Consider the following 66131-nt stretch of genomic DNA (forward strand, 5'->3'; position numbering starts at 1 on the left):
TGGCTCATCTTAACTATGATTCAGTGCGGGGGCGGACCTAACGTGTTGGGTGGGGGGACACGTGCCCCCCCTAACTTCGAAAAAAACTATATATATATATATATATACCTTGCAAAACTATGATATATTTTAAAAGGACCCCTCAAACATAATTGCAAAAGTAATTCAGTTGGTATGAGTGCCCACTGGTCACCACCCAAGATCAAATCTCGGCACCAACACAATTTTTTTTCACGTATATACTTGTATTTTCGCCACTGCTACACTATTAGTGACCGGTCCGACACCGTATTATTCCTCAGTCGTCATTAAAAATTTGTTGCCGTGTATGTTAAGATAATGGTGCCCCCGCCATCTTAAAATCCTGAGTCCGCCTCTGATTCAGTGTGTATTATTCTGAGGAGATTTTACACACTTGATTTTATAAAGAAAAATCCGAACATAACTAAATGCCATAATTGCTCTTTCCCTTTTCTTTTCATCATTTGTTTTGCATTAGCTTTTATTATCCACTGTTCCTCCACTAAGAAAGACTTGTCATTGTATTCATGGCCTTTCTGGTCTCTTCATTGTAATACTATTTCTTGAAAATTCATGTGAATTCTCAATTATGATATCAACTGCATGTGGAGGCAATATATAGTTCTAATTTTTTTTGCAGCTTTTCTGCTGATTTAATTATGGAAACCGTTTTTCTTCGTTTTCATATTTTCCTTTTAAAATGTTGGCAAGAAGTAAACCAAGTAATATACTAACAAGTATCCAACGTGAAAATTTATCCTATTCCCGTTCAAAATTTGAAGTAATAGATAACAAGTGATGTAGATAATAAATTTACTAAGTGATTTATTTGCATATTACTAGGCTAGATTCAAGGAAGAATTCATGACCTATAAATTTATAATTAGTAAAAACATTATATATAATACATAGTATAGCTACGATAGGTAATTAATTTATATTATAGTTACTGTACGTAAAATTTAGATGTTATCTACACCATGTAAAATTTTCATAAATTAATGAACCTAAGTCGGCCTGTAATACTACAACCCATATTCTTTGTTATTTAACATCAATGAATAGTTACTTATATCTTTTTTTCTTTAAATTATGGCCAGCTTGTGCTCACCTAGATTAATTCTATGAAATACCTGCTATCTCCCACGGTATAAGTATCGAATAACTCTATCCACCAAAGCTTGAACATATGCGTGAATCACCTACTGTTTTTGCCTCTGCTGGAATTTGAATCTGCAATCTCATGGTTTTCATTCCAGCACCAATGATTATGCAAATATGTAATGCGAGAAAGATTTAAGTTATATCACATTGACAATAATAATTTTTTGTAATCGATATAGTTCAGGTTACTATATCGAACTTGTTATTGTAAGTCAATGGAACCTTATGATGTTAAAATAAAAATATACATTGTTTGTATACATCACTTAAACTCGAAAAAAAATAAAGAAAATTGAAAACACGGATTTGAACTTTTTTGAATAAGTAATAGTGCATGTCAAGTCGCGACAAACAACCTCATTCATAATTCTATGTGGTACTTATTGAAAATGACAGAAAATAAATTTTTAATAACTCATTTCGCGAACTGATGCTTCTGAAATGAACTAGAATGTCTTGCTGCGCCGCGCACGCCCAACTAGATTAGATTGTATGTAGTGTGATAGTTGATACGATTATATATATATATATATATATATATATATATATATATTCAAAACACGATTAATATAACGTTGTAGTTTGTCCGTATCTAAAACTTTATTATATTAATGTTTCTTTATGAATACAAAATCGGCAAATTTATTAATATTTTTTAAAAGAGAAGACCTGTTTAAAAAGAAACTATTTTCCTCTCTTTGAGATAAAACAATAGCAATATTTAAGCATTAGTTGATACTTTCAATTTTAATTCGATTAATTTAAAGGTGTAAAATACTTATTATTTTTTATCAAATTTTGATTTGGATAATTCTAATTCAAATTATTAAATTAATTTTACACGTTTAAAACGAAACAAAGTAGAAATTGATTTTCTATTCAAACGAAGAAATACTATTTTTTAATGTTTGGTAAATATTCTCGGTTTAGCTCATTACTTGTCATGTTGTCTTTTGCATGGTTTTTTAAGAAAACATCGATTAGAATTATAATTTGACTAATTTACCTTATTCATTATTTGATCTCCATTTGATATTTTTTTTTACGACATTAATCTCTTTTCACATTTATTAGAGTAAGAATAAAAATAAAAAAGTAATTAAATTCTATCTTATTTTAAAATATAAATATTTTAAGTATATTTATTTTAGTAAACATAACAAATAAATGACATGGCGGAATAGCAAATACAACAGTTTAATATCTAGATTAGATCTCAGGCTAATATAAAAAAAAAATTGTATGGTTTGCTTTCATTTGCTCCCACTAATGGATTGATACGCACGTGGCAATGAATCCATCATTATTGACTTAATGAGATACTTTGGAAATTACATGAATATTGTTTGATTTTTTAATATGGGGTGCACTTTTTTTTTGGACATTATTAATTCGCACTATTTTTATGCGTATATATATATACACTATGTTCAAAACACGATTAATATAACATTGTAGTTTGTACTCTGTATCTAAAACTTTATTAAATTAGTGTTTACTACAAATACAAAGTCTGCAAAAAAAAATTTGACATTATTTTTTTTTAATATGGGGTTCGGTTTTTTTTTATTTTTATATTGCTCGATTTTGTTAATATGGGGTCCACTTTTTTTTACAGTGAGTTTGGAGATTGTGGGTTCCACTTTTTTTCTTCTTGTTTTTTTTTTTATATTGCTTGATGTTGTTTAGTATGGGGTGCACTTTTTTTTTTGGACATTATTAGTTTGCACTATTTTTATGCATATAATATATATACATATACTATGTTCAAAACACGATTAATATAGCATTGTAGTTTGTGTTTCGTATCTAAAACTTTATTATATTAGTGTTTGTTACGAATACAAAGTTTACACTTTTTTTTTCTACGAATACAAAGTTTACACTTTTTTTTTTTGACATTATTTGTTTTTTTAATATGGGATTCACTTTTTTTTTTTTTTTATATTGCTTGATTTTGTTAATATGGGGTCCACTTTTTTTTTCCGTGAGTTTGGAGATGGTGGGTTCCACTTTTTTTACTTTTTTTTTTTAATATTGGTTGGTGTTTTTTTTTTTTAAATATTGGTTGGTGTTTTTTTTTTAATATTGGTTGATGTTAATATGGGGACCACACATATATTTTTTTTTTTAATGCTAACGGACGACGAAGCATGGGTGTGTAAACCCATGCTTCTATATAGCAGTAATAATAAAAAGATATCATAATAAAGAAAATTGGTCAAACTTATTTTTAAATATCATAAATTACACTCGGATTTGGTGAAACAATTCGATGTCAAAGAAAATGTTGGTGCTCTAAGTTTCTAGAACACCATTTCTAGTTGGCAATAAATAACTTGAAGAGATCAACAATCAACAGACGTACTTATAGTAAATGGGGTTATTAATTCTTTCAAGTTATCAAGGTTCTCAAATGGATTATTGAGTGATCTTCAGTTTGAATAGCTTTTATGACATTATATTAGATCAGGAAAAAAGTTTTAAATTCGATTTTAGTAATAACTCATGACCCAAAAAGAAAATAATTCATGTACTTCGCTATATTACACATTTTAACCATGCTTATAATTAGGGTGTCAAATATAGCCCAAAATATGATGACCCGCTCAACCCGTCCAAAATTTTATGAGTTGAGTACCAAGATAATTTCACATTGAGCTGATTTTAGCTCAACCCAACATAGCCTATTTTAAGCTGATCTCGAACTTAGCCCAATTCTAGCCCATTATCAAGATTTACTTAAATTTGGTTTATTGCTTGAGATTTACTTTATTTTATTCTATGTATTCACTTTTCTTGTATCATGTATCTAATGTTATGATTGATATGAAGATTTTCCACGAAAAATCCGTGAAAGTACTTTTCAAGAAATTTTTAGAAATGAGCCCCTTCAAAAAAACTGGGTCAAGTTGGGCGGGTCATGACCCAGCCCATTTTTAGCCCATTTCAGCCCAAGTAACTTTCGGGCCAATGTTAGCCCAACCCATTTATTATTTTAGCCCATTTTGATTGGCCAATTTCAGCCCAACCCGCCCATTTGACACCCCTACAAGTCATAATCAAGGCAGAATCAGGAATCCTAAGGGGATTTAAAAAGGTAAACCAATATCACTTAGGAATTGAATTTGTTGAGCATGCCGCACAATGCATTTGGCAATAGTTGGTACAGAATTTGGACGATTCCATAGTAACGCACCTTAGCAATTGCCAGTAATAAACTCTATCGACACCAGTCTTGTACTTTACCAGCTAGCTTGAGTCCATGACGTAGAATATATATATCCTTACTTGGCTATAGATCAACTGGCAAGTACAGGGGAAGAGATATTAATTACTTTGGCTAAAAAAAACTCAAAGTTGGCAGTAATTATTTGTAAATGTAAAGCATCACATAATTCTATATTACAGAATGGTTGCAATATATTGTTCTTAAATTCATCAACCTTATACATTTTTAGGGTGATATAGAGATATGCTTATCAGCCCACACCCTGGCTATTGAAAACAAAATGGCAAGAGAGTGGGAATATTAAAAATTAGCACTCTCTTTCCCTTAAACCATTACACGCATAGCATTGATATGTTGTGTTTCTCATTTTCTGCTAGATAAAATACTTGTTAAAGAAATGAAATGGAAAACTCAAAAGTGATCAAGAATAATTTCAGCTATTAGAGTTATCATTTTTTAGTCTTGAACATCAATCAGACTAGTTGAATTAGTCACTAGTTGACATATCATACCAACGACTACTTCCAAGCAGTGCAACTATAAATACTTTGGCAACTGAACCCCCAAACACATCAACTTTGAACTAAACATTAGAGCACTTCTTCTATCCTAGCCTCTGAACTATAACATGAGGCTTCGAGGCAATGGCCCTCCCAGGGGTCATCTTTTGTCACAAATTTTGGTGGCATTGGCCATATTGGCGGTTGCTAATGTAGTTTCAGCAGACACTTACATATATTCCTCTCCGCCACCTCCAGCGTACGAGTACAAGTCACCACCACCTTCTTCTCCTTCTCCACCACCACCTTATGTGCAGAAATCTCCACCTCCTCCATCACCTTCTCCCCCGGCGCCATACGAGTATAAATCACCTCCTCCTCCTTCATCTTCTCCCCCACCACCATATGTGTACACGTCTCCACCACCCCCGTCACCTTCACCTCCACCATCTTATGAGCATATATCACCACCTCCTCCTTCACCTTCTCCACCTCCACCATACGTGTATAAGTCTCCACCACCTCCGTCGCCATCTCCACCACCACCTTATTACTACAAATAGCCTCCTCCACCATCACCATCGCCTCCACCACCATATTACTACAAGTCTCCACCACCTCCTTCACCATCACCACCACCGCCATATTACTACAAGTCTTCACCACCTCCCTCACCATCACCACCACCACCCTACTACTATAAGTCTCCACCTCCACCTTCAGCATCGCCTCCACCACCATACTATTACAAATCTCCACCACCGCCCTCACCATCACCACCCCCACCTTATTACTCTAAGTCTCCGCCACCACCTTCGCCATCCCCTCCGCCACCATATTATTATAAATCTCCACCGCCTCCCTCAGCCGCTTCTCTACCACCTTACTATTATAAGTCGCCCCCACCACCGTCGTCATCACCTCCTCCACTTTATTACCACAAGTCTCCACCTCCGACTGCTAAGCCATCTCCTTCCCCATACTATTATAGTTCTCCACCCCCATCAATGAAGTCTCCTCCACCATATCACTACTCTTCACCACCACCACCAAGGAAATCACCTCGCCCACCATATCACTACATTTCCCCAACACCACCAGTAAGGTCATCTCCTCCTCCGTACTACTACAGTTCTCCACCACCACCCAAGAAGGCACCTCATACTCCACACTATTATAGTTCTCCTCCACCATCTAAGAAGTCAGCTACTCCCTCATATTACTACACTTCCCCTCCACCCTCGATTAAGTCATCTCCAACTCCATACAACCACGCCTCCCCACCACCACCAAAGAAGTCTTCTCCCTCACCATACGACTACACTTCACCACCACCACTTACTCATTACTATCCTCCACGCTGTCACATGGTGGTCACGATTGTTGGAAAAGTCTATTGTTTAAGATGCTACAACTGGAAACACCAAAAAATGTCTCATGGAAAGATATACCACAAAGGTACAATAAACTTGATGCCACGACATCTATTTCTTTATTTACTTTTTATGTTTCATCATTAATAATTTATTTAACTATTTATTTGGTTTCATCATTTATGCTTCATCTTCTTATTTGATTTGGAAATGCTTTACCTTCTTATTATTCGCTAGAGATATGTCTTCTTGAGGTTTCGACTCAATTGTTTGTTGATTAAAGTATTATCTTGTTCACATGGATCAGATGTTGTTGTTCGAGTGACTTGCAAGGCTGGTAACAAGTTAATTGCGGGTTATGGTAACACTAAGATCAATGGAAAATTTAGTATCACTCTTAAAGGATTTGACTATCACAAATATGGAGCAAAGGCTTGCCAGGCTAAACTCCACAGGGCACCAAAGGATTCAAAATGTAACAATCCTACAAATATTCACGGGGAAATACGGGTGCTAGCCTCAAAGTGTACTCAAAGACTCGTCATGAAGTTGTACTCTATGCAGAATCATTTGCTTATGCTCCAAAGACACCTTATGGGATATGCAAGAAGACCAAGCCTACACCTGCTCCATACTACTACAAATCTTGTCCACATCCATTATCGACTTATGTTCATAAGTCACCTTCTACTCTATCACCAGCATATGTTTACAAGTCACCTCCTCCTCCATCACCAGCACACATTTACAAATCTCCACCGCGACCTACTTACTATTACAAATCTCCACCACCACCAGCTAAGTCTCAATCACCTCATTATTACTACAAGTCTCCAGCTCCACCATCTCCAAGTATAACTGCACCTGTATATTATTATAAGTCACCTCCTCGGCATTACTATTATAACTCACCACCACCCCCATCACCATCTCCTAAACCTCCTTACTATTACAAATCTCTTCCAACCTCATCACCTTCTCCTCCTCCTCCATACTACTACAAGTCCCCACCACCACCATCTCCCTCTCTTCCTCCACCATACTACTGCTGTCACGATCCAAATGCCGCTAAGTCGTGCGGGCACCTACTATATCCCACCTCGGTAGGAGAACCCTTCCCTTAATCAGTTATACCACAATAATTACTAAATAAAGCGAAATTAATGAAGAGTCTAACATATATTATAAATACCAAGTGCGGAATTCCCAATTCTAAATACCACCCAAGGAAAATGGTCAGAAATAGTACAAGAGCCACTGATTAAAGTGTCTGAATAATACATGAGTCTCAAAACTAGAAATACTGTCTAAGGATCAAAGTAAGACAAGTAGTAAAGAAGGAGTCCCAGGGGCGGCGGACTCGTCCAATAAGCTCACCCTAGCAAACTCCGTAGATAGCCTCGGGATCAATGTCGAGGTGCAGAAGTGGTACCGATCTCGTACTCTGCACTCAAAAGAATGCAGCAAGGTAGGGTCAGTACAAACACAAGTACTGGTAGATATCATAGGCCGACAACGATTAGCTGACATATACACAGGAAGAAACTGAAGAATAGACATGCTCGCAATCCGATACAAGTAAACATCACAATCCAATATATCAGTACAAATATAGAAGGACATGTACAGAAATTCAAGGCATAAAAGGATGATATGAAGAATGAATACGTAATGCAAGGCAATACAATACAATACAATGCAATGCAATGCCCGTACACACACATGCTGGCGGTGTAGATCGTCGCCCAACAGACCATGACCCATGGGGGACCCGCGAAGTCCATGTACCACTCTCACGATCCCGGTAAGGACCTCGGGCCTCGTGTATTCTTACGATCCCGGTAAGGACCTCGGGCCTCGTGTACTCTCTTCCTTGTCATCACTTCTAATCAAGTCATAACACAATCATATAAGGCTACAAGCCAACAAATCAGTCAACAATACCAACCTAGTCCATCCCAACTTCGTACCCGAAAGCGTACATGCTTTCTCCGACAGTATCTAACTATACATATGTTTCGCTAATCGAAGTCTAGCTAAAAAGGTAAGCCATAACCTACCTCGAAGCCGAACGAGAGCCACGAACAATCAAACTTGAGCTTTACCCTTCCGGAACGCTTCCGAACGATCGAAATCTAACGATTAAATATTCTATGTTAATAAATTACAATTCCATCCACAAATAGGCTCACAATTCATAAATTCTCATATATATATATATATATATATACACACATTTTTAGGACTAGGACTCGAAACCTTCAATTACCCCAAAATCTTAATATAGGATTAACATCTCACTTTCCATGACGCAAATACCACGAGTTTAAAGGTGTACATAGAATCCAATACCCGAATATTCAATTACTTATATCCAAAATATATATAAAAAAAAATGGAACTTGCTAACCTAATAACTATGACCGAAGACGAAACCATAAGCAATTTTGAGAGCAGTGTTCGCGAAACCAGAGACAATTTTTAAGAACATTATTTATCGACCCTTAAGCCATTATACATGAACCCATAATCATTAGTCATTACTACCTCATAATTACTATCCATTATTTATCCAAAATTTTTACTCCCTCCGTAAAATTTTGAAACCAGTAGAACCCAAGGTAGACAATGAATTCAATCCCCTAAATAGTATTAAAATAATATTTCTCCACAATGGTACACTGCATATACGTACTACATGAATTCACTCCCCTAAATAATATTAAAATAATATTTCTCCACAATAGTACTTTCGCATATACTTACTACATTGACAAGAATGGTACCGAGTTGCATGAAGGAATTCGATTTTAGTTTGCTACAATGATATCTCAAAAGGAAATGGCCATGAACCTAAGGTACATTCACCAAACCACCGGAACTCGTTCAAATTCTAGGGCTACTGAGATCTTTTTTTTTCTGGTCATTTGTCAAAAAAACTAGCCCAAATAGTAATAGCAACAATTAAAAACTATTTATGCATCCACCAACTTTCTGAGTTTATAGTACATAAATGGCCCACTATGGAAGTACTGCATTACTCAAACAAACAAAGAAGATGAAAAAGCAGCCAAACGTGTAGCCTACTCATCAACCTAATGATTACTTTTTTTTAAACTACTACTAGTACAGCAATTTAATTCCATGGTCACGTGAATTGGGTTGAATAATTTACCTGCAATTGGTTATGTTTTCCCTTGTTGTGCAGAGTTTGTGTGCAGTCTTTTATTTTTCAACTGCTCCTAGGCTTCTTTCTTTTCTATGCAGTTAATGAATTTAGACTCTATGTAGTAGGTCTTCCACGGATGGGCCACTAAGGAGAAGTTGTGTGGGCCTAATCTGATTATTTATCACAGTAGCCTCCTTAATTCATTTATTCCCTTAACCACTTCGTCTACTTTAATATTTACCCACTCCATCAAATAATATATTTACCAACTTATACCTTATATGGGTGCAAATAATATTCCTATGAATAAACTATTAACACACATTAAGTAAGTATATATACAAAATTTTATCCGTCAATTAAATGACCGAGTCACCCATCACCGCAGGCTATAAACACCAAAATAGGGCCACTGGAAGGATGTTTCAGGAATATTAGGTCTAAAATTGCTAGACGACCAAATGGGTCGTTACAACTACAAATCCCCACCACCACCAGTGGCATATCCTTCACCATCCTACTACTATAAGTTTCCACCACCACCGTCACCATTACCTCCACTACCATACTACTACAAGTCACCACCACCACCATCACTATCACCGCCACCGCCTTACTACTATAAGTCTCCTCCTCCACCATCCCTATCACCACCACCACCCTACTACTACAAGTCCCCGCCACCACCATCTCCCTCTCCTCCTCTACCATACTACTACAAATCCTCACCACCGCCATTGGCATCTCCTTCACCATCCTACTACTACAAGTCCCCACCACCACCATACTACTACAAGTCACCACCATCCCCATCATCATCTCCTCCACCTCTTTACTATTACAAATCTCCTCCACCTCTTTACTATTACAAATCTCCTCCAACCTCATCACCATCTCCTCCACCTCCATACTACTACAAGTCTCCTGCACCACCATCTCCCTCTCAACCTCCACCATACTACTACAAATCCCCACCACCACCATCGGCATCTCCTTCACCATCCTACTACTACAAGTCTCCACCACCACTGTCACCATCACCTCCACCACTATACTACTACAAGTCACCACCACCACCATCGCCATCACCACCACCTCCGTACTACTATAAGTCTCCTCCTCCACCATCCTCATCACCTCCCCCGCCCTACTACTACAAGTCCCCACCACCACTATCACCATCTCCTCCACCTCAATACCACTACAAGTCTCCTCCACCACCAATTAAGTCTCCTCCTCCTCCCTATCACTACAACTCACCTCCCCCACCCATAAAATCTCCTCCTCCGCCAGTATACATTTATTCTTCTCCACAACCTCCAATTAATTACTAAGTTTTTCCGAGAGCTCAACCGCCATCCACAGTTATCCGAGTATGTAACTGTTTGAATTTTGAGTTCTTTTCTTATAAGATCTACTTTGTGTTTTACATAGCATTGATCTAAGATTCAAATCTTCAATTTTTTTATTCCCTTTTTCAGATTTCAATTTAAAGAACAAAATAAGTGATGGCTTCTCGAGGGGAAGATTCAAACATCAATGACACATAACAAGTTAATTATCAAATGATTTCTATTTTGCAATGAAAATATTGATCTGTCGTGACATGGACCGGTTTGATTCAACTTCTCTTGTGGCTTTGTTACACATTTTTCTCGTTGTGTCTTCGCGTTGAAGTGTCTTCAACAACTAAATTATTCACAAGATGGAACTAATCAATTAGTAGTCCTTGGAGGTGTATCTGATTTTTTATGCTTCACGGTGCAGTTTCTTCATAATTTATTGTTGTATAGAGAATGTCCTCTCTTTTTATCTATTTCTTATTTGCTATTGTGAGTTGTTTCATTGTACCTTCTTGTGCTTTGTGCACCAAATCAATTAAAAGATGATTCTTTGTTCTATTCACTGTCTTCTTTGTTGTTCCCTTTGCATATATTGTGTATTCAATCGATCAATCTTTTCTCAACGAACAGATCAAAAATGAAATATCATTACTTCATTAGTTACTCTTTTTTCCCTCCAATAGCTAGATTCAGCAGAAAAAGGGGAAATTTTTAAAGCAAAAAAGAGTAACTAACTGATTATAATACCAATATAGAAGTAAATGCTACAGCTTAATTAACGGTTCTAAGTTCAATTTGATTGTAATCTTTGGTGTTTATCATAGTCAAAGAAATTAGGCATTCTCTTGGGAAATTGCAATTTCAATACTTTAAGTGGAAAATTACGCTTTAAATCTGCTTCGAATGGGTTCAATCTTCTAATTTACAACCCAGAAAATGGCCAACAAATTGATCAAAGGAAGCGGGAAGATGGGGCATTTTTAAACCGTGCTTATTTTAAAGCGCAGGCTATTTATATCCATACCAATTTTAACCAACTTTTAATCCATACTACTTTCAAACCTATTTTTTCAACCATGGCAAGCATCAGTCTCTCTTTGAATGCCCCACAAAATTTCCAAATTTTCGCTAGAGAAAAATATATTTGGTCAGTGAAATAAAATCATATCTCAAAACCTATGATTTATGAAATGTTGTAATTGAAGAACAATCCTTATGAGCACTCCCTGGAAATTCATCATTGTCCAGATTAAAATACTTTTAAAAGAGCTTTCAGATAAGACAAGATCGGACCAGGCCAAGTACGGCTAGAGTAAAGGTAATTCTAGACTTACTGGATAAGCACCCAAAACGAATAAAGTTATTCTTTGTGGACAAAAATTCAGGTAAAGTTATTGAACATTATCAAGAATTAGTTTATGATAATCTCCCGAAGTATTGTACTCATTGTAAACGTCAAGGACATGATAAAAAAAAGTTGTCGTTTGATGTTCGACAAGACTGGTGATAAAACCCAGAATGAGGCAGTAAATAAAGGTATGGACGTGAAGCAATATTAGGCTGATGCAAGGGAGATTATAAATGCTAAATTGCAGAACAAAAAAGATAATTTAGCTACTGATGTAGCTGAAAAATCTGCAACTTTGATCGATGCATCACAAGAGAATTCTGGGCAACAACTGATGGTTGGAAACAGTGGTGCTAGAGTTGGTTCGATTGGGACGAATAAGCAACGTGAGAAAGACTCAGTTGTAGCTCGCTCTACTATTGATGCTCTTGTTTCTACTAGTGATACAAAAAAGAATGTAGGCATGAGTGGAAAAATGTCAACTACTGCCGGTGAAAACGCGACGGATGGATAGGTGCGAACTCCAATTTCGAATGAAACTGTTGAGATTTCAGGTGGGACTAGAAATACCCAAATTGCCGGAAAAAATAACTAGCAAGTTGACAATGGTTGGGCTGTAGTTACACATCGAAAATCACCTGGAATTAGGATTAATGAACATACAACTTCTCAACAAATTTTGTCACATAATCCTTTTCAAGCTATTGCTTAAAGTGATAATTTGGTACCAGCTGGGATTTTAGCTACTACAGATGGGGTGCAAGAAAGAGAATCGGGGCAGAAATTAATGCCCAACGCAATTGATAATGCAGGGGTAACATCAAGAGTTAAAGTCAATGAATTGCAAGTTGATTCGGGGCAGAAAATAAATGCTACATGTGAGATTCATGCTGCTGATTCTGGGCAGCATGTTGTTGAAAACGAGAACGCTACTAGTGAGACTAATGCAACTGTTTTTGACGATGCATGGGATCTTGACTACGAGGCGTCGCATATGGGAAATAAGCAACACAAAGATAATTCAACTTCGACGGAGATAAGCAAGGAGCAACCTGGACAACTAAATATTGATTTAGTTCAGGTAATTGACGAGGTTTCGTCCAAGTCTAAGACATGGGCAGAACAGGTTGAAGATGAAGAATATCAAATTAGTGGTAGTGAAAGAGAAAGCTTACAGGAGAACAGCTCACCAATTTCGGGCAGTAATCTCAACCATAATGCCCCAAGTTTTGTGCCTAAGAGCAGTAGAAAAATTGCAACTCAGGTGACTACTCCAATTGGTAGCAATCAGCAACATAAAGGGTATGGTGTTACACCTCTAACTAAGAAAATTTGCACAACCAGTACCACATCTCCTGGGCATATGGGGCAGCAAGCAACATCACCTACAGCTTATGATATTGACTTGGGCGATGACGATGACATGTCCGATGGGGATGATGAGGATGCTATCTTTTGGACATATGCTTTGATAAGGTGGCCAAAGATGGAGATCTCTCACCTAGGCAACAAAGAAGTGGAAGCAACAAAAGCAAAAAGAAGACACATGGAAGGCAACACAGTTGGGATGGTAAGGTGACTAAAGAATTTGTTCCAAGGCACCTACCGATGCGACTGGCAAAGCAGAATCACCTGACAGTATCAACAACTGTAAAAAGATCCAATAAATCCAAGAAGTGATGAACTATCAACTATTGTTGGACAAATTTGAAGAAGAAGGCAAGAGGAAAATACTTCAGATTGACGGGCAAGCTATCTTTTTTAGTTCATACATATATAACATGAAGTTTGAGGTTGACAACTCAACTTTATTCATGACTTTTATATTTTTACATTACTTAAGCATCCTCATTTGTAATATCATCATAGAGTGTATTATAAACTCTGTGATGATCATAGAATATCTAGTTTTCTCTAGCTCTTATTTTCTTCATGCTTGTTAATTAGTAGAGATTCATTACCTTATTAGGATTAGTAAGGTAAGGCCTAACCCCCCTTGCTTGTACTCTTCTCTTTGAGGTTCACTTTTATTTATTAAAAAAAAAAAAAAAAAAACAGATAAGACAAGGTTATTGAGGGTGTTATGAGTAAAATCAAAAGAAGAAGGTAAAGTCATGTTTCAAAATTGTGCAAATTCAGCAAGACTCAAACGAATTCCCAAGCACAAACTGCCAAAGCAAAAATTAAAGAGGGGCAAACCATTTTTTTAAAATACTGTTGAAATTTGCTTTCAGTTACTACAGTCATTTTTTAGCATAATAATAAGTTGCTTGGGTATAGGATGAATCTAATTTGTGAATTTTAAATTTATATTGGATAGATTAGTTTGTCGAGATATTTGATTTTTTTTTTAATTTTAAATTATGCAGATTTTTTGTTTTAAATTGGCTATTTAAAGTCCACAAATATTGAGACATTTTAAATCATTCTTCAAATCAATTTTGTTGCACCAGCTTTTTTAAAATAACCGACAAGAAGGTAACTTTTTGGATCCCTACCGACACTAATATGCCAAAGCATGGGGAGTGAACAAGATTGAATGCCCTAGTAGTCCATGTTGTAAACGATGAGTGTTCGGCCTTGGTCTATTGTGGCCCAGCTAACGCGTGAAACACTCTGGCTGGAGTGTATGTCGCAAGACTGAAACTCAAAAGGAATTGCCGAGGCCTGCCAAGATGACGCATTGGTTAATTCGATATATATACAACACGCAATATGTACTTATCTACAACATAATATGAAATTGTAAAGAGTATAGCAGTTAAAATTCAATTTTAGTGTAAAAAGAACTCAAGAAATAAGTAAAACATTTCTCGGATTCCAGATATAGTATGTGCCTTCTCAAATTTAAGCAAAAAAATGTTTAATTGAAATCTTTTACATCAATGTCACAGAGTTCAAAATTTCCTATACTTTCATATAGTTTAAAATGTGTAGAATATCATCACTGAAAAGTTAATCAACCCACGTCTAATTTTTCTTTTCTGAGTTGATCAGAATTAATAACTAATTACCGAAATAATAGAATATTAAGACGTGGAAGAAGTAACTAAATATGAAACAAAAAAGCAGAATAGAAATTCTTCAGAAGTACTTTGCAATGCATTATATTAATTAGTAACTCTTTAACTAATAGACGTAATAGTGTGGACGCAAAGTCCACTGAATAAATTAATGAACTTAATTAAGTAGTCCTGTAATACTACAACCCATATTTTTTGTTATTTAACATAAATGAATAGTTTCTCCCTAGCTTCTTATATCTTTTTTTTCTTTAATAATTATGGCCTGCTTGGGCTCACCTCGATGAATTATACGAGATACTTACTAACTCCCATTAGTATAAGTACCGAATAAAGTTGTCCACCAATGCTTGGACATATGAGAAAATATCACCTACTATCTTTGTTTTTGCTGGAATTTGAATTTGAGACCTCATGATTCTCATTCTAGCACTGATAATTATGCAACTGTGTAATACGGAAAGGATTAATTAAGTTATATCACACTAACAATAATAACTTTTATGTAGTTAATCGATATAGCAGGTTATTACTTAACCTTTCAGGCTATATCAAACTTGTTACGAAGAGTAGAGAGTACCTTGTTATTGACCTCATGATGTTAAAATATACATATACATTGTTTGTACACATAACTACTTTTTGAATTAGTAGTAGTGCATGTCAAGTGGCAACAAACAACCTCATTACTAATCTTATGTAGTACTAATTGAAAATGACAGAAAACAAATTTTTAATAAGATATCAGCATAAAGAAATTTTGTCAAACTTACTTTTTTATATCATAAAATACATTCGGATTTGGTGAAACAATTCTATATATGTCAAAGACAATGTTGGTGTTCTAAAGTTCTAGAACACCATTTCTAGTTGGCAACAAATAACTTGAAGCCATCAACAATCAGCATATTAACCATGTTATTATATTAGATCAGGAAAAAGGTTTCATGTTTGATCTTATTACAAACTAGTGATCCAAAAAGAAAATAACTCATGTACTTGGCCAAATTAAATATTTTAACCATGATTAGTAGCGAAGCCATGTTCCTAACAAGGGGATTCAAGCAAGTACACGAATATCACACTTAGAATTCGACTTTGTTGAGCATGCTGCACAATGCATTTGGCAATAGTTGGTACAGAATTTGGATGATACCATAGTAACGCTCCTTAGCAATTACCGGCCAGTAATAAACTCTATCAACATCAGTCTTGTTTTTCACCAGCTAGCCTTGTTTTTCACCAGCTAGCTTGAGTCCATGACATAGAATATATATATCCTGACTTCGCTAGAGAGCAGCAACATGCAAGTAAAGCGGGGAAGAGAGATTAATTATTTTGGCTAAATATATAAGTCAAAGTTGCTGTAATTATTTGTAAATGTAAAACACCACATAACAAAATTACAAAATGTGTGCACGGATTTGTACTTTTTGAATTAACTATGGCAGGTCGTTACTCAAGCTTTCAGGTTAATCAGACTTGTTATGAGGAGTGGAGTACTTGTAAACTTGTAGGTCAATGTAACCTTATTGTATAAAAGAAATTTGTACATTGTTAGTACACTCGAAAGAAAATAAAGAAAACTCAAAACTAGGATTTGTACTTTTTGAATTAGTAGTAGTGCATGGCAAGTCTCAACAAACAACCTCTTTCCTAATCTTATGTGGTACTAACCAAAAAATGACGGAAAATAATTTTTAATAACTCATTTCGTCAACTGATGCTTCTGAAATAAATAATAAAAAGATATCAGAATAAAGAGAATTTGTCAAACTTATTTTTTTAAGTATCATAAAGTACACTCAATTTGGTGAAACAATCTGATGTCAAAGAAACTATTGTCTTCTAAGTTTCTAGACCACCATTTCCAGTTGGCGACAGCTAACAAACAACTTGAAGCTATCAACAATCAACAGACATACTTATAGTAAATAGGTATTTATTCCTTCCAGTTATCAAAGTTCTCAAATGGGTTATTGAGTGATCTTCAGTTTGAATAGCTTGAATATCATTATAAGACGGGAAAAAGGTTGCAAGTTTGATTTTATTACCAACTAGTGATCCAAAAAGAAAATTATGCATGCACTTGGCAAAATTAAACATTTTAACCATGATTAGTGGCGAAGCCAGGATCCTAACAATGGGATTAAAAAATGTACAAAAGTCCGCACAAGGCATTTGGCAATAGTTGGAATAGAATTTTGCGATGCCATAGTAACGCACCTTAGCAATTACCAGTAATAAACTCTATCGACATCAGCCTTTTTTTTTTTTTTTTTTTTTTTTACCAGCTAGCTAGAGTCCATGACGTAGAATATTATATATCCTGATTTCGCTATAGATCAACAGGCAATTAAAAGCAGGGGAAGAGATATTAATTAACTTGGCTAAAAAACTCAAAAGTTGCTGTAATTATTTGTAATGTAAAACACCACATAATTCAATATTACAAAATGGTTGCACTATATTTATCTTGAAATTATCAACCAATAAACTAACAGAATGGCTAAAGGGTGTAATCTTACTGAAACTGTTTAGGCTTCCAAAGGAAAACACAGAGAAAGCAAAATGGCAAGAGAGTGGAAGTAATAAAAATTAGCACTCTCTGTCTGGCTGTGCACATTCATATGTTGTTCTCATTATCTGCTAGTGAAAAATATTTGTTAAAGAAATGAAATGGAAAACTAGAAGTGATCAGGAATAATTCCAGCTATTAGAGTTATCATTTTTTAGTCTTGAGCATCAATCAGACTAATTGAATTGGTCACTAGTTGACATCTCATAGCAACGACTACTTCCAAGCAGTGCAACTATAAATACTTTGGCAACTGAATCCCCAAACTCATCACCTCTGAACTAAACATTACAGCATTTCTTCTATCCTAGCCTCTGAACTATAACATGAGGCTTCGAGGCAATGGCCCAGCCAGGGGTCATCATTTGCATCAAATTTTGGTGGCATTGGCCATATTGGCGGTTGCTAATGTAGTTTCAGCGGACACTTACATATATTCTTCTCCGCCACCTCCAACGAACGAGTACAAGTCACCACCACCTCCTTCTTCATCTCCACCACCACCTTATGAGTACAAATCTCCACCTCCTCCATCACCTTCTCCCCCGCCACCATACATCTATAAATCTCCTCCTCCTCCTTCACCGTCTCCACCTCCTCCATATGTGTATAAGTCTCCACCTCCTCCATCGCCTTCACCCCCACCATCTTATGAGTATAAATCACCTCCTCCTCCTCTATCTTCTCCCCCACCACCATATGTGTACACATCTCCACCTCCTCCATCGCCTTCACCCCCACCACCTTATGAGTATAAATCACCTCCTCCTCCTCTATCTTCTCCCCCACCACCATATGTGTACACGTCTCCACCACCCCCATCACCTTCACCTCCACCACCTTATGAGTATATATCACCACCTCCTCCTTCACCTTCTCCACCACCACCATATGTGCATAAGTCTCCACCACCTCCGTCACCATCTCCACCACCATCGTACTACTACAAATCGCCTCCTCCACCGTCACCATCGCCTCCACCACCATATTACTACAAGTCTCCACCACCTCCCTCACCATCAACACCACCCCAATATTACTACAAGTCTCCACCACCTCCCTCGCCATCACCACCACCACCCTACTACTATAAGTCTCCACCTCCACCTTCACCATCGCCTCCACCGCCATACTATTACAAATCTCCACCACCACCCTCACCATCACCACCCCCACCTTATTACTCTAAGTCTCCTCCACCACCTTCGCCATCCCCTCCCCTACCATATTATTATAAATCTCCACCGCCTCCCTCACCCTCTCCTCCACCACCTTACTATTATAAGTCGCCTCCACCACCATCGTCATCACCTCCTCCACTTTATTACCACAAGTCTCCACCTCCGCCTGCTAAGCCATATCCTTCCCCATACTATTATAGTTCTCCACCCCCACCAATGAAGTCTCCCCCGCCATATCACTACTCTTCACCACCACCACCAACGAAATCACCTCCCCCACCATATCACTATATTTCCCCAACACCACCATTAAGGTCACCTCCTCCTCCGTACTACTACAGTTCTCCACCGCCACCCAAGAAGGCACCTCATACTCCACACTATTATAGTTCTCCTCCACCATCTAAGAAGTCATCTCCTACGTCATATTACTACACTTCCCCTCCACCTTCGATTAAGCCATCTCCAACTCCATACAACCACGCCTCCCCACCACCACCAAAGAAGTTTCCTCCCTCACCATACTACTACACTTCACCACCACCACTTACTCATTACTATCCTTCACGCCATCACATGTTGGTCATGGTTGTTGGACAAGTCTATTGTTTAAGATGCTACGACTGGAAACACCAAAAAATGTCTCATGGCAAGATATACCACAAAGGTACAATAACCTTGATTCCACGCCCTTAATTCCTTTATTTCTTTTTATGTTTCATCATTACTAATTTATTTAACTATTTATTCATTTTAATCATTTATGCTTCCATCTTCCTATTTGATCTAATAATGCTTTACCTTCTTATTATTCGCTAGAGATATGTCTTCTTGAGGTTTCGACTCAATTGTTTTATTGTTGATTAATGTATTATCTTGTTCACACGGATCAGATGTTGTTGTTCGAGTGACTTGCAAGGCTGGTAACAAGTTAATTGTTGGTTATGGTAATACCAAGATCAATGGAAAATTTAGCATAACTCTTAAAGGATTTGACTATCGCAAATATGGAGCAAAGGCTTGCCAGGCTAAACTCCACAGGGCACCAAAAGGTTCAAAGTGTAACATTCCTACAAATATTCATTTGGGAAATACGGGTGCTAGCCTCAAAGTGTACTCAAAGACTCGTCATGAAGTTGTACTCTATGCAGAATCATTTGCTTATGCTCCTAAGACACCTTATGGGATGTGCAAGAAGACTAAAGCTACACCTGCTCCATACTACTACAAATCTTCTCCACATCCATCACCGAGTTATGTTTATAAGTCACCTCCTACTCCATCACCAGCATATGTTTACAAGTCACCTCCTCCTCCATCACTAGAACACATTTACAAATCTCCACTGCGACCTACTTACCATTACAAATCTCCACCACCGCCAGCTAAGTCTCAATCACCTCATTATTACTACAAGTCTCCACCTCCACCATCACCAAGTACACCTTCACCTATATACTATAACAAGTCACCTCATCCACCATCAGCGTCTCCGTCACCACACTACCATTATAAGTCACCTTCTTCATCCCCATCTTCTCCTCCGCCTTACTATTATAACTCACCACCACCCCCATCACCATCTCCTCCGCCTCCTTACTATTACAAATCTCCTTCACCCTCATCACCTTCTCCTCCTCCTCCACACTACTACAAGTCCCCACCACCACTATCTCCCTCTCCTCCTCCACCATACTACTACAAATCCCCACCACCACCATTGGCATCTCCTTCACCATCGTACTACTACAAGTCACCACCACCACCGTCACCATCACCTCCACCACCATATTACTACAAGTCACCACCACCACCATCACTATCACCACCACCGCCTTACTACTATAAGTCTCCTCCTCCACCATCCCCATCACCACCACCACCACCACCCTACTACTACAACTCCCCACCACCACCATCTCCCTCTCCTCCTCCACCATACTACTACAAATCCCCACCACCGCCATCGGCATCTCCTTCACCATCCTACTACTACAAGTCTCCACCACCACCGTCACCATCACCTCCACCACCATACTACTACAAGTCACCACCACCACCATCACCATCACCGCCACCGCCTTACTACTATAAGTCTCCTCCTCTACCATCCTCATCACCACCACCACCCTACTACTACAAGTCCCCACCACCACCATCTCTCTCTTCTCCTCCACCATACTACTACAAATCCCCACCACCACCATCGGCATCTCCTTCACCATCCTACTACTACAAGTCTCCACCACCACCGTCACCATCACCTCCACCACCATACTACTACAAGTCACCACCACCACCATCACCATCACCACCACCGCCGTACTACTATAAGTCTCCTCCTCGACCATCCTCATCACCTCCCCCGCCCTACTACTACAAGTCCCCACCACCACCATCACCATCTCCCCCACCTCCATACTACTACAAGTCCCCACCACCACCATCACCATCTCCCCCACCTCCATACTACTACAAGTCTCCCCCACCACCAATTAAGTCTCCTCCTCCTCCTTATCACTACAACTCATCTCCCCCACCCATAAAATCTCCTCCTCCGCCAGTATACATTTATGCTTCTCCACCACCTCCAATTAATTACTAAGTTTTTTCGAGAGTTCAACCGCCATCTACAGTTATCCGAGTAAGTAACTGTTTGATTTTGAGTTATTTTCTTATAAGATCAACTTTGTGTTTTACATATCATTGATCAAAGATTCAAATCTTCATTTTCTTTATTCCCCTTTTCAGATTTTAATTTAAAGAACAAAATAAGTGATGGCTTCTTGAGGGGAAGATTCAAACATCAATGGTACATAACACTTAATTCATCAAAATGATTTCTGTTTTGCGACGGAAAGATTGATCCGTCGTGACCTGGACCTGCTTGATTCTACTTCTCTTGTGGCTTTTTTGCACATTTTTCTCGTTGTGTCTTCACACGGAAGTGGCTTCAACAACTAAATTATTCACAAGAGGGAGCTAATCAATTAGAAGTCCTTTGGAGGTATATCTGATTTTTTATGCTTCACAGTGCAGTTTCTTCGTAATTTATTGTTGTATAGAGAATGTCCTCTCTTTTTATCCTTTTCTTATTTGCTATTGTGAGTTGTTCCATTGTACCTTCTAGTGCTTTTTGCACCAAATCAATTAAAAGATGATTCTTTGTTCTATTCACTGTCTTCTTTGTTGTTTGCTTTGCATATATACATGTTTTCAACCGATCGATCTTTCCTATACGATCACAGATGAAACACGAAATACCATTACTTTATTTGTTACTCTTTTTCGCCTCCAATAAAAAGATTCAGCAGAAAAAAGGTGAATTTTTAAAGCAAAAAAGACTAATTGTTAGGTCCTTCATTTTGATTTTACAATCAATTATTGTAATCTCTCCTTCGTTTTGATTTTACAATCAATTATTGTAATATTTGTTTGGATGGTTGGTTCCCGCGGTTCATTAATATACGATATGGTAGGAGAATAAAAGATAACTAAATGATCGTATTAAAAATTGGATAGATTTTTGTTTTAATAATATTTTTATTATTTGGTTTGAGATCGTATAATAACACGTAAGTTTACTAAAATACCCTTAACTAATATTTTTCCAAAAAGATTGTCCTTTTTGTGGTACAAAGTTTAAGAAATAAAGGAAGACTTTTAAAATATGGTCCAAAATGGCTTTTACATATTTATGTGGATGCTTTTAAATTGCTTTAAATTTAATAATTCTTTTTGAATGTACTAAAAAAGAAAAAAATCTTTTTTAAATAGTAGTATTAAAAATATCAATAAGGATAACCCAAGTAAAAGACAGAATAATAACTGCGTTCATCTCTTCTTCTTTTTTTCAGTTCAAAAAAAGCAAATAACGAAGTTGCTTGAGAATATTTTATATCATTAAAATGTTTTTATATCATCTTGATTACTTCAACTGAGAAGTGTTCCCTTCTAGCGTTCTCCTCTTTCAACCTACATAAGGGCTACCGATAGTTACTTTGATGTTCTCTATCTAAAATTTTGTTCGTCTAGCTTTCTTTTATATTTTGATAAAGTAAGTTTGGTTGTTGCACTAAGTTCCATCCGTAAATAGCTAGGAATTTTCACGTCTATTTCATTTTGTAGGGAACAATTTCCAAGTGATCAAAACGAAGTGGTGACCAATATAAAGTTATAGTTTCTGTCTTTAGTACCCTACTATTCAGACCAATGAAACAGTTTAATCATTGTGTTTGTTTAAATTGAAGAGGCAGATGAACGAGTTGGTCAAAACACGATAAAGTCACTTTTAAACTCATGCAACAATTAGTTGGAAAAAAGAGCTTCTATGTCCTAGATGTAGATGAAGCTCTAAAGAACTGAATGTTAACAACATTAACAGAATGTAGCTGCAGTGTCGTTAATTGCAAAAAACGCTGCCAAGGCACTGTAGTGCTGTTAATTGCATTAACAAGACAACGCTACAAAACAAGTAGGAAGAAAATTACAAAGAAACGGAAGGTTGACACAATCATTATGCAATAATGGCAAAAATACTAGTTTCCATGATGATAATCCAACATGAATAATATAAATTCATGTCGGATAAATCCATAACATAAAATGTATTGCATAAAAATATAAATTACTAACAAAATCCACGACTAAATAATAATAATAATAATAATAATAATAATAATAATAATAATAATAATAATAATAAAAAGATTAAGAATACTAGTCTAACTCAACTTTCAGAATGTTTGGACAATAATAGTGATTTACGGGCTTCCCATGGGGCTCCAATCAACGTGCGACAAAAGTCTGCGTGTTGACAAATATATAAATAAGCTCTTGTGATCATAGTCTCTTCCAAATCCATCTTATTTACCATTGCCCATATCTCAAACTCTGGAATGGGTGGTAGTGTTGAAAGACGGTTGATGGCACTTGCCAAATGATCCATCCCGCCTCTCAACAAAGTAGTCATTTCTCCACCATGATCCTGTTTTGCCCGATTATTCTTATTAGCTAATGGTGTTCCTAAAGAGACATTCAATTTAGCGGCAACATGAGCTGGTTGCTCTTGTTCAGCTTGCCCATATTCATCTGTATTTTCCATGGAGACAGCATTCTCAGGAACTAGTTCGTCTAAACTAGGAAAACCCTGTTTGTTTTTCTTTTTTTTTTTTCTTTTTTTTTTTTTTTTGAGATAAAGGAACAGGTAGATTCATTTTTATTTTATGTGGTAAAAGCATGTAAGAGAATGTTTGGATTGGCTTGTTTTTTGGTGCTTTTAAGTCCAAATAACTTTAAGCACTTTAATACTGTTTGGAAAGATAAAAAGTACTTTTAAGTACTTATTTTTAAATTAAAAGTCATAAATTAAGATTTTTAACTCATGATTTATGCTTATAAATTATAAACACTGTATAAGTTATAAGCCCATTCAAACAGACTCTAAGTATTGTGCACACATTTTTAACTTTTAACATTACCACCAAAAGTTGTGGTTTAGTATATGTACCCTTATAGTGATCTCTGGTCATCATAATCGTCTTTGATAGAGAATACTTTACTACTCCAAGGTGAGATTTCTCATGAAATCAGAATTAATCGGTTCTAAAGTGAGTATCAAATTCCGAGTGGAAAAAATACATTTAAAATTAACTTTAATATCTTTATTTTTATTTTTAATTGTTAAAAGTAACTTAATAATTTAATATTAGTACCTCACTAAGTATTTACTGTTCAACAATGTGAACCAAATATTTGTCTTTTGTGTTTTTCTTTTTCTCTTTTTTTATTTTTTATATTTTTTTTATGTCGAAAGAATTAAAAAGGAACCAAATTTCTTAGGCAGTAAAAATTTGTTTTCACATCCTACAAAGATAGGGATAAGGTCTGATGTTACCCTCTTCCGATTTCACTAATGAGAATACACCGGGTATATATATGTTGTTGTTGGATAGATGAATAATATTTTACCTATGAAAATCTTCCAATCATCTCTTGCGGATGAAGCAAACAATGCTAGGAGCTTTAATCTAGATGCTTCTGCATTGCTTTTTTAACGACAAAAAGATTTGGTCGTTAATATGTCATTTCTACATTTTATATTTTAGGTCTCACAGTTGTAAGTCGTCTCTGGCTCAATCTAGATGCTTCTGCACTGCTTCAATTAATATATTCACGCTTCGAGGCATAGTATAGGATTTAAATTCTATAAATTTAAAATATTAAACTCATTACATGTTCAAAATTATCAGACCAAATTTATTACGCAACAACATACACAATATAATTTATAAAGTGGGTAATCGAAAGACGGGGAATCGATACGCATAAGCTTATTCCTATTTTAAAACGTAAAGATTTAAAATAAAAAATAATTTGAAAAAAGAAAAAGATAAAACAATATTAAAGTGGGTCAAAAAAGAAAAGAAACAATAACTATAATAAAATAATATGATAAGTGAAGAATAAAAAATAATAGTGTAGTCAATAACACAAATAGACGAACAAGGAACTACATGAAAATACTATGGTTAGAAGGAAAAATAAGCAAGACAACGCTCTACTATCTACAAACAGAAATTTCTTGTAATTTAGATTGCGCTAATAGATTTTAAATATAGAATAAAGTTTAAAAAAAAATAGATTAATTAATTAATTTTTTTTTTTTTTAAATCCGGTATCTAATACTAACTCATATGAACCATTCACAACCAAATGCCAACTGTACCATAAAACTTGTTGTGACCAACAAATATGAAACGCTGCCCTGTCATGTCGTAAAATGTCAGCTACCTAGCTTTATTGCTAGTCTAGAATGTTCAAAGAATTTTTTTTTCTTTTGTTCAAAGCAATTTTTTTTTCTTATAAGTTAGTAGTATTTGTTTTCTTCTTCCTCACTGGTTTCTCTTCAATTGCACTGCACCAAAAAAAAAAAAAAAAAAAAAAAACTTCACCAACAAACCAAGAACATAGTATATAAAAAGGCAAAAAGATTCATTTTTGAACCATACCCACATCTCAAAAATCAGTATTTTATCTTTCCAAATATCATTGCAATTGGTTAATCTTTTTTTTTTTTTTTCCTTTGCAGAGTGATAAAAATGGTAGCTTTAAAGATGAAGGTGTTGGGATTTATGCTAATAATGCTTTCAATATCTGTGTTTACAAAGGGTGATGAAAATGAATCACCTAGGCCACCAACATTGGTAAAAATAGTTAAGGGTAAAAAAATGTGTGCTAAAGATTGGGAATGTACTAAATTGTCAAGGTTTTGTTGTAATTTGACAATATCAGATTATTTTGAGACATACCAATTTGAGAATTTGTTTTCAAAGAGGAATTCACCAATAGCACATGCTGTTGGTTTTTGGGATTATAAATCTTTTATTACTGCTTCAACTGATTATCAACCACTTGGTTTTGGTACTACTGGTGGTAAAAAAATGCAGATGAAAGAAATTGCTGCTTTTCTTGGCCATGTTGGGAGTAAAACTTCTTGTAAGTTCTTTTTTTTTTTTTTTTTTTTTTATATATCAAGTTTGATTATCTCGCTATTTTGTTGTTGTTACTATCCACTTAGGTAGGTGTACGGTCTGTGTACACTCTATCCTCCCCGAATCAACACATTTCACTAGGTATGTTGTTGTTGTTGCATGAATAAGTGGCAGATTTTTGGAGATCCTCTAGTTTCTAAAAGCTTTTATTTTCTTTTTCTTCTCAATTGTGTAATTTTTTATTTTTTTTTTGAGTTTTCTTTTTTTTTACTGTGCTTACTTATTTTATTATTTCCAATATTATATATATATTCTTGAAATTATTTTTCACCTTTTTAATTTATAAATAATTATTTGGTAGTAAGTCTATTATATAGATATCATAATAATAATAATAAAAAAAAGTAAAAGACAACAATGGTTGATAATTTCGAGGGTAAAACAGGTATTTGATGGTTGAGCGATCTTTTGAGTGATACATGCATGACTTTTGTGATTTGTCTTACAAGAAAATGACTTTAGTATATAATTTCAGATAGTTGAGTGACCATCTGAGTTATAGACTCGGATTGAATATATATATATATATATATATATATATATATATAGGATTGAGCCATAATTGTTGATTGTGTCTTATTTATTTATTTACAAAGATTTTCCTTTTTTTTGCCTATGCTGCTCAGATTCTCCGGAAATGTTACTGCACCATGTCGGATCCTTGAAAAAAAATACATAACTTTGGAGTATCTGATATGCACGTGGAGGCATTTTTGAAGGATCCGAGCAACATAGCTTTTTGTTGCTTTGTTGTTCAGGAAATGGTGAAATAGATGAATGGACAAATATTTAGACCATGGAGATAATTAACTTCCTTCAGATTTTGAAATTAATATTGAGAACATTTTCGTAGAGAACTCAAGGAATTGAGAATGGTTTTTGGAATAAGAAAAACTCATGAAAAGCTTTGATCTTCTAAGGATTAAATGTATATGGGTCATGTTTGAACTTTAATTTGATCAATTATAACAGTACTTAGAAAAGATCAATAGCTTGCGTAAAATCACTGGTTGAAACTCACCTTGTTTGACATTAGTTTGGGTGTTGAGTCTCGAGTAATGTGATATAGGCCTTGAGATTTTGGTGAAGTATGTTAACATATGATGAGCTAATTCTATAGATATCTGAGCAATTTAGTTGGCCTAATCTAGATAATGAGAATAACAAAAATGTTCCATTTAAGACAGTCACCTAATATTCTCTCCATTTAAAAATCGGTGAGCTTGTTGCTTGATCTGTATCTCTCTCTGTGTTCGCGTGTGTGTATATATATTTTCTAGCTAGACCTTTGTATAATATATATCCGTTTTAACTTCCAATTGCCGTCTTCTTGAAAGAATAGCTATGCCAGGCATAAAACTTAATAACTTATTACTCTCTATTGTCAGCCAAAATTTAGCCTTTCTCAGTTCTCTAGATGTATAAGCTATATGGTCCGTCTGTTGATAGTGACATATTTACTTCAAAGCAGATGATCTTTGGATTTACTTGCTAATCATTATTGCTAAAGCTGTTTTCATGGGTATGTTCAATGGTTCTATTCAGTTGTATCCCCATACATAACTTCTAGTGGGTACAACGACAGAAAATTCAGTTTTAAAAATCCTCTGGTTTATTCAGCCTTGCTTACCCTTGTATTGATTTCTCTTCTCTTTCTGCCAATCTACGACTTTACACAGGTGGTTATGGAGTCGCTACAGGTGGACCATTGGCTTGGGGGCTTTGCTATAACAAGGAAATGAGTCCTAGCCAAGATTACTGTGATGACTACTTCAAGTTAACCTACCCATGCTCTCCTGGAGTCCAATATTATGGTCGTGGCGCCTTGCCTATCTACTGGTAAATGTTTCGTTACCAATTTATCCAGATTGTATATTGATTCTTTTTTGCTATGGTGCTTGGACTTTTCAAAAATGCCACCGATGTGTGTCGGATCTTTCAAAAGTAGTGCATTTTTGGTGCATTTTTGGTGGATTTGACACGGTTGTAGCAGCATTTTTAGAGAGTCCGAGCAACATAGTTTTTTTTTTTTTTTTTTTTTGGGGGGGGCTTTATCAAGACACCACTCAAGCAGATTGAGGTCTCTTCTTTGTTGCTTTGTTATGCTCCACTTAAGCGGATGCCTGTTATTAGGTACTATTAAAATTTCATTCTTCTAGCATATATAAGCACTAAAATATGTTTTTTTTTCTTTGGTACTTCTACTTAGGAACTACAACTATGGAACTATAGGCGAAGCGCTAAAGGTAGATCTGTTGAATCATCCCGAATTCATTGAACAAAACGCGACCTTGGCATTCCAAGCCGCAATTGGCAGTGGATGAACCCGGTTAAAAAGGGTCAGCCTTCAGCTCATGATGCCTTTGTTGGCAATTGGAAGCCCACAAAGAATGACACATTGTCTAAACGAGTTCCCGGTTTTGGCACCACGATGAACATCCTCTATGGTGACAATGTTTGTAACCAAGGTGATGTTGACTCCATGAACAACATCATTTCCCACTATTTGTACTATCTCGACTTGATGGGCGTTGGCCGGGAGGAGGCAGGGCCTAACGAAATACTCACATGCGCAGAACAAAAACCTTTCAATCCATCTTCCACCCCTGCTGCTTCTTCTTGAGACTGTTTGGATTCTAGACAGCTTGCGCTTGTTGCTTTTATCCTCGAGTGTTTTCGTGAAAAGAAGCATCCAATAAGTGGAGCAATATTGGCGTCATTGTCCTGCTCCCGGTGTAAACTGTGTGTCTGGGAGTCGTATATAAGGATTAAGGATGTGTTGCCCCTTTCTTGTTGTGTCTTATTGAAGTGAATTTTGATCAGTGTAATATGCGCAGTGTATGTGAAACTTTAGTCTTGTAATCTTTTGAACTTTTAAAAGTTACAAACTTTGTATGGTTCTTGCATTGCTACCATTTTGTTTGAGAGCTATCATAGACTCGGGAAATGAACAGCTAAGTTACTGCAAGTCTGCAACAACAAAAGGAATCATACTACTGTTTCAAACTAGGTATTAAAATGAGAGTTCCATCACAAAAATGAATATGCAATCAACAAAGGCAAAGAAGAAGATGAAAAGAGAAGCCCTTCAGGTTCGATTTGGGTATAAGAGTTTGAATCTTATTGACATAAGCTTGGTATTTAAGTAGAGTAAGAGCAAAAACGTGAGTCCAGTACTCACTAAGTTTCAAATCGTCTGCTATTGGTGCTTCATGTCATGAGTTCGAATCCTATTGCAGACATAAGCCTTGTATATTTAAGTATAGAAGAGTAAAGGAACGGATCATGCGTCATTGGTCATTGGTTTAGAAACACGTCACAAGTTCGAATTATGTCATGGACATAAATCTGGAAAGAAGCTGCCTATTACCCACTGACTTTCGGATCTTGAGTCATTGGTTTAGGTACATATCAAGAATTCGAATCATGTCATTCGAATTATGTCATGGACATAAATCTGGAAAGGAGCTGCCTATTACCCACTGACTTTCGGATCATGAGTCATTGGTTTAGGTACATATCAAGAATTCGAATCATGTCACAGATATAAGCCGGATATTTAAATAGAAGAGTAAAGGAGCAGGCCTATTACCCATCGAGGTTTGAACCATGAGTCACTGGCTTAGGCACATGTTACGAGCTTAAATCCTGACACAGTCATAAGCTTTGTATTTAATTAGAGCCGAGCAAAGGAGCCGGCCTATTGCACACTGAATTTAGAGCCGTGCGTTACTTGCTTAGGCACACTTCACAAGCTCAAATTCTATCACAGACATAAATTTGATATTTAAATAGATAAAAGTAAAAGAACGAGTTTATTACCCACTTAATTTCAAATCATAAGTTACTATCCTCAGAAATTTCTCAATCACCAAAAAAGGAAAAGAATGATTATTTGAGAGGAAGGAAACAGTTGACAATAACTTACGTATGTCCCTTTCTTTTGCCAAGTTAAGACAATTAAAAAGATAATCAAGACGTTCCTTCCACTCTGTGTGAATTTTTCTTGTTTACGTTTTCTTGTACTCTTTTAGTTTTCTTCAAATGTTTCAACTATCTTTTTCATCAACATTTTCATCTTTATTACTCTTATTATTTTTTTAGCAAGACGTGTAGAAAATCTTGGTCAGGCCATGTCGTGAACGGTGAGATTGTTACCCGACAGATTTGTTCAGAGTTCAAGTCTTACAAGTTCGTGTGATTTATTTTTCTTCTTTTTTGTCTGTTTAGAAAAAACAATATACGATTAAGATTTTAAAAATAATCAATTTAAAATCAAACGATTCAAAAATCTTCTTTGGATGCAGTGTTCTTTTTAATTTGAATAACATGAATTCAACAATAACAACAACTGTACCTTTCAATCACTAACACACAGGGACAATTGTATGAATTCTCATTTCTTCATTTAACTTAATTCACGTTATTATCATAATAAATAAAGTAAAAATAAACAATGACAATAATATTAGAAGTCACAACTCCTTTTAATTTGGTTTGAGGTTACTTCATTTCCTTTTAGAATTTTCACTCACCATAGTTTTATACTTACGAATCAATACATCAATAAGTAGACGCATGACATGACCAAATCATCTTGAAAAACCCAAAAGTCTCCCTTATATTTAACTTTGTGTACTATCAAATGACATAACAAAATGAAACATAAAGAGTAATAAGAAAATAAAAGTTTAAGTAATATAACCGCTAGAATAAATAATTTGCTTTACTATTAGATACCCTAAAGAATATTCACTGTTAAATTATTTTAAAATCTGAAATTTATAATCTAAAAATAAGACATGTTACTTATTTATCTATTTTTTTGGTTTTCATCCGGTCTAGCCTGCATTGAGGCTCAACTATATTCAGATTCATGCCGAAAAGTCCTCTATTAAGGAGCAAAATTTCTTAACAAAGACGACTCCGTACTCGGAGAGACTCGAACCGAAACCTCTAAAATAATCTGATATTATAATATTTTCTGACAGTGTATATAAAAACTTTAAAAATTAATTATGTAAAGGACACCTTTACTGACAGCTAAATATACTGATATATTTTCTCAAATAGTCAATCATATCCCTCAATTTCTCAACCTTAACATATACAGTCCAGACAAACCAAAATTCACACAAAACACAAAACCTTTTTCCTCACTCTCTCTTTGTCTTAGTTCTCTGTCATTTGCCTGTCTTTGCTTTGCTTACCTGTTCCACTCACTTTATATATTTCTTTCATCAACCAAACAAAGAAGAACAACAAGAAGATTTATTTTATCAGGTAATAAAAAAAAATTAAAAAAAAAACAAGAATGAAAAAAGAATGTAAATTAAAACAACCCCTTAAATTTCGGTTTGTTTGTATGGCTATAATTAATTTTAATGTGTTGTTTAGTATCTTAGCAATGACCCCTTTTCATTTCTCAGGGTTTCATTTGTTTTTTTTTTTTCAGGGATTAATTTGAATTTGATAAAATTCATTTCTTTTCTCTCTTTCTCTTCATTTTCAAACTTTTCCTAATTCATTTTTGAACCCTCTGGATCTACCCCTTGTCTTGAAAATTTCCAAGATTTTGTTTTTTTTATATTGTTTGTGTGGTTGGTTTTCAAGAATTGTTATAATTGTAGTTGATTGAATTTGATTGCTATGGATGACAATTATCACAGGCAAGGGCTAGTGGTAAGATTAGATATTCCAAGATTTTGTTTTTGTTTCTTTGTTTGTTTGGTTGGTTTTCAAGAATTGCAATTGGAGTTGATTGAATTTGATTGCTATGGATGACAATTGTCACAGGCAAGGGCTAGTGGTAAGATTAGATATTCCAAGATTATGTTTTTGTTTTCTTTGTTTGTTTGGTTTGTTTTCAAGAATTTTAATTGTAGTTGATTGAATTTGATTGCTATGGATGGCAATTGTCACAGGCAAGGGCTAGTGGTAAGATTAGACATTCCAAGATTTTGTTTTTGTTTGTTTGGTTTTTAAGAATTGTAATTGTATTTGATTGAATTTGATGGCTATGGATGACAATTATCACAGGCAAGGGCTAGTGGTAAGATTAGATATTCCAAGATTTTTTTTTTTTTTGTTTATTTGGTTTTCAAGAATTATTATAATTGTAGTTGTTTAATTTGATGGTGATGGATGACAATTATCACAGGCAATTGCTAGTGGTAAGATTAAATATTTCCTTTTTGGGTTTCTTGGACATTTATTTTCTACAAAAGATGAATTATTTTGTATTAGAATTGAGGCGTAGTTGATTGATTGATTGATCTCTAGCTATGTATGACTTTGCTTTGAAATGTGGATTGGGAACTTGGTTTGATGGAAATGGAATTAATTGCATTATTCTATATTAATGCTGTGATTTCTTGATGGTTTTGTCTAGTTTTTTGTTTTGTTCCCTAATAAAAGTCTGGAAATTTCCAAGATTTTGGCTTTTTTTTTTCCTTTTTGTTTATTTGGTTTTCGTGAATTGTTATTACTGTAGTTGATTAAATTTGGTGGCTATGGATGGCAATTATCACGGGCAAGGGCTAGTGGTAAAATTAAATATTCCCTTTTAGGGGTTTCTTGGACTTCTATTTTCTTATGTATCAAGTAACAAAGAGGAGTTATTTTGTATTGGAATCGAATCGAGGCGTAGTTGATTGATTGATTGCTTGATTGATCTTTAGCTATATGTGGTTTTGTTGGAAATGGAATTAGTGGCAGAATTCTATTTTTAGTGTTGATCCCATTTGCCCAATGTGGAGGAATGTCCAAGATTTTGACTTCTTTGCTTTGTTTATTTGGTTTTCAAGAATTGTTATAATTGTAGTTGATTGAATTTGATTGCATTATCACAGGCAAGGGCTAGTGGTAAGATTAGATATTCCAAGATTATGTTTTTGTTTGTTTGTTTGGTTTTCAAGAATTGTAATTTTAGTTGATTGAATTTGATTGCTATGGATGACAATTATCACAGACAAGGGCTAGTGGTAAGATTAGATATTCCAAGATTATGTTTTTTTGTTTATTTGGTTTTCAAGAATTGTTATAACTGTATTTGATTGAATTTGATGTGCTATGGATGACAATTATCACAGGCACGGGCTAGTGGTAAGATTAGATCTTCCCTTTTAGGGGTTTCTTGGACTTCTATTTTCTTATGTGATCAATTGTAAAAGAGGATTATTTTGTATTTGAATCGAGGCGTAATTGATTGATTGATCTCTAGCTACATGTGAGTTTGATTTGAAGCGTGGATTGGAAATTTGGTTTTGTTTGAAATGGAATTAATTGCAGAATTGTATTTTTAGTGCTTTGATTCCTCGATGGTTTTTTTTTTTTTTTTTTTTTTGGGGGGGGGGGGGGGGTTTCTGTTCCCTTTTGCCTAGTGTGGAGGAATGTACCATTTTAGGGGCCTCTATAGAAGAAAATGAAATTGGAAGCATTAAGATTTGTATCTTTTGGTATTAATTTCATAGTTTATTGGCCGAGAAAAGTAATATTTCTGGCATATCTGTTCTTACCTTGTTTCTCTTTTCTCCTCTTCCTTTTAAAATGAATATATGTTTAAAGATGAGCTTTTACTTAAGATATGTTTTGTTGGCAAGTCTGGACATTTTCCCCTTTTTCATACGTATTAAGGTTAGACATCTTATATCAAGAATGATATATCCATAACGTTGGAATGGAGCTCTTCTTTCTTTATTTCTGTTGAAATCGATTTTTGGGTTTGAAATCTCTGGGGTGATGCACTCTTAAAGGCATGCAGCAGATTGTGTTTCGTTTGTCTAATAAATTTTTGTCATTTACGTTTCAAACTATTGCAAGCACCTCGCAAATTACCCTCCGAACATGGGGAGAACAGTATGCCACTTTCAATCCATTTATTTTGGAAATAAAGTTTGCATGGTGTAATGGATTTTTTTTCATTATGAATCATTCTTACATTTGACTTACTGCACAGGCACATGCTCCTCCTCCTGGTTACTTTTCACGCTTGGAGAACAGAAGGGCTGAAGACGACCTTTATTTGAGAAAGAGAGTGAGGATGAGAAGGTGGTTGTGTTGCACCTGTCAAGTAGAGGAGTCCTACCCATCAAATGAAACAGAGCACCTTAAGAACCCTCCGAGTCATGCTGATGGTACACTATTGCATTTTTATGCTGTGAAAACCAAATTGTTTATCTCCTCCTTGTTTTCTGTAGATGAGTCTTTGGCTCATCCATGCTAGCTGATTGAAGTGATAATTTGTCATTGCATCCCCATCACATACTAGTGTACAAATTTTGTGATGCTTTGAAGTTAAATAATTATCCAATGTTGTCATTCTGTGAGCATAGCCTTTAAGGTATTAAAAGCACTGAGTTTCTCTGAGTAATATCTGTTTGGGCTCTCTCTATAAGGTATTAAAAGCAGAAATTGTGTTGTAACCTTGCAGGAACATCTCCTAGTGGCTCTATTTTAACTTTCTAGTTTATGACTGACAGTGTCTTAGATGAAACTTGTGATTATGAAAAGTAAAGAAAAAAAAGCTCAACGTTACCAATTTAATAAAAGAGGAAGGAAAAAGCCCAATGAATATTCCTAACATTTTTGCTGCATAACTAACTAGAAGCTTTTTCTTTTTCACTTTTAAACTTTCGGCAATGAACTCTCAGATGTTCATTTAGACCAATCGAAAAGAAAATAAGTATGATCATTTTCCTTCAGTTGTGTACATTTATCTGCATGCCACATTGAATCTATTGATTCGGATCATTTTAGGACAATATTATTTATGTCATCTTTGACAGTGCTAACTTTCTCGTGCTTCTTAAACAAGTCTCAGTTAACTAATCTTCTTCTTTGGTATCTGGTACCAGGATATCAGAAAGGGTCAAGAGTATCAGATCCCGTCAAGGCTGAAGCAATACCAACTATAGAGGTCCCAGCGCTGTCTTTGGATGAACTGAAAGAGGAAACTGAAAATTTTGGATCAAAAGCATTAATTGGCGAAGGATCTTACGGGAGAGTTTACTATGCTAATCTAAGCAATGGCAAAGCTGTTGCCGTGAAAAAGCTTGATGTTTCATCCGAGCCTGAGACAAATGTTGACTTCTTGACTCAGGTAGGTGTCTTTCTTACGTAATTCTTTTTGGCTGCTCCATCTATTGCTGTGATACTTGTAATTATATCCCTCTGATGTATGTTTCCTGTTTCATCTTAAGGTTGCTAGAGTTTCAAGATTGAAGCATGACAATCTTGTCGAGTTGCTTGGTTACTGCATCGAAGGAAACATTCGTGTATTAGCTTATGAGTTTGCAACGATGGGGTCCTTGCATGATATTTTGCATGGTATGGAAACTTTTTAAGTCGTCGAATGAGATGGAAAATTATTAGCTTGATACAGGGGTTTCAATAGGGGTTTGGGCGGATCAAAATGGGCTGAGTTAATACCTAGGCGGATTACTTAGGATGAAATGGGTTGGGAAAAATGGGCTTAAAAGCCAGTCATAACCCAACCCCCGTTCAATTCTTACTAAGTTTTAATTTCTTTGTTTGATAAAACTACTTTTTCCTTTATTATTGCTATATATAACATATCAGATAGAAAATGACTTTTTGAAAATATTTTGACGAGATTTCTCATGGGTCAATTTTGAGCTAGATATCAGCCCATTTTTTGATGCGCTGAAACAGGTTGAGCTAATAAATGGGCGGGTCACTGACTAACCCAAACTTGGGCAAGTTGGGCGGGTCATGTTTTCACCATCTAATTTTGCACCTCTAGCTTGATATATAATATGTTCTTTCTGTATTGTGTATGTGTTTACAGGAAGGAAAGGAGTACAAGGGGCACAGCCTGGCCCAACACTTGAATGGGTGCAACGGGTAAAGATTGCTGTTGATGCTGCAAGGGGCCTCGAGTATTTGCATGAGAAGGTCCAACCTTCAATAATACACAGGGATATCAGATCAAGCAATGTCCTCCTCTTTGAAGACTACAAAGCAAAGATTGCAGATTTTAACCTATCAAATCAGGCTCCTGACATGGCTGCTCGTCTTCATTCTACTCGAGTTTTAGGAACATTTGGCTATCATGCACCAGAGTAGTGTCTCTCGCCTTTCTCTTCTTCGACTAAGCTTTGTTTTGTTCAATCTGTTATTCTGTTTCTCCTCAAATATTTTACACTTGGTTGTGTGCTTTTTGAGTTATTCTGAACTCTTTGCTTCAAACATATTGCTGAATCTGATTTTCTATCTAGCTGCTAGATTAACTTCCTTTTGGTCTGATACATTTTGAACTCGGAAAGAATTCAAGTATAGAAGTGAGGAAAATGAAGCTACTAGGAATGGGTGAATGTTGATGATAGGTTATCTAAATGATTATATAGTAACATTGAGGGTGTGATTGGTATGAAGGAAAATGTTTTCCTAGAAAATAAGTGGGTTAAACATTTTCTGCTGTTTGGTAAGTAAGCAGAAAATATTGTCCCAAAATCATTTTATATAATCTAGGCAAACACTATTGGGTGGGTGGGTGGATGTGGACCCTACTTCCCATAGATTTTGACCAACCAAACATGGGAAAATTGGAAACATTTTCTGGAAAATGTTTTCCTACTTTGCCAAACATACCTTGAATCTTGTTACCATTTTAAAATAATGTAGTAACAATGAGTCTCTGATGCATCTAACTGAAGTTCAGAATGTGTAGTGCTGTAGGACAATTTTCTAGGCTGAAAAAAGTATATTTTTATGTAAGGGAGCTCCTGATGTAAAGCATTTTTGCTGGAAATTATTGATGAATGCTGCTGAAAGTTTTCTAGAATAAGGGCCTGATGAGACGAAGAATCAGCAAGAAAAATGAAGGTTTTAGCCACCGAAACGATATATGTAGTTGCTAATGACACTGTAGTATATGCATCAGATTTTCGGGGTTTCTCCATTTTTTGTGACCTAAGAGTCGGGGAAGCAAAGATTTAAATGATTAAAGGTGCTTCTTCCCTTCTGGGTAAAAAGCTAAATACGACTCAAAAGGGCCAAAGCTACTTTGGAATTAAGTTTTGACTATTAAGTATAAGGCGGAGAGGCTTTCTTGGAAGTTTGAAAAGCCCATCTTTGCTATCACTGTACTTTGTTTTCCCTTATTCATTGTGGATTGGATCGTTTAGTTGACGTCTTCCAAGAGATAATTTGCCACTAAAGTTAGCTTGCTATGGTAAGGGAGCTTGGTTTTTAAGGGCCATATCTTTAGTAGTTGGATCTGTTGGATGGCAAAAATAACTACTACTTGAGTCAATGGGGATATTGCTTATGCTTTTCCCGCAATGCTACTAACCATTATAGTACATGGGGCCTTTTTATAAAATGTACGTGGGTTAGCCATATGATGTTCCTTTACATGCTACTTCTATTTACTGCTATAAATTATCGTAACTACCAGTTCTCTACTCAAGGCTTTGTGTTCTCGCAAATGACCAAATGTCGAAGCTTTTGAATAAAGGTAGTTTTATTTTCTATGGGTGATTCTAGTTGACGATTAATTATGTCTTTAAGCTCTTTTTACAAAGTTAGATAACAAAGTTGTGAGAATCTCAATTACTGGAGTTGTACTTTTAGCTGGTTGTGCCATTTTCTGTTTAACCTGTTGGCATCTCTGTCTCCCGCCTTAGTCCTTTATTGTTGTAAAAAAATGCTTCAAGAATCTAACCCAAGTATCCTGAAATTAATTACAGATACGCTATGACTGGACAACTTACACAGAAGAGTGATGTGTATAGCTTTGGAGTGGTCTTGCTTGAACTTTTGACTGGAAGAAAACCTGTTGATCATACAATGCCTCGAGGGCAACAGAGCCTGGTTACTTGGGTGAGCACTGCTTCCTACTCAACTTACCAGAAACATTCTTTTCATTTTTTTCCCCTTATATGCTCTCCTCCTCCTCCATTTGCTCTGTTACACATTTATATTCTATTTGTTGATGTATATTTACTTAAATTTGTTGTAGGCTACCCCGAGACTGAGTGAAGATAAAGTCCAGCAATGTGTCGATCCAAAGCTGAAAGGATGTCCTCCAAAAGCAGTGGCTAAGGTCTCTTCTCCCCTTCTCCTATATTGCTTTGTCTATCTTCCCAGTTTCCCACCTCCACCTCAGTCGCAACACAACAACAATAATGCCTCAATCCTAAGCAAGTTGTAGTTATATAAATTCTCACTTAATATGTCACTCCACTTAAACTCATCTCAGATGTTGCTTGAACTCTTCAATAATGCCGTCGGATGTGTGTCGGATCCTCCAAAATACACTTCTTTTGGAGTAACCAACAAGGGTGCGACAACATTTTTGGAGAGTCCCAACAACATAAATCTCAAGCCAATTTTATTACAAATGAAATAGATAAGCATTCGAAGTTTTGTATTTTCTACCAGTTTATAAATGCTTGACATGACTAAAAGCTGCCTAGTAAACACAGGACCACTACATTATATATACTAACATGACTAAAACATGATCCCAGTTAATTGATATTGCCTATATAGATCTCTTTCTTCCATTGTGCCCTATATCTCTCTAGGTTCGCATGTATTCTAAGATATATTAGGTCCTTCACGACAAGCTTCATTCCATGTGATGTCTACTTTGTCCCCCTTTAACACCTTCATCCAGTAGCTGCTAGATAATCGCAACAAAATTTCTTTTAATTTCGGGTTGGTGATTGTCTTTTTTGCTCAAATTCAGATGGCAGCCGTGGCAGCACTGTGTGTGCAATACGAGGCTGAATTCCGTCCAAATATGAGTATAGTTGTCAAAGCTCTTCAACCACTGCTGAAGGTTCCTGCTGCACCTGCTCCAGAAATATAGGGAGCCTATTTTCGCTTGCTTGTTTTGGAATTTCTACTGCTAATTTGCACTGTTTTGTGGTATATCATGCCAAGATTTCATTTGTTGATAGAAACAAAAACAAGACTTCAAAATTTTCCCCATATTTGAAACTGGTGTGTAGGGTTGATTGCTTAACTTACATGGTGAGATTGTTGAGGATTTCCCTGAGAACTGAGGGGTGTCTATAATTTTTCTCTAAAAGAACACCTGGGGTCTGTCCTATCAATTTGTTCATTATATTTGTACTTAATGGTGTTGTATTATATTTATGATTTATACTATAAACAGATTGGACCTCAAATTTGGCACTTCATCATTCCTTTTGTTGCACCTGATTTTTGGGAGATAAATAAATCTAATATGTGAATTTGTTTTTTAGAGGAACAAAAAATGTAGATGGATAACTAGAACATTGACAAAGTAATTTAGTGGTAAAGGGCAGCGCTTCAAGTGACTTGTTAGGGGAGTCAAAGAGCAAAGAAACGGGAGAATTGGATTTTTGGTTCTTTACAAACTTTATTTAGTTTTATGATATTTTTACAAGAGATTTTTATTTTTTACACATAAGAGATTTGAAAAAGTCATTTTTTTCTATTCAAATTATAAGGAGGCAAGAGATCCTATTTTCACAATCCTATGTCCAAGGCATGTGTGACGTGGACACTGCCTCAATGGTAGAGTTTTTTCTTTTACCACTATAAACTATAGTACTATTTGAGCATCATCTGCGGATTTTTTTACAAGAAAATGAAATCTCTTGACCTCTTATAATTTAAATAGAAGAAAATGAACTTTTTCAAATCTCTTATGTGAGTTTTTCAAATCTGTTACGTATAAAAATGAAATCTCTTGTAAAAGGTTCACAAAATTAAAAAAAAAATAAAAAAATTAAGGGCTAAATATCGAAAATTATTACTTCGTAGACAGGCTTCCTTATATTCTCAACCCAGTTCTATATTTACGTTGAAGCCAAAGCATTGGATGTTTTGTAACACAAGAATTCATGCCAAGTTAGAATAATAATTCTAAGAGTGTTTTGACCAAATTGATCAAACTTCTCAAATCGTGGACTTCTTTTGCCGTTATCGATTTGTTTTTTTTACTTTGGAAAAATTTTAAAAATATCGCCTCAAACTTATCAAAAATCCCTCTCATCCTTAAAGTTTTCAAATATACTTTTAGCGGAAATTATCCCGAAATTTTCCATCATTTACCTACCCGTTAAATAATTACCCATAAGATTCCCTTATTCCCCCAATACGTAGGTTTGAAGTTTGAGGGAATTAGGGAATAATGGAGTCTTGTGGGTTATTATTTAGTTAGTTAGTTTAAATGATGGAGTGCGTTTTTAAAAAATGATTTCGGGTTATTTTGGGGGGGATAATTTTCATAAAATATTTTCTAGGGGGTATTTTTGACCCAAAATAAGTTCGGAGGATATTTTTAGCCCTTTTTCCAAAGTAGAGGGGTATTTTTGACCCTTTTCCCTTTGTTTTTTCCGCCTCTTATGCAATAACTTCGAACATACTTTTCTCCAACACATGCTCTAGCTAGGACCGTTCAATACTCATGTGGTATTTGTACTATTACTTCGTATTTGACGGTAATATGATTTTATATAGTCAATATAAAATATTTTCTACATAAAGAGGCAAAAAATGAATATTTTTATTAATTAAAGATTACACAAAGAACAAAAGCAAAATTTATCAATAAACTTGAAAGACCAAAAGTGCTACTCCAAATTTATGTGATGTAGTTTAACTGGGCACGGAGTTTAAGAAATAAAGGAAAATTCTTAAATCTTGTGGTTTAAAACAAGTCAAAGATACTTGTGTGGTTAAAAATCAGAAAATGTGTCATTCTTTTTTAGGCTGACTAAAAAAAAGTGTGTCATATATATTAGGACATATGGAATATTATCGAAGACCGGATTTAGGGCTCATTTGGTACACGGATTAAATTATCCCAGGCTTATAACCCCAGGATTATAATTTCGGGACTAATTAATCCCATCTGGGAGATGGAATAAAATAATCCCAAGGTTACTGGGATAAGGTGGGGTATCCCATCCTTAAGATTGTGCTTCATTTTATAATTTGTTTGGTAGAAAGTATAAATTTATACCTTTTACCAAACATGGGATAAAACTACTATCAAAATTAATATTGAGATATCCCAGCTTATACCAAAATTGGGGGTCGTTTTGTACATAGTCTAAGTTGGGATATTCTAGCACTAACTTTGATATTAATTTTGTATCATATTTGGTAAAAGGAGATAATTTTATACGTTCTACCAAATAAAGTACAAAATGAAGCATAATCTTAAGGATCCAATATCACACCTTATGGCATGTACCAAACGACCCTCTACGTACCGGGTTGTGACTTGGGCTCTGATTCTTAATGGGCCTAATAAACTGTATACAACAGTTGCCCTATTATTATATATATAATGTCAACAACCTTACCAATTTAGTTTCTTCTCTCATTCACTGTATAGTTATCTCTTCAAGCTTCAGATCTTGGTGAGTTCTCTCTCGATTTAACATTGTTTACGAATTCAATTTTACTTTGTTTTATATAGTCATTGGTTTGGGTCAGATAGAAATGAAGAGTTGAACTCATTTCTCACATATATCATTGTTGTTTTCTTGTGATTTTTTACATGTTAATATACGCGTTTCTCGTTTAATTTGAGCTAGAATGGACCTAAACAAAGACCCCTAGTTGATTGATTGATGAAAGATTTGTTCTTTGTTTGATTTGACCCAAATAGAGCAACAACATACCCACTAGGTGGGGTCTGGGGAGGGTAGAGTGTACGCAGAGGCGGATCCAGTATTTAAATTTTATGGGTTCAATCTATAGATTTTTAGCATTGAACCCATTATATTTTTAAATTTAGGGGTTCATATCTACTATTTATTGCAATTTTAATAATTTTTTACACATAAATTTAGGCTCCGCGTCTGAAGTTTGGGGTTCAGTTGAACCCCAACCTTATAGGCTACATACGCCTCTGAGTGTACGTAGACCTTACCCCTACCTGGTGACGGGTAGGGAAGCTGTTTCTGATAGACCCTCCGGCTTTTTCAAGGAGATGAAAAAGCATCAGTAGTAATAAACATTAATAATAAGCAGTAATAGCAGCAAAATAATAAGATAACAGAGTGAAAGAGCAAAATGAGTACATAAGGTTTATTCTGTAACACAAAAAAAAAAAAAAATTGTTACTTGGATTGTCAATACCGTGTTTGCTAATATATCTGATTATCCACTGTTCCTTGTGATTTTAGCTAGTTAAATATGTGTGTTTTTGTTTGATTTTGGGATCAAGTGGTATGGAGTAGCTACAAAGAACATATAGCTGACACCCATTTTCACATTTAGTTGTTTCTGGTGATTTAATATATGTTTTTTCGTTTAATTTGCACTATAATAGACAGATGTAGCTACAGAGGAACTCCAATTGTCTTCATTGGAACACAGAGGCCTAGTTGATTTATTGATGAAATATTTGTTCTTTGTTTGATTTGGCCTTAATAGAGCGAAATGTATATAGAGGTTTTGTATAGTCATTGGTTTTGCTCAGATAGAAATGAGTAGTTTCAGAGTACCCAATTTTTTGCTATATTATTGTTTACAAGTTAAACATATGTTCTTCGTCTAATTTGGGGCTGAATAGACCTAAATGGTTACAGATTAATAAAATTTAAGAGAGAAAATTGGACACCACCGTTAATTAAGAGCAAATTTAAATCATTCTTTCAACCTTTTTTTGTTGCATCATCTTTTAAAACCAACACAAATGAAGAAGGATAACATAGATGGAGAGTTTACCTTAATTTCCCTCGTTGTTAATCCATGTTTAGTGAGTTTTAGTTGGCTAATCAGTGATCCAAGTATAAATTTTAGACACCCAATTGTAGTTGCTGAAATATGCAACATGATATTAATTTGTTGAGACGTGTTGATGTGATGCTGTATTCTTTTACTATTGCAGTAAGAGTTGCATTATAATCAAGCAATGGCTGTTGCATTCCACAACCTTAACTCTGCTTCTGGGCTCAAGAAGCTTGATGAGTACCTCTTGACTCGCAGTTACATCTCTGGGTGAGTTACTCTTGTGACTTTTATTGCTAAGAAGATGTACCCTCTGAAGGTGTTTTAATTCAAATGCTGATATTTATTGTGTAATCCATGTGTCAGGTACCAAGCCTCAAAGGATGATATCACTGTGTATTCATCTCTGGCAAAGGCCCCATCAGTTGAATATGTTAATGCATCTAGGTGGTATAAGCACATTGATGCACTTCTGAGAATCTCGTAAGTTCAAGAGCTTATTAACTTTGTATTTTCCTGTAACATGTTGACTATATCAATTGTATTTTTAGGGGTTCTTTGGTTCATGTGATAAGTTGGGATATCCTAGGATTAAGTTTGGGATTATACCTTCAACCAAACAAAGTATAAATTTAATACCAAACTTAGTCCTGGATATCCCGTCAAACTTGGTGTTATGTTATTCCACCTCTCAGGTGGGATAAATTAGTCCAAGGATTACAATCCCGGGATAACTTGGTCTGCGAACCAAATGACCCTTAGTTTTTTTGCCTTGTGATTGGCGAATTGCTTGAATTTCCTTGTGATACCTGATTTGACTGAATATCATAATCTTGCAGTGGTGTATCTGGTGAAGGCGTTGGTGTTACTGTAGAGGGGTCTGCACCAATCACTGAGGAGGCTGTGGCAACTCCCCCTGCTGCTGATGCTAAGGTGTGATATTCTTTCCTATCTGTTCTGAATTGATATTTAGTTCATGTGGCCTTCTGATTCTTTTTGCTGCTGTTTGGATTGCATCACAGAGTGAATTTTCTTTTTGTGATCATCAGTCCCCTTATAGCTTCTAGTACAGCAATGCCACGTGAAACTGTGAATTGACTGTGGCAAGTTAAATAATCTTCTTTCCTTTGTTTATCTGGACTCTAGGCGTCAGCTGCTGAAGAAGAAGATGATGATGACGTTGACCTATTTGGTGAGGAAACTGAAGAGGAAAAGAAGGCTGCTGAAGAACGTGCTGCAGCAGTGAAGGCTTCAGGGAAGAAGAAGGAGTGTAAGTTTGAATGTCCCGACTAAGAGTTTCAAGAACTTTTTTGACTTAAAAACTTGGAAAAACATGTGATATTAGTTAGTGGTGTCATTTCGGTGATGACTTCTTACCTTCTCATCACTAACTAAGTCAAACACAGAGGAGAAGCTTGCGGAAACTTTGAAGTTCATACTAAGCATGTACTGACATTGCTTTTGATCTCATTTGACTTCAGCTGGAAAGTCCTCAGTTCTCTTGGATGTCAAGCCTTGGGATGATGAGACTGATATGAAAAAGCTTGAAGAAGCTGTTCGAAGTGTTCAGTTGGAAGGATTGACTTATGGAGCATGTAAGCTTCTGTTCTTTGTTCTATTAATTTGAATTTTGTTTTTACTGGATTTGTCTTTGCTCAATTGAGTTGAATTTTATTTTTACCGGTAAGTGCTGGGAGACAATTGCTTGTTCATCATTCCAATGCCTTCTAGCATTTCTTACTTGGATGCTCGTGTCTTATTACTCCATCAGTCCACTTGATCTAACCTGAATAGGAGGTTGTATTGATTAGTTGTTAGATTGTTGGTGTTTGTTGACAAGCATAACCATGTTTCATTTGCAGCTAAACTTGTTCCTGTTGGATATGGTATTAAGAAGTTGCAAATTATGCTTACCATTGTGGATGACTTGGTCTCTGTGGATGATCTCATTGAGAATTATCTCACGGTTGAACCTATCAATGAGTATGTTCAGAGCTGTGATATTGTTGCTTTCAACAAAATATGTAAGTATTAAGTTACATTTCACATATCATACATGTCATGTTATTTTTGGGCCTTCTGTTGATCATCTGTTTCTCTGCTTGTGACAGGATTTCTGATACACTCTGAAGTTTTGATGGAAATGGATGGCTATTCTTACTGAAGAACAGCAATCAGTAGTTCTTTGTTACTTCTCCTTGTGTTGCTATTTTTGTTTTTCTTGTCAACTGATAAGGGCATCTGTTTTGCTACTTGTTTTGATCAATATTTACGATTGATAAGTATCGGTTTTGAGAAGACTTCACTTTGCTGTCGCTGGCTCTCTTCATTGACTTTTAACAGTTTTTAAGTAGTTGTCTGCACTACCGCATCACTGAAAACCTCAGGCAATAACGCGATATAGGTGATATGTGGCGTTCATTGCATCATTAATGATGTATTCTTTCATGTACAAATACCGCATCACTAAAAGTCTCGGGCAATAACGTGATATAGGTGATATATAACGTTGATTACATCATTAATGATGTAGTCTTTCATGTACAAATCTTGGAGATTCGGGTTCGCATCTTAGCATTGAAAAAGAGGGTTGCATTGAAAAATATCAGATCATCTTTGTTGGGGGCAGAGTTACTCAGTTGTCAGTACATGTATTAATAAAAGCTATATTGATTCAACTTGACCCCCAATTATTTGTGGTGCATAAGGTAAATATATTATCATGCCTCACCTATATCTGAGTTATTGCCTGAGGCTTATAGTAATAGCTGAAATTTGGTCGTAGAAGAGCTGCAATTATATCTGGCACCCAAGTCATTACAATGACATGTCCACAACGTCTCATCACCCATAGTCCTCGTCATTGTTGCATGCACTCGGATTTGTTTGAATCACGTCTCAGTTGACATTGGCATGTTGGCCCTATGGTAAAAAAAGGGGTTGCCCAATGTCATTTAGCGCAATTTCTTCATCGTGGATGATCGTTCTAAGAGATTAAGCCTTGTGTCTCTCGCTGTCTCTCTTTTATGCATTTAGTATTCAAAACAAACCCGATTACTCCAGAATCCAGATACGGAGTGTGGTTTTTTTCTTTCCTCTATTCCAATTGTTTCTTTTTGACAGGAATCGATAAGAAATAAGACATATTTCAAGGCGATTCGGTTTCATACTAATGTAGTAGTATAGGAACTAATATTTGGGGTTTCTTTTTGTACATTATATGGATGATCCGATCCGCAAGGACCATGATTGGGAATTGTTTGATTGTCTTTCTCATAGAAAGAGTCAAAATAGAATGAACTGTTCCTTATCATATCCATTGCATCTGAATTTAAGCCAAGTTCAAACGACATACGAAAACATACTCCTCAAAGATTGAGGGTTAGCACACAAAACCATAATCACATATTTATGCCAAGGATGAGCAAATTTGTGGTATAATCACACATCAATGACAATCGCTCCGTGACTTTTAAGAAAGAAAAATTGTGGCGGGGAGGAAGGGGGGGGGGGGGGGGCGGTGGTTTGGTTGTAAGGGAAGCAGGATCCCATGCTACAGTACAACATCAACCAATGTCGCCATGTATATTAATACAAAATTAGGCAGGTTCTCAACTCCAATCAGTAATCTGAGGGGCAAAAACAAATGCAAGGAGAGCATCAAAGAGAGCTAAATTTCACTAAACATAAGTCAATTTGATAAATTAGGTTTTTCTAGTGATTATTATGAACTTTCTCAAGTGTTTACTTGTACAATAACATAGCTACGCCCTTCGATAGCTTATCCCCGATTCCTGCAACAGCAAGTTGAAACAGGGCTGTGGGGTTGGAGTGCAAGAGTGGACGCCAAATTCAGCATCTAATATACAACAATGAGGATAGGCCATAGAGTTATTATGAGATTCTGCCACTCCTGTTATCAGCTAATTATCACGTCGTAGATGGTCAAATGTGTATGAATCATGAGCGAGATTCTGCATGAAGAATGAATTACATTAGGAAAAGAGTGAATGTCCGTCTAAACGGAGAGAGACTACAGCAATTAGCACAGAATATTAATCCAAGTTGTAACCACAAGCTCACTGTCCAACAAGCAAGAAAAGATTGAAAAGAATAAGCTATAAAAATGAAGCTAGAGGTGCCAGAAATGGAAGAGAAAGGCATTTCAATTTAAAGAACAGTATCAGTGCAGCTCAAAGAAATACTCCAACCATTATCCCAAGGGATCGGTTTACTCCTTCAATTTGATGGAACTAGCAAATGTTGTGGGCATAAGATACACCCTAACTTAAAAGGATTTTTCTATTTTTTTTATTAGTAAGTGAAGAGCTTACCTCCAAAAAGAGTATTTTTATCCTTCAAAAATAAATTCTGCAACTTAATGGTGTGTTTATCATCATATGAAAGAAGAGAAAACACATCTCCGAAAGTAATTACGGTCCAAACTTTCTAGTGACAAGAGCTACAGGAAATGCAAATTTTAAATACAAGTGAGCCTTTACTACAGTCCACAAACCACTAGAAGGCCAAGGTTTTCATTGGACAACATTGGACCGTAACATGGTTCAGATATTCAGAGCCACGACCAAGGATATGGAAATACATGAACATAACCAGTAAACAAATTGTAAGCATTTTGAAAGGAAACCGGGGCTTGTTTTAAGGAGCAACCACTTATTATTTAAAATCCAGATTCCTAGCATGAATGAGACATGTGCTCCAGGAAAGCGAAAATAAATTCACCTCAAGTCCAATTTTAGTAGTAAAATTTGGCCAACACTGGCCTTCATTATTCCCAGAGATGGAATGGTTTCAAATATTCATGAACATCCCAAAACGAAAAGCGTAATTCATTTGGGGCGGAGCGAGTAATAAGTTTCAAAATAAATCAATCTTGTTTGTGTCATTTATTAGAGAGCACTCATAATTTCCTGTACAGCTACCAGCGACCTTGCTTACCTGTTCTTGGGCGCGGAAATACATGAAAGGTGTATAGTGGAGAAAATTTGAGACTCTGGAGGTATAAATATCAGCATATCTGCAGTTTCAAGAGAAAGAGATTTTAAACAGTCAAGGTGCTTAAAGAAAACTTTTACAATCAATTAATAGGTATTAACAAAGTGAAATAAATTGTCACAACACATTGACATACTTCTCAATTTGACGCATCAAGTGGCTTTTATCCCACAGACCTGCACGAGAAAGATAACCCCACCTGAAAGGGAAAATAAGGCAGATTGATTAACCTCAAGTCCAAATTCGTCAATTAGAAAAGAAACCATGCCTGTTGTGAGCTCATCTGAGAAAACATGCAGATATGCAAGCAAATATTCCTGGCAACCATTATAGGTTAAACTTGATCGAGGTGATGTTGACTAACTCTGAACATTAAAATGTTAACTAAGAACTAATGAAACCATAAATAAAGCAATCTAGATTCTAGTATATAACAAATCTGAGGCTAAATTGAAGAGACAGGTAACTAAAAGAAAAATCTTCAGATCACCTGTTGTTGAAAAGCTCTCCGTCCTCATCCAACATTGGACCAATTTCCTGATCTAGCCTCTGCATAACAAGAAGTAGCTTTTGCATGCTTTCTGTGAGTTCATTATCGTCCATATGTGTGGCAGCAAGGGTCTGATGCATATTAAAAAAAATACAACTTTAAACTGGTTAGATCAAGTAACAAAATTGACAGCACAAAGTAACCCATACAAGTCATTAAAGACATTTCAATGAGGCTTGTTAGAAAGCCAGATTTTTTCTTCATTTTCTATCTTTTTCCAGAAACTGGTAAAAGAATATAGCGGAACATAACTAATTTCCCAAACAAACAACCTACATCTCAAGAAACTACATCCAGTTTAATATTTCCCCAGCCCCTCCACAAGAGCAATCCACAAGGAAAGTGAGAAAAAGGGAAATTCTCGCACAAACTGCTTATGATCTAACAGACTGTTTTACTCTGTTTCAAAGCAACATTGTAATTCAATTTGCAGACATCCATTGTTCCTTTCAATGGTTTTCCAGGAAAGAAAGAAGAGTAACTCTTTTTTTTTTTTTTTTTTTTTTTTTTTTCAGAAGGTAACATAAAGATTAACTCTTTCTACCGACTTGTTATCACCTGTAGGTTCATCATGCCATTGCAGTTAAACACCTTCAATGAGATATGTTATACAATATCAAGAGATAACGGGTGATACTTAGTATTTAATTTCCACGATTCCAGGCAACATGTCAATAAATACTTATTACAGTACTCAGCGAATATTAGATTGAAGATACTACTTGCAACCATGAAACAGGAGGCCGAATGATTAAGTTTAAGGTTAATCTGCAGAAAAACAAGACTCTGTATATGGAGATAGTAAACTTACCTGTGCAGGACGTCCCATGGTTCTCCTCTGAAGAGCAAGCCGAAGTTGGTTAAAAAGATCACCTAAAACCTCTTTTTGATTGATAAGATCTATCAAAGTAGCTCTCTGTTGCTGACTATCAATTAAGGCATTATACTGCAGAATAAGAATTAAACGACTATTACCATCTATTGCCACTAGTATTTCGTATCTTGTTATTTTGCTTTCTCTTTTCTGAATTACTGTGCCAGGTATATTTTCTGAGCCAAGGGTCAACCGGAAACAGCCTTCTACCTCACAAAGGTAGGGGTAAGGTTTGCATACATCCTACCCTCCCAGACCCCACTTGTGGGATTACACTAGCTTTGAATTGTCATCTCTTTCTTAAAAGAAATACCATAAATGTTTAATTTTTTCTAAACCATGCTTTCCATTGGTCAACAGAGAACTAAAGTGCTCTATACTTCTTCACTATTCACAGGGGTGGGGTGCAACAAATGACTCTCTCCCTTTTTTTGTTTTTTTTTTTTTTTTTGGGGGGGGGGGGGGGGTGGGGGGGCAGAGCAGTCAAAGAAGGAACCAAGCAATGATTCTTCTAGAATGGCTCTTTGGCACGGAGATGAAAGAAGAACTAGATCATAATGAAATCCGAAGAAGTAAGACACTCAACTCCAAAGGTCTCTACTGAATGGAACCCCAAATCCAACTAATGGAGCCGAAATGGAAGCAAAGAAACAATTGTGATCCAATCCCAGAGATCTGATGAAGATTACTAACCTCCTCCTCTAGTTCTCGACAAATCAAAGCAGTTCTCCACCGGAGATGGACTTTGGATTGGCTTACATCTGTATATATATGATCACCGACATATAAGATTTCATCTCCATGAACGTTGAGCGAACTCTCAACCATCTGAGCGCTTCCTCCAGAATACACTCCACCTATAAGAAAATTATTAGCTGCTGCTCATAGAATGGACAAGTCCTTTCCAAAACAAAGATGAAAAATCATTAATGGCCAAATGTGATGATGTCGCTGGAGAAAACTCCTCAAAAATGAAAATTCAAAAGCCTAATCACCTGCAAAATTCTGATCCTAAATTAAAAGCAAGAAATAAAAAAAAAAGTTACACATTTAGCCAACCATATACAAAGATGGCGAAAAATGTTGAAAAAAGAAATTATGTTGGAATGTGACATAGGAGAAGATGATTTTCATTTACTTATCCAGAAAAGGGATGGTCTTCATGTCATTAGTTTAGAAAATTTAATCACCTGGGCGAGCCTTAAAACAAGGACGCATTAGACCTTCATCAGTCACCACTTCATACATCGGGTGGGACATTTGGAAGAATTCTGGCTTCCTAGCTGACACTATAACCTGCCATGGTTAGAGAAGGAAAGTAGATTTGGTTAAGGAAACATTAACGCTTTGATAAAATTAATCATGGGAGAGAAAATCAGATCTTATAAATGCAGCATTACCAAACTACAAAAAATTCTCACTAATATAAGGACTTCAGATAAAGAGTAGCTCCAACACCGCACAACTTGCGGCATTTTTCCTCTTCCAAAGTTTCTTTTCATTGAAAACAATCCATCTACTAATTTAGGCGAAGTTTTCACTTTGTTTCAGGTGGTGTCAGGTCTTAAAATTAATCTATGGAAGTGTGAGATTATACTTGTTGGGGAGGTGGTTGATATGGACATGCTTGCTCAGGTTTTGAATGGCAGGGTGGGGACTCTTCCTACTACCTATCTTGGTTTACCTTTAGGTGCATCGAACAAGGATCTGAGGGTTTGGAATACAGTTCTTCAGAGGGTTTAGAAGAGACTTGCAGGGAGACAGAAAAGATATTTGACCAAAGGTGGGAAGGAAGTGCTTATTAAGAGCATTTTATCGAGTATACCCACTTATTACATCTCTTTGTTTCATGTATCAAAGCCCAAGGTCCATTTTCTTAACTGGTATCAGAGTCGGGCCCAACCTTATTATTGGTTTATGCAATGTTGGGCCCCTATTTCATCTTGTCCACGCTCCGGATGTCCAGCGCTAGGCATGTGGGGTATTGGAATGTCCTACATTGGTTGAAGGAATGGGTTATCGATTTCTTATATGGTATTTGGTAAATCCTCATCTCATGAGCTAATCTTTGAGTTGATTCAGGCCCAAAATTTTTCTTAACATTAACACCATAAGAGGAGCTCAACAGCAGTCAGCAAGGAGAACCTATGTATTGATTGTCCAGAACTCATTATGAGTAGAATAGGACAAAGGAAAAGAGATTTAATTTTGTAGAAACGCAATAAAGGAGTCGAAATAGTTAGCCCTCAAATTCTGACAAGACATTAGCATTGACAAGATTATCTGTTATGTAATCTTCTGTTCAAAAGCATTAACGCTATGAGATCAAGACTTCAGTGTAGATTATTAGAAATAAAGAAAATTAGCTATTATCAATTTATCATAATCCTGTCCTGCTTGCTCACCATCTCAAACAGATCTCGCCAACTCATATCATTGGGAAGGTACCGATTGAATGAATGCTGCATCATTTTGTCTGTATAATGATAATCTGAATTTGTAATCAGCAAGAGCCTCTTCCCAGCCTGATAAAACATGAAATGTTAGATATTAAATCAACCATCTTTTTTTGCTAGGGGCTTAAGTAAATCTTAATAAGCTGATTGTCTTATAGGACCTTTACACTTGCTATGCTAAATTTATTGCAAGGCTCTAAATAGAACTGTGATACTCACTTCAAATGGATAGAATTAAATACCTCTTTTTGATCCAATAATGCCAAAGGTAGCTCAGGATCAGGTTCCACAAATAGTTCAGGATTAGACATTATCTCGCTCTGCATGGGTGAAATAGATTAAGAGTGATCTTTGCAGCTCCCGACATGTGAAGCTCTGGATCATGAAACACATACCTTCAGCTGGCCTTCTACATGTGCCCTGAAGAGTGCCTTACCGACAGCCTAAATAAAATACAAAAAAGTTGGCAAACTCAAAGTTCACATCACAACCATTCACGCAAAGCATCCAACCATACCTTGTAAAGCCCTTTATACTCATATGGACAGAGATCTGGTCCTATAATGCCTTCATCCAGCCTATCTACCATCTGCAAAAGAGACACGACTAGGATATAGGGCTCAAGTTCTGAAGAATCAATACGACATTCTTTTTTGTTGAAACCCCTGATGTTCAATAAAATAATGAAAACCCTCAACCTACAAAAATCTTTTTTTTAAAGGAAAGAAACTGCATTAAGAACAGATAGGAGCCATACAAATACTTTCACAAGAAAAAAATCTAACAAATGTACATGACAAACATGAAGAAATAAAGTCTTTCAGTATCGAGTCATGGCATGGTATATTTGAGGAGCCAAGTGACCTACCTGCATATAAGCCACTGCCTCTGAAACTGAGAATAGTGTGTTGAGGAACTCCCATCTACTCTCCTTACGCAAATCAACCAGTTCTCTCCCATAAATCTCACTTCCAAACATAGAAAATATGAGACGCCACCCAAAACATTATCCAATTTTCCTCAGAGCACATAAAAATGCAGAACATTCATTCAGATTTTCGTGGAGAAATAAAAAATTTGGCTGTGTAGTGCAGTCTGCACCCATTATCCAAAGATTCTCATGGAGCAAATAGATTTGAAGCTTCATTTTCCCAATTTGCAAAGCAATGTTTTTTGGACTATCTTTGCAAAAAAATATGGATATATAATTCAATATTTTGAACCGACAAGTAGAAACAAAAGCCCAAGATATACCTCACTTCTCGAGTTGACAGCATTCTTGTTCCATGCATTGCCCTCTTAATATATCCAAATCTATCAGCTTTAACCAGGTTACCTTTCTCTTTGTCTATGACAAGACCTCTAATCACCTGTTTTACAATAAAATGTCCTCAAATGGGTATTGACACAAACCATTAGCACTATCACATGGCCAGACTATACCAGTTCAGGGTCAAAAGCAAGCCCATCCACAGGGAAACCCACATTTCTCAGATTCTCCATGCAGTAATCATAAGCCCTTCCTTCCCAGGCCTGTAATTTATGGACTTAATCATACTACACCAGTAACGTATGCCAAAAACAAAAACAATTTAAAGCTCCTCAAGGGACAACAAAAGAAATATACAACACAGCAATTTATTTTTGATTTTAACATCTAACGCTAATCGTTCATGGCACTTCCAACCACAACCTACGAGAATAAAACTGAAAAAATTGCAACTCAAAAGAGCAAGATAAACGAAATTGGGGCAACTAGAGCACTTTTCTTTTTTGATAACGCATATAAGCACCTTTTCTTATCATCAGAATTCAATCCTCTTAACACCTAAATGAAGTAAGAATTTCATCAGGCACCAAGATAAAAGGATTAGTAATAGATAGAACAGAGATATGGATAAACACTGCCTACGCTGCCTTATACTTTTAGTTCCCTGCTATGGGAACAGCATTGTCATATGCAAGTCAGAAATCAAGCAAACAATAGATGTCGTGGGCAAATGAAAGAAATAAATGTGTAAGCAACGAACATTAGCTCAATTTGTAAAAAAGAAACCATGACCTAATAGTTTACATCACAGGAAACAAGAATTAAGAGGTACCATCACGTTATAGTGCATCAGTGTATAGTCCATATCATATCCAATTGCACTGATTGACCGTAGATTTAATGTGCGGCTGCAAAATATGCCACGCGTCGAATGTCGAGCATTATATGGAACCTGCACGTTATGTGAGTCAGAAATTTGCTAAGATTTACATGCCAATGCTGCATCTTCTTCTAAAATTAAGGTTACACATCTTCAGTGAGTTTAAGCATCAGAGATGTAACGTAAGCAGTTAGCCATAATAAGATGCTAAGATTCCATGACTTTTCTCACTTCATGCTGTAAAAGCATTTCAATGAGTATAGAGTGCAGAAATCCCTTATTTATCTTGCCAGCTAAATTTGGGCCTTTTGAAACCTTTTAAAGAAGAGCAACTCACATTTTTTCTTACACGTTAACTGATAAAAAAACATACAACCTCTTCTTTTTTCTTTTATATTCCTATTTTTATTACTATTATACTCAAGTATAAGTTGAGTATAATAGAAGAGATAAGCTCTTACCCTTTCAAAATGCTGAAGTGTCGACAGCGAAAAATAGCCCAAAGGGAGAAAATATGAGAAAAGTAAAAGTGAATGGACATGCAAGGACAGACTTATTCTCCATCACTCAAGGCTGAAAGGGATATAATGTGAGGGGCAGATGATTGACACTATTTTGAAGCAACATGGTACTTTCTGGTACAGGCTTTGTGTGTGTGGGGGGTTTTGGGGTGGGGGGGGGGGGGGGGGGGGTGAAGGACGGGGAAAGAGAAGCAAAGAGAGGCCAGAGGAAGCATGTTCTATTTATTTTTCAATAAGCAAGGTTCAATTTTTTTATACTGGCTCAATATCTTCTAACTACTATTGGATTATACTTTTATTCCCATTTTACCCATCTAAAAATATATAGTATGAGCTTAAGTTTGCCCCAGTTGAGAGGGGAAAGCCAAAGCTCATTTTTAATGATAAGATAAGAAACATAAGAATCATGTTACCTTTATCAAAAAAAAAAAAAAGATAAGAAACATAAGAATCTACTACTACAGTTTCATTCAATTAAGAGAATAAATTGGTAATTTACTCAACAAAACTTCAAGTAAATATATGATCACAGAGTTATATGATTATCGCAATATCAAGCTCAGTTAGATGGATCACTGTCTAGTTGCAATGTTGCATCCAAATACATCCAAAAAGATAACTGTACTGTTCATATGAAACAGCACGCCCACAACACAGAGCAAAAGCATTTAGCCAATGTAAGAAATTTCAGCAAGTGATACACACATCAAAACGCCAACTTGATAACTGCAATACAAAGACAAGGTCAATATTAACACACCGGAATGCCCAAGTGTTGAAGCAAGTTCTCTGCCTCTTGAGCTTCCACCTTCGCCACCTCCTCAACAGGGCCTTGCAATGCCTGGCCATCAATTCCTGCATCATTTGTAGGTAAAATTTTATTCTTCTATCTAAAGGTCTGTTTAATTTAGATAATCAATTTCATTAATTACGACCAAAACATCAGCTATCATAAAAAAACCAGCTTTCAGTTTTTTCAAATGCAAGTGATCAATAAAACTTTTTTACTTTTCCAATGCAGATGATTACTAAACATACACCCTTTCCTTCCATTTTATGATGGTGATTGACTTGGACACAAAGTATGAAATAGTGGTCGAAATATTAGTTTGATCAAGAAAACCAAAATCAAAATATAAAATTTAAATACTTAAATGAATTTGAATTCTTGAAGGTTACCTACAATAATATCATTAGTAGAACCAATTGGAAAGAACATCACATAAACTGGAAAGAGCAATACTTAACTAATCAAAATCAATTCAAAATCTCAACCAAACAGAGCAAAATCGTTCCGAGAATGGCAAACTCCAAATCATATTTGGTTTGTCCAACATAACGAGCACCACTCTTCTTCTTCTTCTTCTTCTTCTTCTTCTTCTTCTTCTTCTTTTTTAATTTAAGCGATTAGCAACACTTAATTAACAAATCAGAACAACCAAAACAAGCCAAAATCCTTTCTTTTTCAATTGGTTAGTCCCAAAACGACAAACTCTAATTCATATTTAGTTCGTCGAAACAAACAAGCACCACTATTTCTAGTCCACACCATTAAAAACATGCCAAAGCAAAACAAAAAGGGAAATATTATGGACTCAAAATTGTAAGTACAATGTACCAAAATTGACATTCAAATCGCCTTTAGTGCTTTCGCCAAGGTAATCCACTCCAGATGTTGTCGAAGAAGTGACAACTGAAAACACATCCTCTCCAGGAGGAACTGATGTAGTAGCACAACGACACGAAAATACATTTACAAGATTATACGAAACATGTGAACGAAACACCAATGTACCATCGAATTTCTTCGTATTTGATAATACGAAGGGTTTCTGTACAAGATACGGACTTTTACAAGTACTATTTGGTATATTCATGCAGGTTGCTACAGCTTGGCAAACTGTCGAACAACTCATGTGCATAAATTTTAAGCTAAAAAAAGAGAGTCTCCGATTGGTTGAATGAGTAATTTGGAAAATCGCCGCTACTTCAGCTATGGAGTGTGACGTTTATGCTTTACCAATTTAGCAATAGCAACAACACTACGGACCAACAATTGGGAATGTTGGGACTTTTTCCCTTTGTCTCTAATTGTCAATTTTTTTAAGGAAGTTGACTCTATTTTTTAAGATTTTAAAAAATATTTTAAGACCAAAGACAAACATCACCTAGGGTTTGACTTAGATTTTGGTTAAATACCTAAATAGCCCCGTAAATTTATTTATTTTTGGTTTCTCACTCGGTGTTCGGTATTCGCATTGGAGTCTAACTATAACTGGATTCGAGCCGAATAGGGCCCATTCGGTGGGAAGCGCTCCCTACCCTAGGTTTTTTCCATACTCAGGGCTCGAACGCCCGGTAAATTACTTAACTGGGAGAATAGTGTTTTTGCTCTCCCAATTATTGGTAAACTTTGATTTTGGTCCTTGTGGTATATGATCCAATATATTTGACCTTTAATTAATTAAAATGTGGGATTTTGATCCCTTTATGTAGGAAATATGTTATTTAAACTATTTTTTGGAAGTATATTAACCTTAAATGTGGAGTAACAATACAAGTATAACATAACACATCTAAACGAGGGAAAAATTAATAATTCTGAAAATTTGTGATATTCCTAAGCAAAGAGATCAAAAGCACACATTTTAATTAACTGAAGGTTAAATGTACTTAGTCAGATATTATAAGGATTAAAATTAAAATTTATCAATAATTGAGGGATCAAAAGTGTTATTAACCCAACTTTAACTAGTGACTAGAGGGACACCTCGTCACATATGTTGATTTTGTCTTTTAAAACAGACGAATCTTGAGTACTTAATGTCACACGTCATTTAGATAACAGTATCACCAATAAAATTATTGCACGGGTAATGTTTGTTGTTTAGTTCCGAGTAAGCAAAAATACAAAACAAAATGAAGGTGTCTAATTTAGTCAAATTTATGGAGTGACTAACTTACTAATTGTGCCAAATTTGTGGAGTTACCTAGATTTTTAGTCTTCAGATTTTTGTAAAAAAATTAAAGTTTATATACAAAACGTGTGAACGGAACACCAATGCACCAACGAACACAGAGATTAAAACATATGAAATATCAGTCAATTTATTAGTAGTAGCTTTCCTTGGTAAGAAATTTAAGTAAATCTTGATAATCATTAAACATTAATTCTTTTACTTTAAATTGGATACAATTATTCACAACATACCTTAATTTTAAACTGATCTTTTCAAGTTTTTAGAAATGGTATTTATTAGTAGTTTGCTAAACGGGAAAAGTAGAATTCTCATTTCAAGATTTTGATCCTAGATCAAGTTTTATGTATTAGATTTGATCAAAATCGTGTATTCAGTCTAACTCTTGTTCTTCTATATTATTGCTTCAACTTTTGTATCCCCCCCTCAATTTTGTCTATTTTATGGATCTGAAAAACGAGAATTATATGACATGTAAAAAATCTCTATTCCATGACATTTAATTTCATTCTTGCTAACAACTGATTCTATAGATTCTCGAAAAATAGTTACAAATAACGACACCAATTGATACGTGCTTTGGGGGAGGCCCACCCAAAAGGTCGCTTGCTTATGATTGTGGCCATTCTCGAAAAGAAGAGTGGATGTAAATCAACTAAAATGAATTGAGAGGGATAATTAATAGACTATTACCCTTCAGTTCATGTAACGAACCGAATGTGATTCCGTGATAAATTTAATTGATTGTAAAAATTTCCAACCATTCTAAATCTATGTGACTAGTCTACTTGCAAATGTTGAAAATAAGTCATACACAACTATTGCAGCAAAAATAAAATAGTAACGTACCTTTAGGCATTATTGCTCTAGTAAGTGTTGAAAGTGTCCTTTGATGTACCGTCAATCTGCCAAATTGATGGAGGTCACAGGCATTCATATAGGTTGGTCGGGGACTCTTAGCAAAAATCACAACATTAATACTTGCCATAAAAATACAATTGAGCTCCTAATAAAATCTTAACCTATTTAGAAATATGGTTAGATTTGGGCATTTAGATTCTTGCAATCTTAATATATTTAGTCACAAGGTTTAAATTTGTACTCTTATGCCTATTATAAGTAGGTGTTTGGCCATGAAAACCAAATATTTTTCACTTTATTTGGAATTTTGAAATTAGAGTTGAAGATGGAGTTGCGTTTGGTTATAATTTTGGCAAAGAATATTTGGTTATTTGAATGTACCGAAAGTGAAAAAAGTGGAAAATAAATGAAAATAAGGGCCTGTTTGGCCATGAAAAATATTCACTTTTTCCGGAAAACATTTTCACTTTATTTGGAAATGAATGTTTGACAATGGAAATTCCAAATTTGTATTTGGAATTTGAAAAACATTAAAAAACTTGTTTTCACTTTTTTTCCCTTTTTTCACTTTCAATACATTCAAACAACCAAATATTCTTTGCAAAAACTATAACCAAACACAACTCTATCTTCAACTCCAACTCTAGCTCCAAAATACCAAATAAAGTGAAAAATATTTAGTTGTCAAGCCAAACGCCTACTAAGTTTTTTGGTGTTTTTCAAATTTCAAATACAACTTGAAGTTGTATTTGGAATTTCATGGCCAAACGTTGATTCAAATAAAGTGAAAACATTTTCCGAAAAAAAGTGAAAAATTCTTATGGCCAAACAGGTAAATATAACAGCTTTTAATAGTGTAAATAAACATTATATATCAATATTATTTCATTTACCTCACAAGGGTTACTTATAAAATATGACTAAAAATATTGGGTGTGGAAATATCACAATTTCTTTAACTTCCTATTTACACTTAATGACATGCTCTAATATCGCGACAATAAAGCCAGTAAACCAAGGTGGCTCATATACAAGCACATCTGGATTTTTCTTCTTGACTCAAAATGGTGGAAGTTAGTTCGTACCCTCTTTGTATCTAGGGATTCCCGGGGCATGATATAGTTGATTGCTCTTTCTTTTGATTGAGCATTTGGTACTTTTGGAGTCTCTCTGTGTAGGCATGCAACCATCTCTCCACATTTAACAAACATCGAACTCGTTTTTGTACTTGGTAGATTTATCAAAAAGAGAGTATGTACACATCATCTTTGGTGTGACTCACAGAGGTGCTTTATCCGCAACCTTGTTTCCGCTCCCAAGAATAACAATGTTTAGTAATTATAATGTGATTAATAAGTTATCAAATTCTTTATCTCATTTACTGTACCTTCAAGCCTCCATGGTGTTAACCAAGTGCCTTTGATGCAGTTTTGAAGTAAATATTGGATCAATTTCTCCAATGATCAAATTGTATCCTTTTCCATACACCATTTGAGGCCAAAGTGAAAAGCTCTTGCTTTAGCCCTTGTGCCTTGCCCCTGAACACAAGTAAATACAACAATTCTGCTAGCACACTTTTAATATACATGCTTAAAAACTGGCTCATTGTTAAAGCGTGCCTGCAGTGCAATTGTACTGTTCCCGTCCAATCACGTCTACCACGCAATATACACGTCAGAACGATTTCCATATACACAACCAGCAAAATATAATCACTTACCCCGGAAAAGGCACGACTTTTTTTGACTGACGGATCCATCGACAACAACAACATACCCAGTGAAATCTCACAAAGTGGGATTTGGGAGGGTAGAATGTACGCAATAATATCCAACATGAACACCCTCAAATCTATGTATACATTAGGGACACCGACTTATGAACGTGATCCGGGAGCATACACCTAAACGCTGCCTCATTGTCGTTTGAACATGAGAGTAATGACTTACATCATATCTACGACCATCCCGTCCAAAGAATAGGTTCACGGATCGATGTCACCAAGAATCATAGATATGCCGGTCATTAAAAGGAAGAGTCACCATAAAAATATTATTTGTTTATCATCTGTAGCAAAATTATGAACGAGAACTAGCAATCAAGACCGTATTGAAAAGGTTCTGAGACCGAATGAAAAAATAAAAATTACGAAGCGAGGTCCAAGAATGAAGAAGTTAGTTGTCTAAAGATGAAATAAATTATCTGCTATATTTCTTATTAATAAAATTCGAGTTATTATTAGGTGGATCATCCACACAATGACAGAGAGTGCATTTGAGCAGAGACAATCCATGATTTAAAACTTATAGTTTTCCAACTATCTCAAATTAATATATAGTAATAATCACTTAAATGCATAAATTAACAAAACTCGAAAAAGGGCTCACGTTGACCAAAAGTATCAATACCTTCATCTACAAAGAGATGCAACACTCATTAATATAGATACAGATAGATGTAGATTAATTCATGTGCTCATCCAAATAATTTTAAGGGGAAAAAAAAAAAGAGAAATAAACCATATTGTATTTCATACTATTTTGTGAACTATAAAAATTGATAAAAATATGTCAATATTAATTAGTTAAAGCAGTTTAATGTAAGCCAACGAAATGGATAAACCCTGGTAAAGAGCGAATACTAGATGATTATACCCAGAAACTTTTGTCGGTAAGTCTATCTTGGAACAACTTTTTAATAAATTCGCTTTTTTCTCTCTATCACAACTTATGAACCTTCAAAATCACAGCCTAAAAATTTTGTTTGAGCAAACTGAAAATTTTATGAGAAAACATTGACCATGGTATAAAATCTTGTAAGTTAATGTAGACGACAGTCTAATATTTTTTTCGGTAAGCCAACGTTATCCTTGCTATATTTTATCATTAATAAAATCAGTTATTGGAACTTTATTTTTCACAATAGAAAACATAAATTTAAATGAAGATCAAGAAGTCAATGCTATGTACGAGTTATGACACTTGAATTCATCATTAAAAAAAAAATAAACAATTTTATTTACTTAGAATTTAATTACTTGTCTACTGAATTATCGGTAACTGTTGGTGATTATCCAACATTCCACCACTCTGTTCCTCTATGATATATACTACTTATATAGTCATTAAAATTAATTTTTAAATTTTTTTTCTTTTTCTTTTTAACTTGTCTGTTGCTTTGATTTTCAAAGGTAAAGTAGAGGATTCTATTTTTTTTTTGTCAGTTACTATTTGGAATTTATGCAAATAATATTCCCAACTCTTGGTGGCTCAATTCAGTCAACTGTACCTTAATATTAGTAGTAATGGAGTGGTTACGCTATTTTCCCCCCGTAGTTTATACTTTATTTTGATTTAATATTTAATTTAATAGAAGCTTGTGATATAATTTCGTATTGTAGTCTCTTGTCCATGGAATTGAGCTAAGTGGTCCTCAAAAATACTTATGAACATTTAATAATTACCTCATGTTATATTAATTTATTACGATTAAGTATTAAATATATAGAAATATCTATTAACTAACAATAATCAATTGCAAAGTAGTTCCATCAAAAACATTGAGAATTGTTATTAGTCTTTGTCACTAATTACTGTGATGTGTGTTTAATTAGCAGCAAACACATAGAAGCTGTTCAACAATGACGCTTTCAGCTTAAACATATAATTTGAATTAAATCTCCGTACAAGTATTAATTAAATAACTGAATGATTGGTACTTTTGTGACATTTTGGAGGATATGTAGAAGGATTTTATGCTATCTGCAGATGATTTGAGCGTCATTCTGCCGCTATCAAATATTTTTTAAGGCACCAAATGCTATTTGACTTTATATTAGTACAAGTTATTTAAGAGTCCAGAGGTTTAACTGCGTGATCATTTCATCGAAAAATTTAAACTATTACATTTCATCGAAAAATTTAAATTATTAGAGAGACTTATAACTTAATTATATCATGTCTCGACGGATCTAGGCGGGCACAAGGGGTCCATACGAATCCCGTAGTCGAAAAATTAAACCGTATATACAAGGTCAAAAATATATTTAATGTATGAAAAAGGGTTAAAAATATCCCTGAACTATTCGAAATAGGTCACCTATACTCTCCGTTAGTTTTTCGTGTAAAAAATGCCCTTGCCGTCAATGGAAGGGACCTCAAATACCCCTCCACTTAACGGTTGACCATTTAAGTTGACGTGACAGTGCCACGTGGAAAAAATTATCCACGTGGACGGCCACGTCAGCCTCTCTCCCTCTTTTTTATTTTTTCACCCACCCACCCCCCCCCCCCCCATCCAAAGAAATTTTTTTCTTTTTTTGGCCAGCCCCTCAACCCACCCCCTGTGACCCAACCACCTCCACCCTCCAAAAAAAAAAAAAATTGGTTTTAAAAAAATGTTTTGAAAAGTTTTTGTTTTTTGTTTTGGTTTTTTGCAACCCCCCCTCCCCCCAAAAAAATTTTTTTTTAATTTTATTTTTTTCCACCCAAAAAAAAATTAATTTTAAAAAAAGTTTACATTTTTTGATTTTTTGCACCACCCATCCCAAAAAAAAAATTCTTGAAAAGAAGTTTTATATTTTTTTGGGGAGGGGTGGGAGGAGGGGGGGGCTTGTGAAAAAAATACAAAACTTCTTTTCAAGATTTTTTTTTTGCGTGGGGGATGGGTGGGTGGTGCAAAATATCAAAAACAAAACTTTTTTTAACACAATTTTTTTTTTTTTGGGTGGGTGGGTGGAGTAAGAAACCAAAAAAAAAATAAAAAAAAAAAAATTCAAGCTTCTTTTCAAACAAAAATTATTTTTTTGGGGGGAGGGGGGGGGGGTGGTGGTGCAAAAACTAAAAACAAAAGCTTTTCAAAACTTTTTTTTAAAACCAATTTTTTTTTGGGAAGGTGGAGGTGCTGGCTTGTTGGGTCACGGGGGGTGGGGGTGGCGAAAAAAAAAAAAATTCTTTTGAAGGGGGGGGGGGGAGGGGGGTTGGTGAAAAAATAAAAAAATTTCAAAACTTTTGTTAATTTTTTTTTTTTGAGGGGTGGGAGGAGGAGGGGAAGCTAGTGAAAAAATAAAATAAGAGGGAGAGAGGCTGACGTGGCCGTCGACGTGGATAATTTTTTCCACGTGGCACTGCCACGTCAACTTAAATGACCAGCTGTTAAGTGGAGGGGTATTTGAGGTCCCTTCCATTGACTGCAAGGGCATTTTTGACACGAAAAACTAACGGAGGGTATAGATGACCTATTTCGAATAGTTCAGGGGTATTTTTGACCCTTTTCCCTTTAATGTATACATAGTAGATGTTATATGTGTTACTTGAGCCGAGGGCCTTTCGGAAACAATCTTTCTTCTGCTTACACTCTACCCTCCCCCAGACCCCACCTCGTGGTATTAAACTGGGTATGTTGTTGTTGTATTTATAGTAGATGTTGAATCTTGTTCAATTCTTCGTGCATTTTCTTTTTCATATTTTGAATCTCCTTTGTGAAAATTCTAGCTCCACCACTACGCAACACGCCCCCTCATGCCCATGCTTGACTTATTAAATATGTCTTCTTTTTCTTGGGTGGTGGTATGATGTGATTTGAACTCAGGAGCTCTTGCTTGCTCTGATATTATGTTTAAGTGGGCAGTCATCTCATCATAAATCTAAACTGATAGAGAGAACAAACTTTTAATAAGTAATTTATTTCTCAACAATAGGGAATACTACATCTTTGTCTCTACAAGGCATCATTTGCTTTGGCATTATCTGAAGTCTGTTTGAAAGGCTATATATATATATATATATATATAAGAGAGTGCTTATTGTTCTATATGTTTCATTCCTGACTGGTCTTCAACTACAAGTGCAGCAAGTTCTTTGACCAAAAAACCAGTAAGGAAATCATATTCTTTCTCTTAATTTGATAGTGTATAGTTCGCGCTAACCGGATACTACCAACCATTCGATATTATGAGTTGATGGTTACAGCCAATTCTGCAAGACTTTGGCTTAGTTGATGTTAAGTCATTCCATACACTTTGGAGGAGTCTAATGGCACTTTTTTCGCTTGGCTCTCAACATTCAATTTTCTTTCTAAAGCACCAATTTTTACTTCTTGATTCACTGGTTATAGAGTAATGTTGACAATTCTGATTGGTCACTAGTTACTTGTTCAGAGTGTTAAGCTCTCAAAAGTGGATTTCCAGTTTATTGCTCTGTTAACATATAGTTAAATAGGAGTTTTTACCGTGTACAAAATCCAATTATACACTGGCTTCATTATATTTCCATTCTAGTTGTTATGCTCTTAACTGTTCCCATTCGATGGATGCCTTAAGAAGAAATATTGAGGAGTCAAGTCTGACTTTTGATCATATCAGTTCATGTTGTACCACTAAAAGACTTGTGATAGAAACTAAGAGTCCACTAAAAACAGATAAAGAGTAAGCTTTACTTTTATCTTTCGCCCAAGAAAAAATAGAAAGTAAATGAAACGCGATATTTACATTAAAAACTCCATGCTTAACGGATAAAAAATCACGACCTATACCAGTAGGATTTCCAACTTCACTAACTGAACAACGTTTTCATATTACAAGCCTTTTGCAACCTAGGAATTAGCCTACTATTCCCTCCCCTTATAATAACTCTATTACAAGAAAAAGCCCTTAACTAACTCTAGCCAAGAACCAACTGATTCAACTAACTCTAGCTAAACCTTAACTCACTATAACTAACTATAGTCAGGCGTTTACGCAAAAAGTTTGATAAACCAAAGACCTACAGAACCTTTCTTAAAAGAAGTGTAAGTTTACAATATTAAGACCAAAGAGACAAAGACTAAACAACATTTAGGAGCAGTTTAGGTATATCAGGAGGATAAGTTGTGGGTATGGGCTTTTCGTTTGGGCTGGTGAAGGAGAAAAAAGGGTCGTTTTGGCTGCTAATTTTGGGCTTTAAGTTAGCTAAAGTTGTTGGTCTTTTCTCCTTCTTTTTTTGAATTTCTTTGAGCGTCATAGTTGAATAAAAATATATTCTTTTAGTCATATTATATAATACCATGTAATATTAAGTAATTAAATTAGTTAATATACCTTACAAAATTATAATGGCAAGCACTTAAATAAATTATGAGATATTCCAAAGTTTGGTGAAATAAAAATGCTATAATAAAAATATTATAGTAGCTATTTATAAAGTGTAAAACTAGAATGGTATTACTACTTGATTAAGTCAATGAACATGAGAAACCTTAAGAATGATAAAATCAAAGAGAAAAAAAAATGATGATGATGATGATAATAATAATAATAATAATAATAATAATAATAATAATAATAATAATAATAATAATAATGAGAATAATATTTATAATTGAATTGCTAATAGTAATGAAAATAGTAGCGACGATACTATATTTTATTTATAATTAACTTAAAAGCTCGAGGAAATAAATTGGAAGAAAGGAGGGTCAAAACTGGGTGTTAACACTAGTGACACCAGTCTTGGGGGATGTACGTACCTATTCCATATTTTATGATTTATAAGGTTT

The 66131-nt window shown here is 35.4% G+C and overlaps 5 protein-coding genes and 1 pseudogene across 7 annotated transcripts; 5 read left to right on the plus strand and 1 right to left on the minus strand.

The window, feature by feature from the left end:
* Window positions 1-5017: 5017 nt before the first annotated feature.
* On the plus strand, window positions 5018-11360 carry LOC132039253 (extensin-2-like; annotated as a pseudogene).
* A 6665-nt stretch (window positions 11361-18025) lies between these two features.
* Window positions 18026-22105, plus strand: LOC132040352 (extensin-2-like). Its single transcript, XM_059430983.1, has 3 exons — window positions 18026-19599; window positions 19826-21576; window positions 21684-22105. The coding sequence occupies exons 1-2, from the start codon at window positions 18078-18080 to the stop codon at window positions 21535-21537; spliced, it is 3234 nt and encodes a 1077-aa protein (XP_059286966.1). The 5' UTR covers window positions 18026-18077; the 3' UTR covers window positions 21538-21576; window positions 21684-22105.
* A 3756-nt stretch (window positions 22106-25861) lies between these two features.
* LOC132039616 (chitinase-like protein 2) lies at window positions 25862-29416 on the plus strand. The gene is given in 4 exon segments (XM_059430113.1): window positions 25862-26429; window positions 28165-28324; window positions 28695-28792; window positions 28795-29416. Coding segments are annotated over 4 exon segments (969 nt in total). The 5' UTR covers window positions 25862-26032; the 3' UTR covers window positions 29109-29416.
* Window positions 29417-31593: 2177 nt separating this feature from the next.
* On the plus strand, window positions 31594-39625 carry LOC132040765 (PTI1-like tyrosine-protein kinase 3). 2 transcript variants are annotated; one of them, XM_059431439.1, is made up of 8 exons: window positions 31594-31768; window positions 34443-34620; window positions 35341-35585; window positions 35686-35812; window positions 36294-36567; window positions 38197-38329; window positions 38469-38552; window positions 39201-39625. In XM_059431439.1, exons 2-8 carry the CDS (start codon window positions 34527-34529, stop codon window positions 39321-39323), a joined length of 1080 nt encoding a protein of 359 aa, XP_059287422.1. In that variant the 5' UTR covers window positions 31594-31768; window positions 34443-34526; the 3' UTR covers window positions 39324-39625. The 2 variants fall into 2 exon arrangements, with proteins under 2 accessions (XP_059287422.1, XP_059287421.1); XM_059431438.1 differs by lacking the exon at window positions 31594-31768 and adding an exon at window positions 31880-32167.
* A 3721-nt stretch (window positions 39626-43346) lies between these two features.
* On the plus strand, window positions 43347-45497 carry LOC132040250 (elongation factor 1-delta 1-like). 2 transcript variants are annotated; one of them, XM_059430876.1, is made up of 7 exons: window positions 43347-43462; window positions 43559-43675; window positions 44032-44125; window positions 44339-44462; window positions 44674-44787; window positions 45055-45216; window positions 45304-45497. In XM_059430876.1, coding segments are annotated over exons 1-7 (699 nt in total). In that variant the 5' UTR covers window positions 43347-43376; the 3' UTR covers window positions 45306-45497. The 2 variants fall into 2 exon arrangements, with proteins under 2 accessions (XP_059286859.1, XP_059286858.1); XM_059430875.1 differs by lacking the exon at window positions 45304-45497 and having other exon boundaries at window positions 45055-45227.
* A 1261-nt stretch (window positions 45498-46758) lies between these two features.
* LOC132039576 (uncharacterized) lies at window positions 46759-56881 on the minus strand. The gene is made up of 17 exons (XM_059430062.1): window positions 56378-56881; window positions 55520-55614; window positions 54191-54310; window positions 53532-53621; window positions 53343-53458; window positions 52957-53056; window positions 52606-52677; window positions 52484-52531; window positions 52331-52408; window positions 52038-52157; window positions 50823-50928; window positions 50326-50489; window positions 49570-49704; window positions 48699-48829; window positions 48345-48407; window positions 48152-48230; window positions 46759-47166 (listed from the first exon to the last, which is right to left on the minus strand). The coding sequence occupies exons 1-17, from the start codon at window positions 56679-56681 to the stop codon at window positions 47116-47118; spliced, it is 1872 nt and encodes a 623-aa protein (XP_059286045.1). The 5' UTR covers window positions 56682-56881; the 3' UTR covers window positions 46759-47115.
* Window positions 56882-66131: the final 9250 nt, after the last annotated feature.

Source organism: Lycium ferocissimum, chromosome 12, assembly GCF_029784015.1.
Source record: "Lycium ferocissimum isolate CSIRO_LF1 chromosome 12, AGI_CSIRO_Lferr_CH_V1, whole genome shotgun sequence".
Classification (NCBI taxonomy): domain Eukaryota; kingdom Viridiplantae; phylum Streptophyta; class Magnoliopsida; order Solanales; family Solanaceae; genus Lycium; species Lycium ferocissimum.

Excerpts from the sequence above, each read along its gene's own strand:
- LOC132040352 (XM_059430983.1), top strand. The coding sequence starts at position 18,078 with ATGAGGCTTCGAGGCAATGGCCCAGCCAGGGGTCATCATTTGCATCAA. Across the intron at positions 19,600-19,825 it reads TGGCAAGATATACCACAAAG|ATGTTGTTGTTCGAGTGACT; the intron begins GTACAATAACCT and ends CACACGGATCAG.
- LOC132040765 (XM_059431438.1), top strand. The coding sequence starts at position 32,135 with ATGGATGACAATTATCACAGGCAAGGGCTAGTG. Across the intron at positions 35,813-36,293 it reads CTTGCATGATATTTTGCATG|GAAGGAAAGGAGTACAAGGG; the intron begins GTATGGAAACTT and ends ATGTGTTTACAG. Across the intron at positions 36,568-38,196 it reads TTTGGCTATCATGCACCAGA|ATACGCTATGACTGGACAAC; the intron begins GTAGTGTCTCTC and ends AATTAATTACAG.
- LOC132040250 (XM_059430875.1), top strand. The coding sequence starts at position 43,377 with ATGGCTGTTGCATTCCACAACCTTAACTCTGCTTCTGGGCTCAAGAAG. Across the intron at positions 43,463-43,558 it reads ACTCGCAGTTACATCTCTGG|GTACCAAGCCTCAAAGGATG; the intron begins GTGAGTTACTCT and ends TCCATGTGTCAG. Across the intron at positions 44,463-44,673 it reads TTCAGGGAAGAAGAAGGAGT|CTGGAAAGTCCTCAGTTCTC; the intron begins GTAAGTTTGAAT and ends ATTTGACTTCAG.
- LOC132039576 (XM_059430062.1), bottom strand. The coding sequence starts at position 56,681 with ATGCACATGAGTTGTTCGACAGTTTGCCAAGCTGTAGCAACCTGCATG. Across the intron at positions 52,532-52,605 it reads AGTATAAAGGGCTTTACAAG|GCTGTCGGTAAGGCACTCTT; the intron begins GTATGGTTGGAT and ends TATTTTATTTAG. Across the intron at positions 50,490-50,822 it reads TTGTTTTAAGGCTCGCCCAG|GTGGAGTGTATTCTGGAGGA; the intron begins GTGATTAAATTT and ends ATTTTCTTATAG.